At 63.1% G+C, this 69,168-nt stretch overlaps 1 protein-coding gene across 1 annotated transcript; it reads right to left on the reverse strand.

Annotated features, from left to right (window-relative positions):
- Positions 1-3,504: 3,504 nt before the first annotated feature.
- Positions 3,505-34,085, reverse strand: SHISAL1 (shisa like 1). Its single transcript, XM_054582580.1, has 4 exons — positions 34,022-34,085; positions 31,487-31,700; positions 21,913-22,230; positions 3,505-3,600 (listed from the first exon to the last, which is right to left on the reverse strand). Coding segments are annotated over exons 1-4 (597 nt in total). The 3' UTR covers positions 3,505-3,599.
- Between the last annotated feature and the right edge of the window lie 35,083 nt (positions 34,086-69,168).

A 69,168-nucleotide genomic window follows, 5' to 3' on the forward strand; every position in this document is an offset into this window, starting at 1 on the left:
GGTGCTGGGCACAGCCTCCCCCCACAGCCTCGTCGTCATTGAAATGACCTGCGTGGATCTTTGGACTTGATGGTGGGCTGGGGAGCGCCTCTCAGCAGAAGTCTGGGACCTCCATTCCTGGCCATGTTTTGCCTGATCCCCCCTCCCTGAAGTCCTTCCTCCCAGTCCTGGAGCCCGAGCGTGCCTGGGGAGTTTCCCCCGGTGACGCGGGGAGACGCCGACGCCCTGGCTCGCTGCCGGCCTGCTGTGCTTCTGAAGCAGCGCACACACGAGGGATGGGTGCGGCCTGCAGAATTGTGTGTATGCACGTGTGCGTGCGTGAGTGCGGGCACAGGCGCCCGTGTGCACGTGTTTTCAATTAAGGCCTGTTTCACGTGGGTCCTGGCCAGCGTCAGGCTGCCCCCGAGATGCAGGGTGATCTCCGAGGGCAAGGTGAGGGCGAGAGGCCCGTGGGCGCAGCCAGCCATCGGTTCTGGACAGAGAGTCCAAGACGCACCTGTTACACCGGATGGGAAGGAAAGCGTAAAACTGCTCACTCTTAATACATAGTTCCCGGTGGGGAAAGTCCTGCACACACACGGGGCGAGCTGTACGCCAGCATCGAACACGGCGCCTCAGAGCTACGCTGCCCTCTCCTACGCTTGTGTTTTGTCGTTGTTGTTACTTTGACAAATCCTGTGGTGATAGCCAGAAGCTCACAGTAGAAAGTAAACAGAGGCAGCTTGAGAACTCAGGCTTGAGAGTCACTAAAAATCACTAACACTAGAAATCTCTACTCTAACTTGTCACTACCCTGCGTCTTATTCTCAGGGACGCCACTCATTGGCATGTCTGCCTGCCCCGGTAGGATGGGGACAGGTTTTGTGGGGATGACCCGGGGCCTGTGGGGGTTGGGGCCCCGCGTGCACTGTCCTCAGCCCTCTCTGCAGCGCGAGGCAGCAAGGGCTGTTACCTCCCCTGCCCCCGCACACCCCGCACCTCTGCTCTGCTCGCAGGTGAGACGCTGAGCTCAGACAGGAAGCCATTTGCTCAGACAGGAAGCGGGAAGGGGCGGGGCCCAGCGGAGCCGCCCGCAGGCACCACCAGCCTCCCGGAATCCGATTTGCATCCTGCAAGCTGCCAATCTCAGAGTGACTCCTAGCCCTGGCTGGTCTGTGACAGTGACCTCTGGTTCCAGGCCTCGGGTCAGGGAGGCCAGGCCACCAGCTCCTTTTCTGCAGAGAAAGGGCCCCAGAACCACAGGAAACTAAACACGCAGGGGCCTCAAAGCCTGGTCTGACTCCTTCCTCTTACGGCCTGGGAGCCTGTGGGCAGAGGGGGCACGGGGCTTGCCCAAGGTCACGCTGCTCTTAATGCGGACCTGACTTCAGGATCTGGGTCTCGTGCCCTCTGCCCCCTACAGACTTCGTGACTTCAGAGGCTACGCACACGGGAGGACGGCAGGTGCGAGCTGGGCCGGACGGCAGCTGCTTCTCCACGCGGACAAGGCCTGGCGCGTGTCCTGGGGTGACTTGCGTCCATGGGAAAGGAAGCCATGCCCATCCCTGGGCAACACCCCAAACAAAGTTTCTCCCTCGTTGCCGCGCCCAAGCTGTCCCCCTGGGCCCTGGGCCACGGTCTGGAGGAGACAGGATGAAGCCAGGCGCCGAGTCTTCCACAGCCCCCTGGGGGATGCTGGCCACTAGACCCACCCGAGTCTCAGTTTCCTAGGCCACAGAGTGCGGAGGGTCTCTTCTTTACGGGGCTGCAGAGAGGATGAAGAGCCAGGCTGCACGGAAGGCCTTTCCCATCCCGGGAAGTTCTTTCTGCCTTATCAGGGGAGGGGCCCTGGCTCCCAGCGAACCAGGCCCCCAGGCCCCGTCACCCTCATCCCCTCCCGCAGTCCCGCCGGGTCCCCGCCGCCCTGGGTTTCTCCTGATTCCCTGAGCCCACGGAGCCGTTGCTGCCCCAGGGCCTTTGCACTCGCCATTCCCGCCACCGGGAATGCTCTCCCGCATCCCGCGCCTGGCTCTGGCTCATCCTCGGGTCTGGGCCTGCCACCTGCTGAAAGAGGCCTGCCCCGGTGGCCCACACCCAGCACGTCCCGACTGGATTCTCTTCCTCCTCGTTCACCACTTACTTCCCTCTGTCCCCTCGCCCCGGCCGGAACACCAGCCCCCGGGCAGGAGCGGGGCCTGCCTGCTCGCTGCCCTCCGAGGATGGAGCCGGGCGTGGGGAGCACACCGGGTGTGTCTCAGGGAGGATCTGCAGTCGGGCGGGGCACATGTTTACTGGGCAGGGCCCACTGAACGAATACAGAGCTGGGAGCACGTCCAGCGTCACTGACGTGAGTGGAGTGAGGGTGCCTACGCTGGCGAGACAGGTCCCCTTCCTTCTGTGCCCGGGGCGGGGGGGTGGGTAGGGGCCATGGCGGGCTCTGCAGGTGAACGTTATAGGCATCCGGATGCAAGGGTTTCCAGAACCTTGCCCTCTAGGTGTCTATACACAGACGGTGGCTCCCCTGGGGCAGGGATGGGGACTGCCTGACTCACCTCTGTCCCCACCACCGTCCAGCATGGGGCGGGCACGCAGCAGGTGCTCGGGCAGAATGTGCTGTGTGTGTGAGTTGGGGTGTGGGGCGGTGACGGTGGAGAGCTTGGGGTGACGGTCAGTCCACTGGGCAGCGACCGGGGGTGCCTTGGGTCTGTGCTGGGGACGCCCTGGGCTGGGGTCCTGGACATTGGGTTCCCGCACCCCAGACTGAGGGCCGGCCCCTCCTCCCTGTGGGACCCTGGACACCTTCCTCGCCCGGAGCTGCTTCTGCAGGGGGTTCCTCACACCCTCCCCGGTGGTGAGAACGGGTGGGCACGAGGGTGTGAGGGTGTGTGGACACGTCTCTTATCACAGCGGTTGCTTTGGGAACCACTTCCATAACCACGAACACTCCCTGGAGTTTTCACATCCCCCGCGCGCCCCATGACTCAGCAGGGCTGGGCCCCGGGATCACCGACCCCACCTGGTTCGCAGCTCCAGCTCCAGCAGGAAGCCGGCCCCCGGAACGCTGGTGAGGACCCCAGCAGGCAGCGACACGCACCCATCACAGAACTTGGAGGGACCCAATAAAAACCAACCCAGCAAACAAACAAGAAGAACACCCAGGTCACACATGTGCGCACACACACACTCACAGTCACTATTCGGACACGCACAGGCCCGCGGGCCACGGCTGGAGGGAGCGGAGGCGAGGGAGCCCCGGGGTCGACACGCAGACCTCGTCCTCCCGGCTTGGAGCGGCCGGAGCAGCTTCGTGACGGTCATCTTGAGTCCACAAGGGCGTCACCTCTCAGAAGCCACCAGCCCAAAATGGGACTATTGCTTGCGGACGGTGGCTCGGAAGCCCCTCCCTGGCCCCCCCCCCCCCGGGCTCCCGCCCCTGAGTCTGCTCCTAATCTTAGAAGTCCACTGAAGGGGGTTTGGGGCACAGGCGGCATCTCCTCCTCCGCCGCTGCTGCAGCCGCCGCGGCTCTCCCTGGCATCTCTGCTGAAGTGGTTCTTCTTGGAGGCTGCGCCGGGGGCTTCGGGTCTCACCTCCCCCATCCTGAGGCACGGCAAAAGGGTTTTCTGGGGAAGCAGAAGGAAACAAAACATCACACGGTGTCTCCTCCCTGGGGGACACGTCTCTCAGGCCTCAGTGCCAGGAGAAGCTCGTTTTTCTCTAAGCCCGTGACTTGCCTTTGTCTTCCGGATACTGAGAGTGGTTTGGCTTTAAGACCGGAAGCAAGACAAGCAAGCCTGTGGACCACAGTTCCATCCTGTACTCCCACCCCCGCCCCATGCAAATAGGCAAGAAAAAAAGCCTAGAGCGTCAGGAGGGGAAGAGAAGATCCCAGATGACAATCATTTGCCGATAATACACTTAGCGAATCCAAGAGACTCAATAGGCTAATTATTAGAACAGAGCGCGCAGATGTAACGATACAGCTTTCAATCTGTGAGACATCAGATCAACTTGCCAAACCAATAGTGTTCATCTGCCTCAGCAACAACGGCTCGGGGCAGCGCCGGTTAACACCTGCTGTCTGACATGATTTTTAATGCGGTTCCCCTTTCCCACTCAAAAGTGTCCTGATATTGATGATAAACCGTACGGTCACCCTTGCTGTGACGAAGCAAAGTGATGAAGGACAGATCCTGGTCTCGCGCGTCGTTACCATGCAGCCACTGTGAAGCTGGGGGTCACACCGCTGGCCGTGACCCCGTCACCCAGGGCCGCGGGGAGGAGCCGGGGCGCTCCCGGCGCAGGGACGGCGCGTTGGCAGCTTTGATGGGCAGAGATGCGTTGCCTCAGTCCTTTTTCCTCTCAGAGTCACCTCCAGACAAGGACCATGAGGAGCAGAAGCCCAAGCTCCTTCCGGGGCAGCACCGCCAATTCCCTGTCCTAGATCCATGGGTAGGGCTGTTACCCACTCACAGATACGCCCCTTCCCAGCCTCCCTTGCAGATGGGGGTGATCACATGACCCATGGCATTGCCTTGTAAGTGGAAGTCTACTCGTATTGGGAAAGGGACACAAATCTAGCACAAGAGTGAAGGCCCCCCGCTAAGGCAGGGAGCCACCTGGCTCGGGGAGCGGGGGCCTCGACCGCCCCCTCCACCTCAGGGCAGCTGGGTCTCAGAGCTGGTGCCTTATTACGGCTCTTGACTGAGAAGCCATCTTCAACCAAGTTCCAGCGCATGCTCTCAGCGGTACAGGGGGCGACCGGGGGGGGGGCCGGGGGCAAAGCCAGCGCGGCCCACCTTTCCGGAGTGAGCGGTGGCCGAGTCGACCCCCAGCTCCGCACCATGGGGACCATGCACGGAGTCAGGGCGGGAGGAGGCTCCGCGGAGGCCCCTCCTCCGCCCCACAGGACAGAGCCCGGTGTCGTCCCCGTCGCCTGCTCTGTCTTTCTCCGCAGCGCAGCGCTCGGCACACCTCCTATTTCACTTGCTGCCTGGTTTGTCGTTTACCACCCCCTTACCGGCCACAAGAAGCGCAAGGTGTGCCCAAGTTTTTGAGGGGAAAAATAAGAACGTGCATTATACATGGGTGGTACTAATTTTGTATCTACATAAATGTGTTCAATTCTTTTATTTATGTTTATCCATTAAAAGTGTAACTCTACAAAGCAATAATGACATCTGTATGCAAAATAATACCCTGGAAAAGACCATTAGTTTTGTTTCTAAACAGAAATAAATAATTGCATTAAAAATTAAAATGAAAATTTTAATTCGTTTTAATTCGTTTAATTCGTTTCGTGGTGTGTTTGTTTCTGCCGCCCCGAGTCCGGAACAGTAACTGACACGCAGGAGGGGCTTACCAGGATTCGCTAAATGAACGAACGCGTGAACCAGGAACGCAAAGCCCAGGATGAACAGTTTTTAAGTATAAAGTAAAAAAATTTTTTAACATAGTTTTGATTTCCCGTGAGCTCCTCTTACATAAATTGCTGGAGGATGCACTCAGAGCCGACGGAGTCACCCGGGGAAGGCCTCCGGCAGTGACGGCTGATTGACCGGAGGGCCGTGTCTGAAACAAATCGAGGACGGTTTTATGTGGCTTCTATTGGGCCACAAAGAAAGTAAATTCCAAAAAGCAGAATAAAGATGAAATTCTCTGATCACAACATACCAGCATGTGAGAATATGAGCACCAAAACCACAAACAAAACAAACTGCACCCAAATCACCGTGGGGACCATTATAGGGAAGAATGAAAAAGAAAACAGAGAACAGATACAAATAAAAATAAGCAACGTGGAGGTGAGAAGGAGAGATAGAGCACGTCTTATTCACTTATAGGTGGAGGTCTAAAGAATCACTTACAGGTGCAAGTGACATTAGGGTTACAAAGGGAAATAGAAAAAATAATATAGTATCATCAATGAAAATCATTTGGAGAAAGAGAGGGAAAGTAAAAATACCATATTTTGCCATGTATAATGCACACCCAAGTTTTTGGCCCAAACTTTCAGGAAAAAAAAAATTTTTTGTTTTAATTTTTAATGCAATTATTTATTTCTATTTAGAAACAAAACCAATGATCTTTTCCAGGGTATTATTTTGCATACAGATATCATTATTGCTTTCTGGAGTTACACTTTTAATGGATAAGCATAAATAAAAGAATTAAACACATTTATGAAGATACAAAATTAGTACTACCCATGTATAATGCACGTTCTTATTTTTCCCCTCAAAAATTTGGGCAAAAACCTGTGCATTATACACAGCAAAATATGGTATTTTAATTTGGACATTGTTCATAACAGGGAGAAAATACAGATTGTCTAAAGAAATAAGTGATTAAGAGCATGAAATCCTTATAATTGTACTATAATTATAAAGATAACTATGGCATCCAAAACACAGCTTTCCAAATTGTCAGAAGACATAGACACAAAAAATAAAACAAAGAAAACAGAGCCATATGGTGAAAATTGACAACCCCCACAAAAGCTATAAAAGGAGAACGCATATCATAAACTATAACGACACAACTAAGACCAACTGTATCTGCCATCTCAGTCACTGTTAATAAGTCATCCGCACGCACTGCTTAAAAACAAACAGACTCTGAGGCCGGAGTACACACAAAACCCCCCGAAGGTGCAGTGATTCAGAAAGGTTTCAGACGAAAGAACTGACAGGTGACGAAAAAGTTCTGGTGATGGTCGCACAAAAATACAAACGTACTCGATGCCACCAAACAGCACACTTAAAGTGGTTAAAATGGTAAATGTGATATTACGTGTTTTATCAAATTTTAAAAAACAGGATGGACTGAGATACAACAGACAAATGCAAACGAAGAGAAGCCAGGGGTCTTGATGGGAATATTAGATGCAGCTGAAGTTAGGGCACCAAATACGGGCGGGGGGGGGGGCGGGGGGCGGGGGGGAGGTCACAGGCGAGTGTCGCCACATCTAAAGTAACGAGTATCAATGCACCAAGGGACGTCGCTTCGCCGTGCGTCAAGAAAGAGCTGGCGGAGATGCGGGAAGAAGGGGACAGACTCCTCCAGCGTCTGTGCACCTTAGCCCACCTCTCTCAGTCCGTTACAGACGACAGTGGCCACAACGTGACTAAGGATACGTGGAGCCAAATGATCACATTAGTAACAGTGTGTGTGGTGAGAGAGAAACAGAACCTACGTTCTGTTCCTACGCTCCTGAAAACACACACACACAGTGGCTCTTGGGCCACAAAGAAAGTAAATTCCAAAAAGCAGAATAAAGGTGAATTTCTCTGATCACAACATACCAGCATGTGAGAATATGAGCACCAAAACCACAGAACAAAACAAACTGCACCCAAATCACCGTGGGCTCCAGAATGGGGGCGCTTTTCGCCGTGCAGGCCCATCGCAGCCTCCAGGGGCGGCAACGGGGTGGCCCGGAACGGGCGCGTGGCAAGGCGCGGGGGACAGGCGGTTAACCGGAGAGGAGCCCAGAGCCTCCCGCTCAACGCTGGCCAACCGACTCAGAAACCCCGACAAAATGGGTGGATTGCCAGGAAAAGAGAAATAACCCAAGGGATCTAAGGAGAGAGAATCTACACAGACCGACTGCCAAGAAGACAGAAACTGGCAAATTGAAAATTCAAAGCCGGAAATATGAGCAACACTCATGAAAGTCATCATGAAAACAGGCTCCCGGAAGCTCCCACCCTGCACCTCGGGCCAGATCCAGGAGGCCGTATGCACCGTGTGTTTGTGGGTTCCGGGGAGAAGCCTCTGCTGTGCGGCCGGTAGGAGGGACATCGGGGTCACTTCTGCGCGAGGCAGTGTGACGCACAGCCAAGTTACAGATGCATGCGCCCCCTGGCCGGGCAAATCTGCCCAACGATCACCCTACAGAGGGCTCCCGAGGGCACACCCGTATGAGCATCCTTTCTGCAGCAAAGTGGGTAAAGGTGGAGGGGTAGGGTCAGCGAGATGTCCATCCGCAGGGCGCTGGCTCGGAAGCAGTGGCTCCCCATCCGATGGAGAATGCCACGGGCATCGGGGCCAGGTGGCTGTCCAGGAGCCCCACTGCCGGCTGCCTCGGGAAGCCCCCCTGGATACCCCCTCTGGAGATGCCCCGGCATGCCTACCAGGCACCTCGTTCTTCACGTGTCCAAAACCAAACTCCCCAGCTTGCTTCTACCCCCACCCCCGGAGCCTCCCCACCTCGGCCGATGGCGCCCCCAGCCGCCCTGCAGCACAGGCGGAATGACCTGGGGCTGCCTCTGACCCTTCTCTCTCACACCTGAGCCCAGCCCGTGGGCCAGTCTCCCCTCTTCCGAACAGACATGGCCCTCGACGTTTCTCACCACTGCCGCCTCCGTCCTGGGGCTCCTCACCGAGCCCCCATCCTCTCTCCCGGGGGCTTCTATCCTCTCAGCCGGCCCCCTGCCCCACCCCCTGCAATGTATTCTCAACGCAGGAGCCGAGTGCTCTGTGCTTTCACTAAAACAGACATGTTGAGATTAAACCTCTTCTGCTGGAAGCCCTCTAACGGCCCGCCGCCACCAAGGCCCTGGCGACTCTCACAGTGGCCCTCTGTCCCTTCCTGACGTGGTCTCCTCTCACACCGCTGCCGGGGGCGAGGGGCAGTGGACAGCGTCCCCCCTTCCTCATCTTTGCAGTTCCAGGCCGACTGGGAAGAGTGCCCCGTTTCCGGGGGGAGCCTGCATCACCCCGCCCTGGGCCAAGGACGTCAAGCTCTGTCCCCGCTTCTGGGCCCGCTCCGGGCAGCCCCTGTATTGCCCCAGCGTGGCTTCTTTCGGTGGGGGGCGGGGAAACGCTGCCGCAGTCTCGCCCTGGAGAGACACGTGGGTTTGGGGGTGACAGGCACAAATCCAGGCTGGGGGACTGTGGAGGGGGAGGGTGTGTGAGGGCGGGACTCTACTCCCCAGCGGGGCAGCGGGAGCTTGTTTCATTAGTTCTCGTGCACTAGATACACATTTTTACTATATTCTTTGGTATGGCATGAGATATTTCTAAATCGATAATGTTAAAGGAATTCCACTTCTGGCTTCTGAGAGGGGATCCTTGGACGCCTTGGCTGGGCACACGGGCATCCAAGCATCCCCTCTCCTTGCGCCCGGCGCCTCTCACTGTTCCTACGTGTGTGGCCGCCCCTGCGAAGGGCCTCGGTCCGGATGCCTGAGGGGAATTACCGCTCGCCCACGGGCTTTCTCTGCTCGACACACTCCTACTCCTCCGCCAGCACCCTGCGCACGGGGCCCCTCCTGCAGCCAGTCTGGCTCCCGCAGGCCTCTGGGATGGCCGGCGCCACGGGGCACTGCTGAGGGGCTGAGGGCCACCAACCCACCCGTGTCAGGGTCAGCAAAGCCTGGGCCCAGATCCTGGCGCTGCCCCTCAAAAGCTGCGACCCAGGGCAAGTCGCTGAACCTCCCTGGGTGTCCGATGCCACCTGATGCCACGCCAGGCACGTGGGAACAGCCTCCCCGCCAGCCAGTGAGGACTTTCATTGCTGGGACCGTCCCCTGGCTGGGGTGGCTCTGATGTGGCCCATCTGGACACAGCCAGCCCATCACTCAACTGCGCACTGCAGGCCTTGGGATGCTTTGCCTCTGCAGAACTTTCCAGAACAAAACTTCAGCAGATGGCAACTTCCGTTCTGCTGTTGTGTCAGCCACGCCTTGGCCACGAGGGCAGGCGGGCAGGAAGCTGTGGCTCCTGTCACCCTGCTCCCATCTCAGAGTCCCTGTCCCCCCAGGCACTTTCCTGTCTCTCGGCCCCTCACTGCCACCCAGGCCCAGGCCATCAATGCGCCTGTCACCAGATATGGTGGCTTCCCCTGCCAGGCTTGGGCTGGGCGGACTGACATGACCCGGCCTGAGCCCTGTCCTTGAAGGCTCGGAGTTGGCGGGGACCCAAACCAGAGTGGCAGGTCTGCCTGTGTCAGCAGTGAGTGTCTGGGGGTCCTGGAGGGCGTGGCCTTGAATGGGGCGGGGTGGGGGGTGGTCAGGGAGAACTCTCTGGGGCCAATGTCAAGCGGGGCCTGAGCAGAGTTAGTCAGGAAGACGGGAAGGGGCCCTGGGGGAGGGCACAGTCCGAGCCGAGGCCCTTCAGAGGGTCCCAGCGGGCGGCACAAGGCGCTCCAGGCTGCGGTGAGTCTGGAGAGGCGGCCGCCCCCGAGCACTTCAACTGCCGGGCGAGGGCATCGTATGGCCCGAGGCCCCGGGAGCCGGCTGCAGGGCCCTCCTGGTTCTAACAAAGGCAGAGTCGGGCGGAGAAGGGGACGGGGTGCCCCTTCCTCACGTGGCTCGCGGAGCTCTGTGCCTTGCTCCCCAGTTACACACGAGGGAGCTGAGGCTCCGGGAGGGAAAGCCACCTGCCCCGAATCACACTGTATCCGGTTAGTGGCAGGGCGGGGATTCCAGCCCAGGCCGCTAACCACAGCGGCCGCGCGGCCATTCCCGATGCAGGGCAGTGGCCCGGGGTGGGGGCGGGGGGCGGGGGGCAGGGCGGCTGGCTGGGCAGAGGCCAGAGCTTGGACGTGGCAGGCCCCTCCCACCCCAGGCTGGCTGCACCTGCATCCTAATTGCGAAGTTAACACAGCACCTGGCAATTTGCATAACAATGAACGCTTCCAGACTGCTGAGAGCCTGTGACAAGGGACAAAGGCAGAGGAGTCTCAAGGCTCCCTGCCAGGTGAACGCAGACAGGAGCCCCAGCAAGGCTAAGGGCTGGCAGTTGTCCTGCATGGAGGGGCTCTGCCCGGCGTGGGGCTGGGGGCGCACTTTCTGCCACATCCCCCCAGCAACCGGAGAGGTGGGGGCGCTGGCCCCGCACCCTACAAGGGAGCAGGCAGTGCAGAGGGAGTGACCCGCGGATGGTGGCAACCCCGCGGAGGTGGGATTGCAGCCCCGCACACGGAGCTCTCAGCCACCAAAGGCGTGGTCCCGGAAGGCTGCATGGAGGAGGAGGTGTGCTGGGGTAATGACGACAGAAGGGACGCACACGGGTTGGGTCAATGCCACATGAAAGTACAGCGAGCTGCTCCTGCGGGGCCCCTGGCCCGGCTCCGATGAAGCCGACAGACCACAACCCATGCCAGGGCGGGGCGGGGCCGCAGGGACACTCGGGGGCCTGGGGGGGCCCCGGATATCTGGCCGCGGGGGAAGCGGGCGGGCAGTACACACTGACGCTGACCGCCCTCCTGCCCTGTGACCCCACATGCAGGCCGGGGTTCCCCGTCCTGATCCCCGGAAGCTGCGAGCCGAGCCGGGCCGCACATCCCGGAGTAGGTTCTGCGGGTGTGAACAGACGGGGGGGCCTGCGGGCGGGAGAGTGTCGCTGACCCCGTGGGCCGCGTGAGGTCCCAAGGGCCCTGAAAGAGGCGGGCAGGAGGGCCCGAGTCAGAGAGGGGTGTGTGTCCCCGAGGTTCTCAGGGCTGAGGGAGAGCAGCAAACGCGCCCCCGTGGAGGCCCCGCCCCAGAGCATGAAGCCAGCAGGTGGGAAGGCGGACAGTCTTCAAGCGACGGGACAGTGCGTGGGCCGGCGGGCAGAGTGGCAGCGAGCAGTTAGACGGGGGCCCGGAAGGGCTGGTGGCCCCGGGGGGCTGGCCAGGTGCCCCTGCAGAGGCCGCGCGGAGGCTGCCCCGGCCCTGCCCTCCGTGGGGCGCTGTCCCTGGCTCTGGGGGCTCCATTCCTCCCGCCCGGCATGTAGTCCGCCGTCCCCTCCCTGTAGCCTCCTGATTTCTGGCCGTCTCTCGGGGGCTCAGGGTCTTTCAACGTCTACATCCTAAAGGTTAATTTTTAATGCCGCTTCGGTAAATATTTGATGCCCGTGCCTTTCCGGGAGAGCTGAATGCGACCTGAAATGGCTCAAAGTGCTTAAGACGCTGTCCTTTCCTCCCAGCCTCTCTCCAGGACCCCTCCTCCCTCTGCACAAACATGCTCTCTCCCCACCTCCTGCCATGAATTTTTCAAAGCACTTCCCACATCCGTCCTTGCCCCTGATCAGCGTCTCTGTCGGCCAGAAAGAAGTGCAGAGAGGTTTTGAGTTGAAAGACCCTGTAGAAGCGTCTCATCCCTTCCCTGGTTCTACACGAGGGGCAGGGGAAGCCGGGCGGGACACGGCGGCCCACGGCGGCGCAGCAAGGCTTCTCAGCGTAGATGCTTGTGGGGGCGGTCGAGCGAGCGGGCGAGACCCCCGGCCCAGGGCCTGGGGGTCTCTGGCACAGGGGTGTCCGGGAGGGTTCAGACCATCCCCGCCTTCCACCCATGTAGTGGGCACAGACGTGACAACAGGCCACACTGGAGCGGGAGGAGAAGTCCTCCAGGGGCGGGAGGGCGGCCTGGGGCAGCGGAGTGACCACAGCAAGGTTTTGATGCCAGAGTAGGAGCTCGTGGGGAGCGGGAGTGGGGAGCCAGGGCGGTGCTCCCCACCGATGTCCAGCTCAGAGAGGCGAAGCCGCTGGCCCAAAGACACATAGTGGGTGGCAAAGAGCCCAGGAACCCAGCCCAGGGGACCCGGAGCCCTTGTTGTCACCACGCCCGGGCTGCAGCGTACAGCCACAGGAGTGGCAGAGCCGTTCCCAGAGTTCCCGGCCAAAGCCACCCGGAAACAGGTCCCCTGCGCCCTCTGGGCGCCCTCGGAGCTGCAGGAAGAACGTTCTGGAGGGCGTCTGTACAGCGCAGGCCCCCCGGTCCCCCCAGCGGCCGTCACTTTCCGTCATCCTGACAAGAGCCGAAATGTCGCCCACGTTGGGAGACATTTGCTGCACCAACAGGCGTCTATTCTTAGAAGCAAATATTTTAGCAGTCAGGGCCAGAGCCCTCAGGGCGGGGAGCAACGAGGAGAGGCTCCACAGCCCGCCCTGCCCCACGCTGCCCCACGCGGACAGAGGTCCGTCCTTCCTCCTTGCCCTGCCGGCCGGGTCGGGGAGCTGGCCTTTAAGGGTCCCTGGACTCCGTGGTCTGGGGGCCATCACAGCCACCGCCCGGCCACGGCTTCCCCTTCCCGCTGACCTCCCTCCCCCCGTGTTGTCCTTGCTGCAGCCCAGAGGGCGACCGTCTGTCAGGCTGACCTACAGGAGCGCTCCGTGAGCCCCCAGAACTGCCCGGGCTTTGGCGGGAACCTCTCTTTGCTAACCGCCCAGGCAAGCTGGCACCTTTGTCTACACTAACCCCCGTCCAGGCTGGTGTGGCTCAGCGGACTGAGCGCCGGCCCGCGAACCTGAAGGTCGCTGGTTCGATTCCCAATCGGGGCACATGCCTGGTCTGAGGGCTGACAGGCAAGCCATCAGTGTTTCTCTCTTACGCTAACCCAGACTGCAGTCACCGGCTTGGGGGATCTTAACTCAGTTCCAACCTCGTGCGCTGGGCAGGCGGGCGGGCAGGGTGGGTCTCCTCCAGGGCAAGACGGCAGGAGCCCTCTCTGAGGACGAGGCACGCCTGGCAGCGTGTCCCCGGGAAGAGGGGTGCTGTGTGGCTGAGCACCTGCTCTCTGCCAGGCTCCTAACAGGCACATCTCCCTCCCCTTGACGCTCCTAGTCTCACGGGCAGGCATACAGGCGTGGGAGGAACGAATGGCCGCCCTAGGTCACAGGGTCGGCGGATCCGGCCGGCCAGACCCAAGGCCCTCGCTCACCCCCACACCGAGCCCAGATACAGCAGACCCTCAGCTGGGAGAGCGGCTGTGGACAGCCAAGCTCAGTACAGCATATTCTAGCCGTGCATCTTCAAAGTGACTTCTCCGACATTTTTCCTAAGATAGGAAACATTTTCCCTGTGTCTGAATACATTAATTTTTTTCCTTATTGTTTATTTTCGGCACTTAGCACAGGGCACAGGCAGCCCTCACTCAGTGCTTGTTGGAGGAACGAGTGGATTTGTGGTGCCCGGGCTGCTCCCGAGACAGAAGAGCAAGACGGAGCTGGGGCGTTTGCAACGGGCTGACAGCCTGAGATGTTCCCTCCGGGGACCCAGGGCAGATGTGTGACGGGGTGGCCTGACCACCCCGTCTTTCTGCTTCCTGTCTTCCCTGCTTTCTTCACTCGGAGGGACCAGGAGCTGCAAAGGGCGGGTGGGTGAGTCTCCCTTCCAGGACCACCTGGCCTCTCGTCCCAGCGACCCTGGCCCGGTGGCGTCCCCAGAAGCACTAGGCTCCTGCTTGCACAAGTGCACAAATGCACAAGAGCACGTGCCCTTCTCCACAGTGAGGAGCACAGGGCACTGGGGCAGACGGTCATCCGAGGGGCTGAATGGGTGAGCTTTGGAGCCTCTATGGACTGTTGGGTGCCAGCGAACCCTGAACGACCAGTTCTCCAGTGGGAAAAAGAGCCCTGATCTTAGCATTTGCTGCCCATTTCTGTGGTGTAAATACTGCCCATAGACGGTTGCTGAACTCAGGGCTGGGAAGAGACGTGGGGCGGCCACCCGGATACAGTTTTTCACTATGCGGATACAAGAGTTCGTGGACAGCAGCCAAACCATGAGGAAGTGGAAAGCTTGCAGGCTCTGTTACTTGTGTGTTTAATAGAACTTACTTAATTGTAAGTTTGTATCCTTTCATTTTTGCTAGTGGCTGTGTTTAACAACAGGCTCCCAAAATTCCTGAAAATCTAACCACTGGCTCTCACGGCCCGGACGCGGCAGCCCCAGCACACCTTGGCTGCGATTACGGGTTTGTTCCCATGTGCACCAGGGAAGCCTCGCTCTTCCACCGAAGATACGGTTGCTGAAAGCAAGTCGGAGATTTCTAAAAAACCAACTTGATTTAAAGTCAATTAAAAATGTATTAAGTAAATAGTTTCGGGAGAGCGTGATGTGGATGAGAGGCACCCCTAGGAGTGGGGGTTGGGAAAGACAGGCGGCTTCATGGGACTGACCGCCGTTACCCCGTGCTGGGGCACAGCAAAACCACCGGGCGGCCCACCCGAGAGGAGACGCAATTAATTAACAAGTGACAGGGAAGGCGCCTGACAATCAGAAAAACAGCAAACGTGTCCCAACGAGGGTGCCAGGTGCTGGAGACAGGGCTGTGAAGTGACGTGACGTCTTCCAAAGCCGCACCTGGGGACAGCGGCTTCGGGAATGAAGCTGCCCCGACAGAAAGAGCCGGAAAAGCTGTCATGCCCCTTGACTCAATACCTGCCCGGCCGGGAGTCTATTCCGAGGCCGTCATTCAGAACAGGAAAAACCATCAACACTTACACTGGTTGCTGCCTCCGCCCGTAGTGTCTCCCCTGCAATGGTATTTGTTAAAAAACAAAAACAAGAAAAACAAAAAAACACAACAAAACTGTCAGCCATATAAATGCCTCCCTGGCGGGGACGGCTCACCTCCTGCCAGCACAGCGAGGCGATCTGGACCACCGGATAGCTGCTAAAATGGTATTTAGGAAAATTAAGTCAAATGGCAGGGTAACGGCTAATTGAATGCTAAGTGAAAAAACTGCGCCAACCTACCTTCGGGCGTTATTGGGAAGGAGTAAAAAAAGCTGTGCGTGGGAAAGTAGACACCGGGAGAGGCTTGCATTGGAGAGGGTGGGGAGGTGCCCCGTGGCCTTTCCTCTCTCTGCTGCACAGGCGCTCCTGGCCACGGCGACTACATTCAGCACTTAGTGAGGCCCCTGTCCCCTGCTGGCCCGTCCTGAACCTCACTGGGGAAACCGAGGCTCAGAGCAGCTGCACGGCTTCCCGAGGTGCCTGGCTACCAAGTGTGGGGGAGCTGAACTCAGCTTGGACTCTGCGACCACGCAGTCCCTGCTCTGCAGGCTCGCTGGGGTGCAGCCGGGAGGTTTTTGAAGTAAAATCCTATTTCAAACAGCCTGTGAGCCGCCCGCGCGCTGTTCATGCTGCTGGGCCCTCCTCTGCGGGGCTGGGGTTTCCAGAGGAGGAAGACAGGTGGCCAGCTGCCATGTGGATGGACAGGCCACCTGGCCACCCCGGCTGCTCCTCGGCGTTCCAGAAAGATTCCAAGGGCTGGGAAGGACCTTCACAGATGGCGCAAGAGGAAGGATGACGACCCCAAACCACACCAAGCCAACCACGCAGCCTGAGCCCACGGCCCTGGGCCAGTGCCGGGTGGGAACCTACAGCGAGTTTCGGGTTGATGCTGGGCCCCAGTGAGCCCCAGACCTCCCGGGCTTTGGGGGCTCCTCGGGGCCCCGCCCCAGCGGCGGGTAAGACCGGACCTGCTCAGGGAGTCCCGTCTTCAGGCAAACGCGGGGGGAAGGCTTCGTGAACAGCCTTGGGGTGTAGCACTCCCTGCAGGAGAAGCACAGGCAGAGGCTGCTCCCCGCCCCAGGGAGGGGGCTCTGGTCGGCCACACCTGGGTGTGGCCCCCGGCTCCGGCTGCAGCTCCGGGCTTGCTGCTAACTCCCCCCAGCCTCCGTTTCCTCCTCCACACATGGCCCAGCTGCCATGCTACCGGGGACATGAAATGGCTCTGTATGTTGCAATTGCTTAGCTCAGCAGTTCCCCAATAAGTGAGAGATACTGTCATTAATGATAAGAAAGCAATTCATTCACTGAGCTGACTTGGCGCCTACTATGCGCCAGGCACTGGGCAGATGAAGACGCGTTTGCGCCACACTCATTTATCGAGCACCTGCTACCAGGCGCTGGGGTGTGGCTGAGCACACAATGGACCAACCCCCACATTTCTAGGGTTCCTCACAGCAGAGAAGACAGCAGACGACAAAGCAAACGCAGCAGCAGGCGGTGAGCACCGTGAGGAAACTGAGAGAAAATGAGGGGGGAGGAAAGGGGCAGCGGGTTGGGCAGCTGTCACTATTTTACAAACCTTGGTGGGGGAAGGCGCCCCCAGCCAGGCGGCCCCTGGGCAGGCGCCTAGCACGGCCGCAGGAGGGAGCCCAAGCCGCTCTCTGCCTCGACTGCCCGTTCCCACTCCTGGAAGCTCCTGCTCATGCACCGAAACCCTTTCTGCGCGTTGATTGCTCGCTGGCCGGATGGTACTCGGCCCACAGGGCTGTGGACCCCACGGGACAGCTGGCTGCTCCTTCAGCATCACAGAAAGCCTGCCGCCCCCAATGCGATGCCGGGGAGAGACGAGGGACATTTGTAGAGCAGTTCCTATGTGTAGGGGTCTTCCCACGTCTCCACCCCTGTAACCAGACAGCACCTTGTGGGGCTGAGCCCATCACCCCTCGTTCCCGTTGAGGGGGGTTGGCTAAATCACCTGCGGGGGGCTCCCCGGCTACCAAAAAACAGGGCAGTGGGGTCAGGGCCCGGGTCCTCCAGCCTCGGAGAGCCTTGGCGCCGACCCGCTCTCTGCCTGCCCGTAAAACATAGAGCTTCGCAGCAGGTGGAGTTGTTCTGATGTCAGCGGCGCTCGGCTGCGGGAGGGAGCCAGGGCTGTGTCCCCGGGCGGCCCTCAACTGGGCAGGGATGGGGCGGTGCTTCAAGGCCGGCACCGGGGGATGCTCTGGTCCCGGACCAGCCAGGCTCGAAGAGGCGGGAGGAGGACCAGAGCAGGTGGGGACGAGGAAGCCCCAGGTGGCCCGGGCCAGGGAAGTGGGTCACCGAGTGATGGACCGTCATCTCTCAGTGGACAATTAACACAGCCATTAAAGTGGTGGTTACCAGAATGTCCCAGCAAGGCAGGACGCTCGCCAGGACATGGGGTTGAATTAAAAACCCACGACGCAGTTTTACGTGCCGGCGGCCGCGGGGGCTGTGGGGGACGTTGGGCGGCGCTTGGTGCCGAGGCTGGTGCCCTCCGCTCTCCCCATGTTCTCGCGCGTACGGGCGCTTTTGCAATGAAACATTAGGTGTCAACAGAAGGAACGACGGCTGTTCCTTGGTGGGGGGCTAAGGGGCGCAAGTGGCTCAAACAGCGGAAGAACAGTTAGGACGAGCGATCTGGACCCCAGCTCTGGCTCTGGGCGCCGGGCCTCCCCCCGCCTCTCATCGCCCCTGGCGGCCCCGGAGCCCTGGGCGGGTGGGGTGACGTGTTGCAGGACCTGCCCAGGTGGACGACTCAGGAGCGACTTGAACTCTGGACCACCCATGGCTCCGCCTCTGCTCTGATATCACAGTTTGCCTGTTCCACGTGGGAAAATCCAGCAGCACAGACTGGGGACACTTGGCATGTGGCCTGGTCCTTTCTTCTGGACCCTTCACACTAGAGGCCGGCATGTCCTGGGCACCCAGCTCGTTTCCTTCGAGGGCTGGGAGCAGGGAAAGAGCAGGAAAAGAGAGAAGGCTCTTCACCCTGCAGACTTGCTGGGGGGCATTTCTGGCCCCTTGTGGGGTAGTATCAGTAAAGGGGGTTTTGCCCAAAGAAGAAGCTGGTGATCGGGAAAAAGAGCCCCGAGCCACACTCTGTCCCTGGGCGCTGCCCGCGTGGGGACCCTGGGGCCAGACCCCTCAGCCCGGCCTTCGCACAGGCTGCCCCTTATTCTTCTGCCTAACGCCCACTCATCCTGGAAGCGCACCCCAGCCCTCGCTCCCTCCAGGAGGGGCGCCCCGGTGCCCCAGGCGTCCCTCATTGCAGATTGGTCATTGCCACCATCTGCGCCTAAGCGCGACCGAGGGTGCGTCCCCGCGTGCGGCTCAGGGCCTGGCCCAGGAGCAGGGGAGATCGGTTCCTGGCTCCCCTCCGGACCAGAATGTGACCCCGCGCCCTGTCCTCCTCTGGGGCCTGAACGCCATCCCCCACGCACACCCTGCCTGGCTGGAGCTTGCAGCCGGGGGCGGGCGCTGACCAAGGCATTGGCAGCCTCGAGACCTTGGCTCCACCTCCTGACCACCATCTGCCTTCACCTGCCCCACTCCCCGGCTGAGGGACCCAGCCTAGAGGCCGGGGCTGGGTCGGCTGCTGACCAGCTGGGGGACCCCGGCCCGGTTACCTAACCTCTCTGTGCCTCAGTTTCCTCGTCTGTAAAACGGGACCGCTGAGGATGAGGCGTCAAACCCAGCAGGCAAAGCCTCATTCTTATGCTCTCGCGGGGCTCGGGCAGGACCACAGAGCCCCCAACCAACCTCTTGGCAGGGCGCGTGCCCGCCCTTGTGTTCAAGGGTTGGCTGTTGTTTATTCATTTTTTATATTTATTGATATTAGAATGAGAGGAAGGGGGAGGGGGAGAGAAACATCGACAGGCTGCTGTCCACATGTGCCTGACCAGGAACCAAACCCACAACCTAGATCGAACCTGCGACCTTTTCGTGGACAGGACGACGCTCCAGCCCACGGGGCCGCCTGGCCAGGGTGGGTTGGCTGTTATTTCTAATTTGCTCCCAGCACCAAACCCTAGCGTCCCTCCTGGGGCCAAGCCTCCTGCTCCCCTTCACTGAGAAGCCTCGCTCCTCCCCAGGGGAAAGGGGGCGGGCCAGCTGGTAGAGGGACAAGGGGGTGCTCCCCGCTCCCTGGGGAGATCAGTGTTCCCTTCGGCTCTGCTGTGTGCGCAGCACAGGCCCTCCTTCCCCTCTTATCACCACTGTCAAGGGAGGTGCTGAGGCTCAGAGAGAGACGGCCGCTCCTCCGGGACACACAGCAGGGAAGGCCTCAGGTTCGGGGCCTTCTCTGTCACAGGCGCCCCTTGGTACTCGCTGGCCATGGAGCAGCGATGCGGAGCAAACACCCTCCTACGTTTTCTCCAAAGCCTTGGGGACAAGATGAAACAGCTGGTGGAGGAGGGGCGGGCCTTCTGTAATCCCGGCAGGGGGGCGGGGCCGGAAGGTCCAGGACTGGAGCGCACAGGCCCCAGCGCTTCCTGGTCCTGCCGGAGCGCCGGGGTTTCGAACTCCAGCCTGACTCGGGACGCTCGGGACACTCCGTCTGTGAATTCCCGCCCGGAGGCCTCCTTGGTACCAGACAGGATGCCGACCAGGGAAGATGTTTGGTCTCCTCCCTTTCTGTCGGCTGATGTCCTGGACCTTCTCGCCGTCGGCTGGTGTCCTCCCTGCAGAGCCCAGGCGCCAGGGTCCCTGGCCGCAGGGCCGGGGACATGTGATGCCTGCACCGCACCCGGACAGAGGTCATGGGCGGCGGGCGTGAACACGGGCACCTGCGGGGGAGGCGCGCGCGCGAGTTCTGCGAAGAGCTGGACGGTGTCTTCAACGAGGCGGAGGGACCCCAACAATGTCAGGGCAGAGGGCCTGAGGGCCCCATGGAACCTGCAAAGGTCACATGATTTCAGGGGTCACTGTGGCCTTTCCTCTGCTCCTGCCCCTGTGTGAGGGGAAACGGGGGACCGGACAGGCCCCCAGGAGCTGGAGACGCTGGGCTCGCCCCCATACCACAGCTGGCGCGGGAGAGGAGAAGGAGAGAGGCCACACGGCTGAAGAGGTCTGGAGGCAGAAGCAGAAAGCGAGAGAGAGGGGACCCTGGGGCGCAGCGGCCGGCTGCGGGGGCTCCTCAGAGGGACACCGCGGGAAGACGAGCCGGTCGCAGCGCTTCCAGAGCCTCCCAGCCTTGCGCACACGCGCCCTGGCACTTCCTGACGTGACTGTCAGGCTAGGACACGCTCTCGGTGACAAACAGCCCGGGGTGTCTGCCGCGAAGGACGCACATGCGAGAAAACCCCACCACTGGGGCCAGGCCAACAGACGCTCCGCTCCCTGCAGCTGCGTCTCCCTCCGCCCCCGCCGGCATCACCAGGAGCCCCTCACCGCGAGGGCCTGCTCCTCAGACATTTGTCAGGCTTTGCTGGTCAAGGCCGGGTCTTTGTCTCCTGCGTGATTGATGGGGCAATTATTCAATCAATAAGCACAAGCTGATTTAAGTGTACCTTATTAATTATTTAAGTCATTCATTATTGAAAAGGTCACTACCCGTTTGCTGTTTAAATGGTCATTCGCTAGTGTGGTTGCGTCTCCGGTGAGGATGCAGCAATGGCGAACTGAGTACCTACTATGTGCCGGGCGTTTAATCCTCAGGACAAGCCCAGGGCGAAAGGGGGTGCATTCTTCACAAGGACGGGAAGGTTGAGGGGGTGAAGTAACTTGCCTGAAGTGACGAGCGGCTGAATGGCACGGCTGGGACTTGAACCTGGGTCGGGTTGCTGTCAAAGCTCGTGGACTCGGCAGTCACTGCTGTGATGCGGGTTTGGGCACCTACATCTTGCCTCCAGGACTCAGTGTGGTGCTGTCCTGGGATAAGGTTCCTGTGGCTGCCGCTCAGCTCCCGCACGGCCCCTCCCCGCCGGAGCGTCGGAACCCCGCCCCCCAGCCATTATTTGGGGCACCTGCACTCAGCCCAGCTCCTGCAGGGTCTGACCCCTGCCAGCCACACAGACGGTCCTGCTCCGCCGCGCACAGGCCTCCCTGCTCCTTCCCACTCTGCTGCCACGGCCCCAGCCCGGGTTACTTCCCGCCGCCCACCAGACGGGGACCGGGCAGACGGGGCAGTCACAGCCGAGGAGCCACACTGGAACACACTGCTTGAGCAGCCAACCCTGCAAGGCCAGTCCCCTGAGACCCTGCGCCCCTCGCTGGCTCCTTCCCTTCCCCCGAGGCTCCCTGAGCAGCCTGCCGGCACTGCGTTGCCTCAGACGCCTTCCCGTGATGCAGCATGTATGTGCGATGGATAGACTCACTTTCTAACTTCATGCTGAAAAACCTCTCCTCCACAAACTGATTTGCTTCCTTTAACCAGACTTGTGAAACCGTGGAAAGCCATGCAATTTCCCTTTTTGCCTTTGCAGCCAGGAGACTCACACCTCCATTTAACGCTCAGTGGTAATGACTCACACCCGGCTCTCAGAGCAATAAACAGGCCAGCTTGGCTTCCAAGCTCCGTTCCCACCTCTCATCCTGACTTCCCTCTCCAGGCACATGTTGCTATGATGGGCAACTTCAAATCTTTCTCGGCAAATAACCAGGCAACTGGCAAGTCAAACACAGTGGCAATAATGACCTGGTGCTTTCCAAGCTCCGGCGGCAGCCAGGGATCCACGCGCGACCACTCACCAGGCAGACGAACTCTGGAAGGTCACCAGCGGTGGGCTGTGGGTGTCGCCCTGCAGCGTGTGCAGGGCCTGGGGGGCTTGCGGCAGGGCGCCCGGGGGCGGCTGGGGCTGCGGGGCCGGCTGCGCGGGCCGGGGTCCCCGGGCAGGGTTCCCCCACCGCCGGGGGTCCTGTTTCATCCACCGTCCGTGGATGCCCCACCGCGCCAGGTAAACCTTGCAAATGTCGTAGTTCATGGCCGAGTAATACAAAAGATCCAGGACCAGCAGCATCAGCACGAAAAAGCCATAGATCCACACTCCCAACAAGGCGGTGTAGTTGCTGGGGAGACACAGAGAGAGAGAGACGCTGAGAGGGACGGCGGGGGGTGATGGTGTCCGGCTCAGGCCGGGGCTGGTCCGCGGGGTGATTAGAGAGCTTGGCGCTCTTCCGGATCCCGGGGGGGAGGGGCCCTGAGGACTCCCAGCTCCCGGTCCTCACACTGGCCCTCCCCGCCCTCTCCCCGCCCTCTCCCCGCCCTGCCCCGCCTGCCTCCTCCCAGACCCTGGAATCCACTGCCCTGGACGCTGTCCTGGCCTGAGAGTCTCCCTCACACCCCAAGTCCTTGGGTGAGGATCTTTGGGCGGTGGAGGGGGGGCCAGACCCTGAAAACCTGGGATGCCACCCACTTCACCCCTTGGGGAGGAATTCTGTCGGGCATGCGGGGCCCCCGGGCTGTGGCAGACCCCCCCTTCACCCTCCTGCCCCCACACGGGCGCCCCTCACAGACCTGCCAGCCCTGCTTGCGCACCCCCGGGGCCTTTGTCACGCCGTTCCTGCCCCCTGGGCTGCCAGCTCCGCCCCGTCTCCCTGGGCCCAGGGCACACAGAGGAAGCTGCTGTCGCAGGACAAACCGGCCCAAGCTCCCGAGCCTGAGCCCCTGTCCCTCAGCGCCTCCACGGGGCCCGCCTCACGCCCCCACGGGCACGGGGCTCCGCCGGGGCACCCCCCGGGCCGGCGTCCTCCCAGCCTGCTGCGAGTCCCCGCCTTCTCAGAAGCGCGGGAAGCAGGGCGTCGCCCCGGCCGCCCCCCAAGCCCCATGCAGCCGTCACGGTCCCGGCTGCTCCGCCTGCCGCCTGCCGCCTGCCTTTCAGACTGTCCCTCGAGCCCCTCCCCACGCGGACCCCTTCGCCAGGCCACTCCGGACGGTCTGCCCAGCCGGGGGCTCACGGCCGCAACATCGTCGGGGCCCCGCTCGGCCCCGCTGTCCCTTCACCGAGGGGCGTCTGGGGCTGGGACGCGCGCCCTCTGCCCGGACGGCCCCTCCGTCCCCCACCTGCTTCGCACCCCCCGCCCCTGCCCAGACTCCAGCCACTGCCCCTTTGAGGCCTGCTGAGCTGGGGAGCTGGGCCTGGAGCCAGGAGGCCTGGTCCTGGTTCCCCTGGCCTGGCTCTGCTGTGTGGCCTGGGAGATTCCATGCGTGTCTCCTGGACGGGGTTGGCGGGGGTGAGGCCAAGCCCTCCTGGTCTCAGTCCCTGCACCTGCCTTCCCGGCTCGCTTTACCCCGGCCCAGCCTCGGCCTTGGCAGCGAGCTGCGGCTGCTCCCTGCGGGCCGCCTCCCGGGGCTGGCCCCGGCTGGGGACGCCCACTTGGCTCGCCTGTGCCCTCCGCCCTCCGCCCCTGTGGCCCCTCCAGGCCCCGAGCCCTCACATGGAGCCGGCACTACGGGAGCTCAGGGCTTCGTCTCTGCCGGAGGAACGAGTAACCAGACAGTTTCGGTCGCAGCCGCCCTCCAGCGGCCCCACCCCCAGCCACCACATCCGTGAGGCCTCAGGGGTCTTGGGCGCTTGCTCAGGCCTAGGTGGGCATGACTGCCAGCCTTATGGCAAGGGGAAGCCACGTTCACCTGGAGACACCTGGAACTCCTCCCCTGGAACAGCGGCCGGCAGCCGGTGTGGCGCGCTGCGTGCGGCGGCGGGAGCCCGGGGGTGGACGTCCCTGAGGGAGGAGAAGGGCCTGGCTCCCGTCCCGGCACCCTCGCCTCCTGGCGCCCTCTCTGCAGCCTCCCAGGAGCCCACACGGGTGCCGTGAGCGTCAGGGGCTCCCGGGGCAGCAGCCGTGGGGGCTGAGGGAGGGACAGCTGTTTGCAGACGCTGCTCTGAAGGGAGGGCGTCCACGCCGGGGCCAGCGGGGGGTGGCGGGTGGACCACGGCTGGGCCTGGAATCTCCAGGACTCGGAAACGACAGCAGAGACTTCGCACATCTTAGCCCCTTCAGCACAACCCAGGAGGGAGGATTATTGCTGTGGTCCCCGTCCCCAATTTACAGATGGAGCAGCCGGCTCAGGGGAGCTAAAAGGCTTGTCTCAGGTCTCGCGGCCTTTCAGGGGCAGAGCCAGGATCTGCCCCCAGCCACACGTGTCTAACCGCAGCTCTGCCCTGCCCCGCCCCATACGGACACGTGCCCCCCAGGCCCTCAGGGCAGAACAGCAGCCTCCAGTACTGTGTCTGCGCTGCCCTCGGCCTGGAACTCAGCCCCCGCCTGCAGTGCCCTCAGCAGGCCCTGCCCCTTGTCTTAGAGCAGCTGCCACTTTCTGCCACCTTCTCCAGGAAGCCATCCTGGGCTCCCGAAACCACTGCCTTTCCCAGAACACACCGTGCTGTCTTTGCGGCTCCGTGGGACTGTCTGCACCTTGAGATCAGACCTGCCCGGGGCTGGGACTGGCCCGTCTTATCTTTGTGTGCCCGGAGGTCAGCCCGGGGCCACTGCTGACGCTACTGCAGCCACCTCACACTGAGCGCTGATGGCGAGCTCGTGACCACAGGGGCCTGGACACTAACTTCGTCACTAGATCACATCTTCCCTGTGCGTGGTCACTGATAGTGAATAGCCCTGTAGCGATCACAACATGCCAGTGCCCCGTGGTCCGGAAGCTTTGCGACGGCACCAAGCGAGAAGCCAGGCTGCCCAGTACACAGGGGAGGAAGCGAAACCCAGAGGGACCAAGCCCCTTGCCAAAGGCCGCGCCGCTGAGAAGGAGCCGCGCCGGGCTTCGGGCCCAGGCGCAGCTGACTTCAGACTGTGCTAAATCCTGGGGAAATCCCAAGGCCCAGGACAGGACGAACATCCAGAGAGGCTGCCCGCACCAGTGTGGTGTGCCCACGCATCCCGGCTCACCCGCCACCAGGGCCTGAGGGCGGGCTCCAGACCCGCCACCCCGCACCTCCCCGTGGCCCCGTTCTCGCTGGCACAGATCTTGGGGAGCGGGGGCCACCCCTGCAGGAGGTGCTACCTTCCCTGACACCCACTTCCCTGCGAGGGGGACCCGCCTGGTGGGGGCAGCCCGCTGGGAAGCCGGGCCGCGGGCACCCTCCCCGCCAGCGCTCCTGCCTCCCCCGGCCAGCCCTCTCCACGGCTGGCTGTCTGGGAGCTGGAAATTAATTCCAGCCAGATGCAGAGGTCTTTTATGAGTGTGTCTGTGTGTTTTAAAGGGCAGAAGTTACAATAGAAGTTACAATGTTTTATGGGGTAAGATGTGAAGTCAGCCAAACCTCCAGTTCTTCATCCTATTTTGGGACATTTCATGATTGGCATTCTTTTGGTGTTCTCTGAGCAATAAATTCAACCTTCCCTGATAGAGGAACATCCCTGGACACCCCCCGGGGACAGGAGCAGGTAGGGCAGCGGAGGAGCAGCTGCGGCCAGTGGGAAGCCGCTTGGCCCCAGGCGGGCTGTCCTGGGGAGGGAGGAGGAGGCGGGCTCCCGGAGCCGCAGCGTCGGGGTCACAAAGGGACAGCCTTGCCACCCACCCCCCGCCCCGGAGCCCGGAGGACCCCCGCTCCGGCCCGCTGGGAGGCAGCCTGCGGGCCAGGGCGGCTGGCTAACCCAACGGCCAAACCCTGGACCCGTGTCAGGGTGGCCTGAACGCCAGTACCAGCTCTGCTGAACGCACTCGCCATGGTCCTGGGAAACCGCCTGCCTATTAAACGGGGAGGACAGTGCTCACCAGATGTGGCTTCAAGAGGTGACCTGGGGTCTGGAGCAGGAAGGGCCCGGGGAGAACGGCTCCCATGACTGAGGCATCGATGACGCTCAGTCTGGGCTGTAGGCCCAGAGAGGCAGAGAGACTTGTCCAAGGCCGCACAGCAGGGCTGAGGCTGCCCAGTGCCTGGAGAAACGTGCGCTCAGGGCCGGCGGAGCGGTGTCCACGATACTCGCTGTCCCTCCCTGCAGGCCTTGCTCCTGGGTCTCCCTCCTCCCCACTAGTAACAGGTTTGGCCCAGTGATGTGCTTTGGCCAAAACAAAACAAAACAAAAAACCACCCACAAAACAAAACAAAAAAACCACCAAAACAAAAAAAAACAAACCAAACCAAAAAAAACCCTCAGGTTGTCACAGCTGTTTCTGAGCAGGAGTCACCCTGTGGTTTTGCCGTCGCTCTTTCCCTCTGCTGCGGGGAATGCTCGTCAGCCTGGGGCACAGAATGCTCCGAGTCACAGCTGCAGGTGACCCCAAAGAGACACAGGGTGTGGGCCAAAAGCAAGCCTTTGTGCCTCGAGCACCAGGACAGCCCGGGGGCCGCTCCTCATCGCTACGGACCAGCCCCGGCCACAGACCCCGCTCTGCCGCGGGCGCGCAGCATGACCGCAGGCACGCGGTCACGCTCTCCAAGCCTCTGCCCTGCCGCATGGGGAACCGGGGGCCACCGGTACGGATAGCACCCCCACGCGGACGATCGGCATCAGGGGGAGACCCCGCCTCCCCCCAAGTGCTCGTAAACGTGCACTCGTCCTTGTCCCTGTGCCTGGGGGAGCACGTTCAGACCCGGAAGCACGGACTGCAGACCCCCCCAGTCTTTACAAGGCTGCCAGAGTGTGCGTTCTAGGCCCAACAGGCCTCGAGGGGGCGGAGCCACTGGCCAGGTCCCCGAGGCGCACGCGTCCCGGAGCACGCGGGAGGGTGGCGCCCGGCCTGCAGGACCCGCCCAGGGCACCCGGGTCTCCGCCGCCTGGCCCTCAGTGTGGCTGGCGTGCTTCTGGGCACTGGGAAAGGGCAGCTTCAAGGGAAGAGGTTTCACGCATAGAGGGGCAGAGTGAGGCCCCCGTCCACCCCTCCTCCCTGGGCCCAGAGCGCTCTCTGCAGCCCCGCCAGCCCTCACCCACGTGCCCGCTCCCGAAGACCGTCTGCCCCGGGGAGCAACACCCACGTGTCGCACAAGACTCCACGCCAAGCCACCCGTGCCAGCGAGGCAGTCCCCGTCCCCGGGACGGATGCGCCGGCCGCCTCCGCCTCCCGCCTGACGCCTGCACAGGAAGGCATGCGGCACCCCAGTCCTGAACCCCAGGGGTGCCTGGCCTGGCAGTGGGCTGCGTGGGGCTGCGTCCCTCGCTCGGCCTGCTCTTGTGTCGGGCATCCGGAGCCACAACAAACCGTCCTTTTCCTCCAGAAAAACACAAGTAAGTAAGTCATCAGCAGCAGTGCTCTCCTGTCCTGCCACCGGTCGCGCCTCCTGGCTGATTCTCCGGCGGGGCGGGCGGGGCGGGCAGGGCGGGCGGGCGCCAGGCAGTCCTTGCCATCAGTGGACCCCATGCGTCTTCATAAAGCCCCGACCGGGGGCACGGCTGCCCTGGCCCCACCCAGACCAGTGGCCGGCGGGCGCCACGCTGTCTGGGATGTTGGGCCATCTGGCCCCTTGGCTGAGGCCTGGCGCATCGGACAGATCCTGGCTTTCGAGGTGCGCTGGCGGTGGCAGAGCCAGGGGCCGGCACGAGGCGGGGGCCCTCGGGTCATGCGACTCGGGGGAGACCTGGTGGGCACACCAGCCTGAGCCCGGCCCTTCCTTCTCCCTCTCGGAGCAGCTGTGAGGCTCAACGACCCACCCAGGGGATGACTGACCCCGTGTCCCAAAGGGCGGACAGTCCCGGAGGCGGACTCCGCCCAGCTCCCCTCGCACCCCAGGGCCGCCCGGGCCCCCCGACCTCGCAGACCCCGCCCCGCCCCGCCCACGGACCCGTCCTGGACCGCGCTCCGGGGCGCCGCTCTGCCTCCCCTCCCCCCGCGCAGCTCCTGTGGCCCCTCCGCCACCGCGGCCCCGGACGCGAGGCCCCGGCCCCGCTCCGGGCTCAGGCCCCCTCCCCGGGCCCCTGAGAACACGCAGCAGGGCGGGGGCTTTCCGGCCTGATCTGAACTCTGAACTCTGGATTGGTCATCCCCTGGGTGTCCCCTCTGCCCCCCGCCGCTCAGCAGGGCCCCAGTTTTGCCCAAGTCACCATGATGACCTCCGGGGTGTCTAGGTCTTTGTCCTGTGCACTGGTCAGGAGCACAAGCCCGGCCTAAAGCCTTCAGGGCCCCTCATCACCCTCAGGAGAAAGTTCAAGTGCCCACCCCGGCTCCCTGGCTCCCTCCCGGACGCCGTTGCCCCTCCTGCCCCACAGTCCTCCTCACACCGGACACTCCGGCAGCAGAAACAGCCTGCAAGTGCTCATCCCTCTGGGCCATGTGGCTCCCACCTTCTTAAACACTTTCGGATGCGCAGAACCAAGCACACGCCTCCCTCCTGGGGCACAAGTTGCTCTGTGACAAGGCAAGCGGGGTGAGGAGTGGGGTTCACCGCATGACTGGGCAGCTGCCGGGCCCCCCGGGGCCTCCTCTTGTTTTTCTTGTCCAGTCACGTTGGCGAGTACCTCTAAAACAGTCTTTAAAATCTCTGGGCACTCTTATCGTCTTCCTCACTTTAATGGGGATGTTTCAGATATTTCCCTAATAGCTCTGAGGCTGATTCTTGGGGGGAACATATCTTTTTCACGGTGAAGAAAAGGCCACTCGGAAGGGGCGTTTGTTGAGTGACTGTCGACGGGGTTAGCAGCACCACGGGGCGGCGGCGGGGCGCAGGTCTGAGTCCCAGGCTCTCTGTCTGGTGCTGGGGCCTGCGCGCTCTGCCGCTGCGCCGCGCTCACTCGGGAAGCCGCCTCTTCCCTTTGGTCAGGCGGGAGATTTGACTCTCATCCAGTCCCCACTCTTCCCCCCACGGCCAGCTCCCCAGCCTTCCTCCCTCAAATGCAGGGGTGAGTATCTTCCCATCTGCTCAGGCCCTCGAAGAATTCTGTACGTGAAGTCCGTCTGCAAGGCCCGTCCGCGACAAGGGCCGGGCTCAGGCCCCGAATCTGACCCGAGCCTTTCATAAGGCCAACGACCAATTCCCTGAGGGCGGAGGGCAGAGGACGGTGCCAGGACTGAGGTGAGGACCCCGAAGTGGTGTATTTAGGTGCCGGCCAAATGCCAGACAGAAGACAGGCGCTCAGCCAGCCCGACTTCTGCAGGGCTCCGGCAACTGGCGTCTGGGACCCTCGCTGGGAAGCCCGCAGATTTCTATAATTCACGCACTCACACAGGATCTTAATGGAGTACGTCGCCATCTCACACAGTGGACCTGGCCGCGCTGGCGAAGAGCTGGGTCCCAAAAGAGAGGCCTCCCCTCGGGGGGACCGGAAACACTGAATATCAGAAGTTTAGCTCCGTTCCTACTCTTCGAGGCCAGACGGCATTACGGACGTGCGGCACGGGCCGGGCTCTGAGCTCAACTCTCTCCTCCGAGGTCACCCGCACTCCACCCACTGGACACAGAGGAGGAGGAGGTGGGCGAGGCCGGAAACTTGCCTGGTCGGGGCCGCCGGCCAGTGGCAGAGCCCAGAGCCAGCCCAGGTCTACAGGAGGCAGGTCGGAGCAGGAGAGGCCCGGGGCGGGGGGCCCACTACAGCTGCGCTGGCACCTGGGACCCCCCCCTCCCTGGGGGGCACCTGTGCACCCCTGACCCCACCCAGCACCCTGACTGTGACCAGCAACCGTGTCTCCGATGAGGAAGCATGGGTGCGGGATCACCCGTGGGGTGAGAGCCGCCTCTCCGAGGGATGCCTCCTTCCCATTCTCAAACGAGACCCCCCGCCCCCTCCTGTCCCACACGAACTCGGAAAGCAGGACATAGCGCGGTTCGCAAATGGCAAATTAAACCTAAGAGAAGTGACTGAAAAAGTATTACAAAGACGAGAAATTTTAGTAAGGTGGCTGAGTATAAAATTCATGTATAGAAATCGTTGGGTCTAATCATGAAACAACAGTTGCTTAGAAGATCTAGTGGAAGAAAAGGCACTATTTATAGTAGCATAAAAAGAAATACATAGAAATAAATGTATTATGTATAATATCTATATGAAGAAACTCCAAATTACTATGAAAGAAAATTTGAACAAATGGGAAGATAGACCATGTTCTTATATTCAGCATCATGAAAAGTCAATTCTCCTTGAATTAATCTATGAGTTCAACACAATCTCAGTAAAAAATACTAACTGGATTTTTTTTGGGGGGGAGGGTAGGCAGGGGTACTACACAAGCTAATTCTAGAGTTCCTATAACAAAAGAGCCATGAGAAAGAGACCAAAAAGACTTTAAAACACATTAAAGGCACGGCCGTGGTATTGAATATAGTGTGGTGCTAGCATATGGATAGAAAGACCAATGAATCCATTTCACACTTAATACGTTAATACTCAAATTTAGTATATTGTAGGATATGATAAGTTTGCATTTCTCACCAGTGGGAAAAAGACAGACAATTCAGTGGATGGTGCTGGACGGCATCCTATCCATTTGCAAAAAAATAAAATTTGATTCCTACCTCAAAGCTTATATTAAAATAAATTTCTGACAAAGATTTGAAGGCAAAAAATTAGCATATAAAAGAAGTGAAAACTAAAGGGGGGAGGTGGACTTTTTAAAGACCTCAGAGTAGAGAAAGCCTTTCCTCGGATGCTGCAAAACCCAGAAGATATTTTTTAAAAAAGACAAAATTAGACACCACTGACTCTGTCACAATTAAAAGCGAAGCATGAGAAAAAAGCATCACAAATTCCAAGACACGTTGAGAAAACCTTTGTAACGCATATTTCCTTCATATATTAAAAATTCCTGTAAATAAATAAGAAAACGGGCAACAATTCAACAGGAAAACGACAAAGGACACACAGAGCCAGCTCACAGTAAAAGAAGCCCAAATAGCTCTCAGACACGTGGCCAGACGCTCGGCGTCACTCAAAATGAGAGAAAGGCGTGCGGGTCCAGCTGAGCCCTGCCCGCTGTTTCTCTGCTGGGAAGCCCCTCCGCTGTCTTTATCGCCCATCAGGGTCCCTCCCTCAGGCCCTGGCTCCTGTGCTCTAATCGCCTTAAGGAAGGGGCTGCGTAGGATTAATCTCTGCGTCAAGGGTGTCAGCCAGTATCTGTTGAACAAACAATGAACACGTGGAGGAACTCGGCTCCCCGTGGATTCCAGGCCCAAGCACTTGTTGCCTGAAAGCCTTCCGCAAACTTGACCTCATTTCATTTTGCAGCAGCCCTGAAACGGGTTATGCGCCCATTTCTCAGGCAGAAAGGCGGGAGCTCAGAGGGGAGAACCGGCCAACACACCGGGCCTCCTGAGCTCCTCCAGGTTCTTTCCAGGCCCCCACTCCTGGCCGTGGTTTCCAGCACCTGTCCCGGGGACGGGGTGTGCAGCCGGCCCCTGCTGTGGCCGTGACGGCGGCATGGCCGCGGCGCGGCACTTACTTGTGCATGTAGCCCTCGGAGCTGGCCGTGAGGTTCGCCTGCATCACCGCCTGGAACTCAGTCTCGTTGCAGCAGTACTTGAAGACCGTGTTGTTATGGTGACAGCAGAGGACGAAGGTCTTGTTGTCCGAGAGCCGGGGACAGTGGAAGCCGAAGTGGTAGTGGCCTTTGTGGTCCGTGTACGGCTCGCAGACCCGGAAATGTGCAGACAAGACTGGAAAACAGAGTCGCGGGCTTGGCGGGGGTCCCTCGTCGGAGAACCGGCAGGGGGCCTGGTGTGGTGGGTCTGTCCCAGGGTCCCCCACTGGTCCCATCTCCCCCGTGCAAGCCCCACGCCGGTCAGGGAGGCCCCTCTGGGCTCGCGGCCCCTCCCTCCGGCGTCAGCCCGGCTCACACGGTGGGGACTCACAGCGCCCGGGGGCCCCTCCCGCAGACTCTCTCCCGCCGCTCTGCACACAGCAGGTGCTCACCCAGGAAACATTAACTAGGGCCTCGCTCGCTCTCTCTCATTCAAGCCACCTGGCTACCGCAGCAGGCAGGCCTGAGACCCCACTTTTCAGATGCAGAAACGGAGGCTCAACAGGCCTGGGGCGGCCTGCCTGGGCCGGCGGGCGGCGGGCGGCAGCGGCGCGGGAAGCCACTCAGGCCTACCCGGGTGCGGGCGCCCTCTGCTCGCCACCATCGTGGCTCCACCCTTCTCTGCTGCCGTGTGGCCTGGGGGACCTGCCGACAAGCCCAGGCTGGCCCCCGGGGCAAGTGGCATGGGTGCAAGAGCCAGTCCTCATACAAGCTGCTAAATAAAAACTTTAATAAAAAACAAAAAGACCGGGGAGGTGGGGAGAAAGAGCACCCCCAGCACCCTGGACCCGCAGGTCCCCGGGAGCCTGTCCCAGGGGCCTCACTGCCCAGTGACACTGCCCTGGCCTTGGAGAGAGGCGACCGGGGCTGCTGCCAGCCCAGGACGGCGTTTGCCAGTCGTGCCAATGGTGATAAACAGGAGAGAAATTTGAATAAATAGAACAACAGAAAAATCCTGGAGCCGCTGTCTCAGGCTTAATTAGTATCTTCATAAAAGGGATCACTGTATCTAATTTGTATCGTTGAAAACGGCCCTCGCTGACTGAATACATTTCTCCAGCCACAAAGGCGTCGCTTTGGCACAAGCTCCTCCGGCTGGTTGGAAGCTCTGTCTCTATGAGGGGTGGTCAGAACGTAGCCCACCCAGCTCCCTGTGGGTGCCTGGGCTGCCCAGGGGTGTCCCAGAGGGGCCACGCTGGCCGGCGGGTGTCTGGGGAACCCCTGGGCCCTGTCCCAAGCCTGGCGCCCTCTTTTGAGGAGATGAGTGTGGCCACTGCAGGAACAGGGTCCCAGCGTCTCAGGAGTCGGGGGAGCTCCAGGCCCCCGGCTCAGCCTCTGCCTTGGGGAGCAGAGGGCCTCTCGGGGGACGCAGAGGTTGCTGAGGAGCCCCCGGAGGACGCACCTTTCCGTGGAGTCTCGTGTGCTCCCATTGTACAGGGGAGGAGACTGAGGCCCAGAGCTGCAGTTTCCACGTGTGCGCTGCCGCCTCTGCGCGCTCTGAGGGCTGGCGGTCAGAAACGCAGGCGCTCAGGCCCCCAGTGGGCTCTGACTGAGGTGCGCTGGGCGGGGGCGGGGTGCGGCAGGCCCTGCTGATGGGCTGGGGTTTGGGGTGCCGCCTGGGGGAATGACGTGCTGAGGGATGAGCACGAGGCCCTGGGGGGGCCGAGAGGGAGGGAGAGAGACAGAGATGGAGAGACAGAGGAAGGAGAGAAACAGAGAGGGGACGCGGGACAGAGGGACAGAAAGAGGCAGAGGTGAGGAGACAGAGGGGGAGAGAAACAGAGACGGGGCGGCAGCCAGAGCTGAGCCCAGCAGGGCCTGGCGGGCGCGGGCCGCCCTTGCTGCCAGGATGGGAGCGGACCCCCGTCAGCCAGCCCCACCCTGGAGAAGCCGAGGGACATGGTTTCTGCCATCTTCATAAACAGGCGAGTGAGACCCGACCTGCAGCCCCAGCTGGGGTCACGGGCTGGCCTAGGAGGCTGGAGTCGCGAGGTGGGGCCCCAGCGTCGCACCTCGGGGGTTCGAATCCCGGCCCCTCACCAGCTATGCTGCCGCCACCCAGCCAGCCAGCCCCCTCCCCAAGCCTCAGGGTCCTCCTCCGCACCGTGGCGTGCCTGCGCCATCACCTGCCTTTGACTCACAGGAACAGGGGGGAGGATTCGTGCAAGGCCCTCTCCCAGCCCGGCTGGCAGCCACCGTTAAGCCCCCATATCTGAGGAAATGTCTCAGCTGCACCCCCGGGCAGGCGCCTGGGGTGCAGCACACAGTAGGTTGTCTTGCGTAGCACCGAACACCGGCTGCTCACGTGGGCCATGCCGGGGGGTGGGGGGTGGCAGGCAGGGGACTGGGAGCCACCCCGGTCAGCGCCCAGGGCCCCAGCTGGGCTGGTGCGGGCCCGGGAGGGGACGCCTTGCCCCCCGCGCCGCCCCTCCCGCGGAGCACCCACGGAGGCCCTACCTGCGGAGATCAGCAGCGAGAGGACAGTGAGCACGTTCAGGGACTGCTGGCCACAACTGGTCATCGTTCGGCTTGCATCGGTCCGTCCAGCGTCGCCTGTGTAACGAGACCCGGGGAGGCCGGCGTGGGCTGCCGGTCGGCGGTGGCGCGGACAGACCCCAGGCCGCGCCGCCCACAGTGGGGGACGCGGCGCAGACAGGGAAGCGAGTTTGCCAGAAGCAGGGACTGGGCCGTGGAGAATGGAAACACGCCATCCAATTTCCTTTCTGGAACGAATGACCTTCCCCCACTAGTCAACTGTCACCTCCTTTTCTTTTCAAGGCAAAATGAGACTTAATCAGAGGACGCGTGGCGCAGGTGGCGGAAATAACCGCGGGGCAGCCGAGGCTGGTGGGCAGGGCGCACGCACGGGGATGAGACCCCGCGGAGGGGCTCCTGCGCCCTGGGGCTCGCGGGCCCGGGTCTCCCTGCTGCGTCCAACCCGTGGCTTCCAGGAGCCCCTCCGCGACCCTGGGCCCCCAGCAGCGAACTAAACAGACACAAGTAGAACTAGATAGAAACTGCCCCTGCCCCGGCGGGCACACTAGGGACAGCCCACACACGGAAGACTGTTTAACACACGCCGAGGCCCCTGGGGACACAGCCTGGACAGGCAACAGTAAGCAGGGACTTGGTTGGACGCTTGTCCACCTGCGTCCACAGCAGCACAGCTCACAGCGCCGACAGGTGGGAACCACCCGGCGTTTGCAGACATTTAAACGGAGAAATCAAAGTACGGTCCGTCCATACAAGGGAACGTTATTCGGCCTTAAAAAGGAAGGAAGCCTGGCATCCGCTACGAACAGCGTGGGGAACCTTGAAGACATTCTGTCGCGTGAAAGAAGCCGGTCACAAAAGGACAGGGGTTGTGCGATCCCCCTCACGTGAGGTCCCCGGTGGGCTCAAGTTCATGGAGACAGACAGTAGGACCGCGGCTGCCAGGGCTTGGGGGAGGGGGGACTAATGGGAGATCGTGTGTCATGGGAACAGTTTCCACTTGGGAAGACAGAAAGTTCTGGAGGTGACGGTAGGAGTGGGTGCCCCACAGTGCGAACGGATTTCGTGCCACTGAACTGCACACTTGATGGGGGCTAAAATGGTAAATCGTAGGCTATGTGCATTTTACCACAATAGAAAAAGCTGGGAGGGAAATAAAGCAAGGCGTGTGCGTGGCGGTGGGGGGGGGGGGGGTCCGGAGTGCTGACGTGGGCCGCTGGGGCGGCCTCCCCGTGGAGGTGGCTGCCGAGCAGGCTTGAGCGCGGCCCGAGCAGCGGCGCGGCTCCTCGGCAGGAAGCCGGTCCCCAGGGTGCAGGCGGAGCAAAGGCCTGAGGAGGGAGCACCGGGAAGCCAGTGTCGGGGGAGGCAGAGAGGCAGGATGGGATGAATTTGCTGAGCGCCTACTATGTGCCAGGCTCCAGGTCAAACGAGGCCCTAATGGCACCCCGTTACAGTGTAAGAATTTGGGGGGAACAAAAATTCATGTTGCAGTCGTGACCCCAGCAACTCAGAACAGGCTTTTCCTGGCACTGAGGGCTGTTGAAGGTGGAATTAGCTGAGACGAGGTCGCACTGGAGAAGGGTGGGTGCTGACCCAGTGACCAGTGTCTTTACAAAGAGGAAATACGGACACGGACGTGCACATAGGGAGAAGCCACGCGAAGCAGGAGGCAGAGACGGGGTGAGGAGCCTGCAAGCCAGTGAACCCCAAGGATCGCCAGCAAACCCCCATAAACTAGGGGAGGGGCCTAGACAGCCTCCCCTAGAGCCCCCACGAGGAGGCCGCCCTGCGGACACCTTGGTCTGGGATTCTGGCCTCCTGGCTACAAGCACGTTTCTGTCCTCCGAGCCCCTAGCCTGGGGCACTCTGTTCCCGCAGCCCCGGGAAGGGCGGAGCGTTCCCACCCACTTCCGTGGGAGCAGGAGGGGACGGAGGTGGTGGACACCCGGAGAGCGGCACCCACCTCGGGGGAGACCGTGTGGGCCCTCCTGGCCAGGCTGTCCCCAGGGGCACAGCAGGCTGCCAGGGGCTCCCTGTGCCCCGCTTGGTGACGCCCGCGGCCCCCTGAGAGGGCATGGTCCCAGACATGTGCACACACAGTGGAATTTGCTGCCAGAGAACACGGATCTGGAAGAGGAGATGCGGCAAGGCCACACGCAGCCCACGGGAGTGGCCTCCCTGACCGCCCAGACCTGGGGGGCCAGGGCCGGCCCGGCCCAGGGCTGGGTTCCAGAGGCCTCCAATAAGCTGGCCTGTCGGACTCCCAAAGCTGGCAGCCCGGTCGGCGTAGAACGCAGGGACGCCAGCCAGGCCCGAGCGTCTGGCAAGTGGAGTCCGCTGGGCAACCTCGGCGCTGGAGGCTTCGCCGCGAGGAAGCAGGGCCACTCACGGGGAGGTCAGGGTCTGGCCCCGGCCCTGCCCCGCTCTCGGGTCCTCAGTCTCCCCACTGGCAGCCCAGGCAGTGTGGGGGCGCGAGGGCAGCCAGGGCCCTTCCTCTGAGGTTTGAGCCAGAGTTTTGAAAACAGGTGGCAAGACCCAAGGATAAAGCCGAAGTGCCGTACCGCAAAGCTGCTCGCTCCTGGAGCCCCTGCGCCCCGCTGCGGAAGGGCCCTCCCACCTGGCCGCAGGTCTCCCCGCTCCCACCCGGAGCCTGCTCTGCCCCACCCGCCGTAAGCTGCTTAATTGCTCTGAGCCTGGGTGTCCTCCTGGCCTCCCTCAGGGCCCTCCAGAGAGAGTGAAGGAGATTAAAGCATTTCAAAGTGCTTAGGAGAGGATTTCTGCGGGGGAGCCGAGGGATCAGGCCTGGAAACCGGGCCGTGGGGGGCGGAGAGTCAGCAGGCCCTCTGAGGGGGCGCCCCACCACGCGGCCCGTGCCACAGACAGGGAGCCGAGGCCCGCTGACCGGCAGAGGCGAGTGCCCAGGCCCCCCGGCCCTTCTGGCCCCTGCGGGGGCGCTGCCCCACTTTTGGAGCTGAGGCTCCGGTCATGGTGGGTTGGTCCCTGAATCCCGGGGGAAGGGGGGACCCACCCCTACCGCATGCCCAGTGCTCTCTCCTGCTGCTCCCACTCCCTACAAAGCCCTGCATATATGGGGGAGGAGGACGTCACTCACACTAGGGTGTCCTCCCCTCGTTCCTAGGAGTCTGTATCCTGCACCACCTTAGAAGCTGCTCCTACGCCACCTCCTCCAGGAAGCCTGCCTTGATTCCATCAGCTGGAAGAAGTTTGTCTCTCTGCTGAGAACTATCACATTCCGTCTCTCACATTAACGTATTAATTCATGTATTCATTCATGGACTCTCTCAACGGCTACGCACCGACCGCGGACTGTTGAAAGGGATCTGAGCGGCGTTCTGGGGGCTGGGAGGAAGCGGGCACTGGGCGAGGAGGCCCAGCAGTCATACGTTGAGTGATTGGCCCCATGCCCTATGCCGTCAGCCAAGGGGGGTCCCAGGCCAGGGCCTGGCCGGTTGGGGCTTGGAGCCAGAGCTCGGGCTCCGAAGACCCGCAGGCTGACAGGGTGAGAATCCCAGCCAGGGGCACCAGCCCCGGGCCCCCGGGACTGGCTGGGGGAACCGGACAGGGGCCTGGGGGCTGCCGGGAGGGTTGCCCTGGTTTGTGGGTGCCTGGGGCCTGCACACGGCAGGCATGCCCCCCGTGATGCACGGCGGCTGCGTCTGTTCCCGTCCAGCGGCACCCTCCTTGTGGTCGGCTCGGCCCCCTTGGCCACTCCTAAGGCTGCTTGACCAAGGTCAGGGTGGGGGTCGCTGGGTGAGGTGCGGGGGGGGTCCTGTCCTACCTGCCCCGGCCCCCGGGGCAGCTCCAGGGCCAGAGCCGAAGGCTGGATCTGGAGGGGAAGAAAAATCTACTCCCTGGGAAGTTACATAAAATTCCCTTTCTAGCATCCGTGGCAGCAAAGCCGGGAAGCCGGCGCCCCTTCCCTGCCTGGTCAGAAACTCCGTGGCTCAGGTGCTGGTGGCTGGACCCCGGTCGGTTCCCACGAGAGGGCTGGCCTCCGCGGTCATGTGATCCATCGTGCTGACATTTGTGAGGCTGAAGCCATCACCTCGCCCCTCCTGGGGTCGGCCGAGGGGCACCCGGGCTCCAGGGCTTTGAGCTTGAGTGAGGCGGGCACGACACATTGTCAGGTACCCGCACCTGGGACGCCTGCAGGAAGCTGCTCCCGGAGCAGCAGGTGTGCGGGCGGGAAGGCTGCGCAGCCCACCCCGCCCCCGCCCCGCCCGGCCCTGCTTCCGGGTGGGGGCGGCCTCCGGGGCTCCTGCCCGGGGTGTGGCATTCGCCAGCTGAGCTCTTCACGCATGCTGGACCCCGGGATGACCTCAGATAATCCGCATCAGCCGGCGAGGTGGGTCCTCAAGCCTCCAGCTCATGAGGAGGGAAACTGAGGCCCAGAGCGGTGAAGTCACTTGCCCAAGGCCACTCAGCCACTCAGCGGCTCAGACGGGGGCCAACCCAGCCTCCTGGCCCAGCCCCGGAAGAGTCCGCCGGCCCCCCGAGGCCCACCAGAGCACACGTGCACCACACACAGATTCGATTTACCATCCAGGTCCCATTTCTTTGAAAATTGGTAAACTGCCCAGGATGGCCGCTCGCGGCCAACAATAAACTCGAGTAGCTGTAAGAACCTTCTGGATGAGGGGGACGCCAACTGATCCACAATCACGAGTCAGGCACGCATGTCTGTGGTCTGCCCCCGGGGTCAGCCGGGGACTGCTGTTCCCAGATTTGAGGGTTATTTTTAAACACTGGATTTGGCGAGGCCAGAGAGGAGAGGAAGGAGGGCACATGAAGAGAAACAGAACTGGGGAAGATGAACTGAAACCCAAAGGGAACAGCTGATCTGTTTTGGTCAGGCGGGCTGGGGCAGGGGGCGAGGGGGCGGGGCGGCAGTGGGGGCAGGGCCTGGGGGCTGTGCGGGTGGGGGCGGCCACGGGCACCCCAGTCTTGACCTCTGGCCCCTGGCCCAACGCCTGGGGATTCTCGGTGCCGGCCCACCCCTTCCCGCCCGCCACGCCCTCCGCCGGGCGCGGCCCAACGCTTCACCTCTGGCCTGGACCACGTCACTGGCTCCTAGGCCCAAGTCCCGGCTCCACCCTCTGTAACCATACCCCATGTGACCTGGGACAAGTCTCCGTGTTCTTGGCTAAAATGGGGACAAAAATAGTACCTAAATCACCGTGACGATGGAATGCAGGGATGGCTGGAAGCGCTCGGGACAGGCGGGCACCCGGGGTGCCGCAGAAGGGCCCGCGGCGCAAGCTGCCTGCCTCTGCCCACACCTTGCCCACCAGGCCGGGTCCTCGGCGACCCTCAGGGCCGCCTCTCTGACCACCCTCCTGCCTCTAGGGGTCCAGTGGGCTTGAGTTCAAGTCCACGTTCACTCCTGAGCGCCCCCCGTGGCCGGCGCTCGCTCTCCCTGCCCCTCCGGCTCGGCCCCCCGGGTCTGCTGTGTGGACCCCATGCTCCGGACGCCTTCTCCTCCCTCTCCTGCTTGCGCATTCTTCTCCCTCTGCTTATCCCCAGGAGTACGAGCGCAATGAACTCGTCACTGAGCGAGAGCAGGGCCCTCCGCGGCCTCACAAACGGGCCCGCGGACCGCGGCTGCCCAACAGACGGGTGTGGAACTACCAGCGGGGAGACGGCCGCTGACGGTCGTGGGGCGCCCACCCCTGACAGACCCCCCCTCACCTCTTGCGACACCTCAGGCTGCACTATCACCTCCCCAGGGGGTAAGGGGCAGGGCCAGGGTTCAAGCCCCATGCCCCGCGCCGTGCCTGGTCTACGCTGACGGGTGAGCATACACAAGTGCACATGCGTGTGCGCACACACCGTATCGGGCGAGGTGTCACCGCCAGCGAGCCCCCCAGTCCCCAGGGCCCTCCCTGGTGGTGCAGGCCTCACCTGCGTCCGTGCCCGTCTGTTTCCAGGACAGCATCCATTTCGTGTTTATAAAATCACCTTTGAAACCTGAAGTCCAGGAATAACCACTTGGCAGGCACAACACCTGCATGAAGCAAGACCAGAGCGCGACCCTGCGCCCACGTGCCCGCAGGAGGAAGCGGCGGTGGCCGAACGGTGGGATGCGTTGTCACTGTGCCCCGAGGTGCCTGGGCACACGCACAGAGGACAGACACAGACCGGACAGCGACACGTTCACTGGGGGCGGCCAGGGCTCCAGCTGCCTGCCCAGCAGTGACGGCCACCGTGAACCCCGCCCCGGCCGCCCGGCCCCGCGCGAGCCCCTTCCCTGCGCCCTCCCACTGAACCTCGCGGGCCTGAGGTCCCTGCTGTCCCCACCTCCAGGGCCTGCTGCTCCCGACTCCTCTGTGTCCTCCTCCCCGAATCATCCAGCTCCGCAGGGTCTCCCTGAACTGCCCCACCCGCTGCGACCCACCCAAAGCAGAGGATTTCAGAAGGCAAATCTCTTCCCATCAGCCCCTGGTTAAAACCCTCCGAGGGCATCCCATGGGGCATCAGGGTGCACGCCAGACTCCCGCCAAGGCCCTGGCCCCTCTGGCCACCCCGGCCACCCGCCAGCCCCGTCCCCTGTCCCCCACCCCTGGCTGTGCCTTCCCTTGGCCTGGCAGGTTCAGACACGTCTCCAGAGCCTGTGTCCTCCAGGAGGCCTCCCCTGACCCCGGCACAGGGGCTGTCTGGGCAGCGTCTGTCCCTCCACTAGGCTGTCCACTGGACGAGGGCTGGGACTGAGGGCTGGCGACATGATTTGCAGTGTCCAATGTGAGTGAAAACACAGAGCCCTTCATTCAAAAATGACAATGTGTTTCTGAACAGCGACAGCAGGACATCAAGCCAAGCCGGGGCCCGGCCTGGCGCCCAAGCTCTGTCCTTTTCTAGCTGGGCGACCTGGGCACATATCCCCCTGCCGTGGCCTCAGTTTCCCCACCTGTAAAATGGGAACCAGGCCCCCAGCTTCCGGGGGAACAGAAGGAGGGTAAGGAGGACCAGAAGTGCTGGTGGGGTGCCCGGCGCATCGAGCCAGTGCGCTGCAAACGACTCTTCTCTGGAGCCGCCCGCTGCCGACGACTTAGGGACTTGCAAGGTCCCCCTGTGCCCCGTAGCAAGTGACAGTGTGTTTGAACACCGCGCCTGCCTGTGTGGGCGTTCCTTTCATGCTGTGCTTGGGCCTCCGGCCCCACCTGCGGCTCGCTGCCTCCCTGCCTGGAACCAGCTCCTCAAGGGGATGACTGAGCCTCTGTGTCCCACCGCCACGCTTGGCTCGCGGCAGGTGCTGAAGACACGTTTGCTGCCCAGAAAGTGGGAACTCCACCCACCCTCACCAGCCAGCGTGCCAGGTTCAGTGTTGGAAAGAGCAAATGTTCAGACCCAGGCAGAGGTCTTGGCAAAACTCCCAAATTTTACCGCCACTGCCAGGAGGGGCCTTGGGCACGGGCGCCGTGGCGGGAGCCCTCGTTTTAGCCAAGAAACGCCACCTCCAGGGCTCCAGTGGGAGGGCTCGGAGTCCTGGATCTGCACCCAGCCTCCCCGTGCCCCCTGCCAGGCGGGCGTGGCGACCCTTGCTCTAGGAGCCACCGCAGGGTCAGGGCAGGAGGGAGATGCAAGCTCCGCAGACGGCAGCGACGGGCGTGTCACGACTGGGAGGAGAAGCTGAGGCCCAGGGAGGGGAGCGGTCCCCCCGAGGGCACCGCTGAAGAGGCTGAGCGGGAGGTCCCGCTGAGGCCCCGGGCAGACGGACGGAAGCCCCGTTTCCCCGCCCCAGGCCCGGGGCCGGCTCCCACGCCTGCCGGCCTCCTCCTCGGCGCTTAGCCGGCTCTGCCTCGCTCTGCTCGCCCCTCCCCAGTTACGGGGCTGCAGCGCGGAGTGGAAACTGCCCTGGAAATCCCACTGGCACTTCTTCCCACTGGAGAAACCCAACACCGTCCCATGAAGAATGAATCAATTAAAGCGTTCCCGGAATGAGGGGAGACAGGCGCGCAGAAGGCAGGCCCGCGGAGGGCGCCCCACTCCTTCCGGCTCCCCGGCCTCTATTCCAGCCCTTCCATGCGAGGGGTCCGGGCCCGGGACCCGCCTGCACAGGGGAGAGCACCGAGCCTCGGCTTCCTGCCCGCGCACAGGGATAACACCCACTTTGCAGGGGTGCTGAAAGGGGCCGAGGAGGTGGGGGAGGCATCCACTCCTTCATGGGCTGTTCCATTCTGCGCTGACGGTGGGCCGAGGGCCTCACACTCTGCGTGGCTGAAGAGTCCATCCAGCCCTCCTGAAGCCAACCAGATACCCACATGCCGAGACTCAGGCATCCTGGCCTGGGGGGGCGCGGGCGGGGCCCCAGAGGAAGCTGGGAGCTGACGGGTGCGCAGGCCTTACCCCAGCCAGGCGTGCGTGGGCCTGGAGGGAAGGCGCGCCCGCCCTGCGCCCAGCGCGTGCACAGGCTGTCGGGAGGCAGAGCTGGGGAAGGGCCAGCGCCCCAGGAAGTGAGGCCACAGCGGCAGGCAGGGCGCGGTGGGGCACTCCTGGCCCCGGGCCACCCCGCGATTCCTGAGCTCAGGGGCTGGCCCTCTCAGTGAGAACGGGGCGGGAAGCAGAGCAAAGGAGAGGGACAGTGACAAGCGTGACGTGGGAGGGATGAGCCCTTGCGGCACCTACAATGCGTCAGGCATCCCTGTGCATTCTTGGGCCCCGTGCTTGTGGTGGGGGAGGGGAGGGGTCAGCGCTGGGCCCGCTCCCACGGCAGCCGGGTGTGACCCCAAGGTGGCCCTGGGAGCCGTCCGCCCTGCCCTCTGCCCGGCCAGCCAGGTGTGCCCACGGGATGAGACAGCCTTCCCGGAAGCTGGCAGAGCGGGGAAGCGGGAAAGTGCGTGGCGTCCAAGGCAGCGGTCACCGGGCAGGGTGGCTGAGCGGGGCAAGAGCTGAAAGAGACCATAGGAGCATTTCCGTCGTGGCCGGCGCTACGGGTGGCATTCAAAGCCAGGCTGCAAAGGAGGCCAGCTCCCGCGCCCTCCTTCCCGTCGCGGAGAACCTGCCCGTCCCGAGCTTGGCCAGAGACAGACAGGCCTCCTTCCTTGTCCCTTGAAGATGCGCGGGCTCTGCTTACAGCATGTAGAGCCCTTAGGTGCCAGCTAGGTGCCCCTTACCTAGGCCGATGAGGAACCTGAGGCACCGGGAGTGTAGGCGACTTGTCCCCGGTCACCCAGCCAGGCTGTGGTGGGACTAGGACTGGGCCCACACCAGGGGTCTGGCCGTGGACTCCCAGGGAAAGGGGGAGCGCTCCCGGCAGAGGGACCGAGGGACACAAAGTAAGGGGAGGGTGCATTCAGGGCCGTCGACATGGGACGGCGTGTCGTGCAGCGCGGGGGCGTCCCCTCCTGCCCGTGGCCGGCACGGACCCTGAAGCAAGGGCTCCGAGCGAGCCCTTCTTGGCTGTGTGGCCCTGGGCAAGTGCCTCCGCCTGGGGCCGTGGCCCCTCCCTGTGCTTACGCTGCTCCCTGCTCAAAAGCAGCCTTTGCGGGCCACGCCCCGCGCACCCAGGACAGGTCGCAGAGCAGCTGCGTTTCACTCGGTCAGCCCCACAGCGAGCTCACAGAGGCCGGGGGAGTCGCCTCACAGCGGCCCCGTGCACGCGGCGGGCGCTCAGTGACCACATGGCACCGGCACCAGCCCCCGCCTGGGCTCGGAGCGGCCCGGCCGGCCCGTCGGCACCGGGTGCGAGAATGTTCTCAGATGCACTGTTTATGAGAGGAAAAGCCCTGGAGACAACCCAAACGGATAGATGGGAAAACACATGGGGAACGCTACAGCCGCCGGAATGACCCACAGCCACATGGAGCGTCACAGGGCGCTGCCGCGACAACACAGGGGGTGGGAGGAGGAGTCTAAGTCCCCCATTACACTTGTTCTGACGCACTCGACAAGGCCGGAAAGAGCTGGAGGAACTTGGACTTCTGAAGCATGCACGCCACTGAGACAGGGCACGGGGTGGGGTCCGACAGGGGTGGGGCGGGAGGGCCCACGGGCCTACGTTCCGGCCCCCATGCTGGGTGCTGGGCTCAAGGAGACTCATCCCTGGTGCTGGGATGGTCCAATTCCAGCAAGGACCCGGCTCCTCCACGTGGACTCCTGGCCTCCGCCTGGAGATTCCGGGACAGCCTGTCCCTTTGCCCTGCGCCTCAGTTTCCTCATCTGTTAACCAGGGATGTCTGGTCCTGAAATGTCCTCCTAGAGCAGCGATTTGACTTGAGCAGGTGGAGCCGGTGTCATCCAGGTGCAGAGCCCCACGGCCGCCGCTCACCTGCCCGGCAGGCAACCCGGCCACAGTGAGAGGGTGCCCGGCCCCTCCCTGCTCTGCCCAGGTCACGGGAAGGTGAGAGAGAGGACGAGCGTGCCAGGCCCAGCTGCCTTAGACTGTTCACAGAGGTGTCAAGTGATTCGGGAGTGACAGGACAGGTCTCCGCCCCGGGGGGGCAGATGACACCCAACAGGGGTTGCTAACACAACGCACCACAACCGCCAGCTGCTCTGCAGGCCTCGGGGAGCGGAGAGCGCAAGCCCTGCTGGGCCCTAGACACCCGGGCCTCCCCAACCTGTACGGGGACATGCGCGCTGCTCCTTGCTGAGCTCTCGCAACTTCTAACAGCAGGACCCGGGATGAAGCCCCGACCTGGAAAAGACCCAGCCAGGTAGCCCAGCTGGGGTGGGCTGCCCCCAAGGCGTCCCACCCAAAGCGTGGCGTATCCAGAATGCATGGCACCCTGAGGTGGTGCGGGGCCTGGGCCAGGGCACCGCTGTGGTGGGGAGACTCAGCTCATCGGCTCAGGGCCTCAGGACGCGAAGGCGCCTCTCAGAGCCCCGGCTCCCTCTTCTGTCTAACATGGACGGTGCGCAGGGCAGGACGGGGAAAAGGAGACGGTCGTGACGGTCGTGGGAGGCGCGGGACGGCTGCCCGGAGAGCAGCCCCGCGCCCCCCGGGAGCTGGTTGGGAACGCAGGGTCTCGGGCCCCTCGCACCTGTTGGATTAGAACCAGGCGGGGGGCAGGCGGAGGGGCGGGCGGGGGGAGCAGCAAGAGATTGGCGCCTTTACTGGCTTTCTGGAGGGTTCTGAGCCGCGCTCAATTCGAGAGCCACTGCGCTTGAGCAGAGGTCAGGAGGCTCCCTGGGGAGGGCAGTGCACACCATCGGGCTGGCCGGCCGCCAGGCCCTGTGTGGTGACTCACCTCTGCAGTTACGGGGGAGAGCCGCGGAGACAACACGGAGCCACGGCTGAGGCTGTGTCCCAATAAAACTTTATTAACACAACCAGGCGGCCCCAGTCCCCAGACCCCAGTGTTGGAGCCCTGACTCTGCAGGTGTAGCCCGCAGGTGAGCCTCCCAGGCCCCTTGCGGGGTCCGGCTGGAAATGCAGGCTCCTGGGTCACCACCTGCAGAATCGGAGGCCCGGAGCCAGGGTGTCCCGGGCACCTGCAGGTTTGAGGAGCCCTGGGCTAGGCCTGCACAGGAGGCAGGCAGCAGGGTCCCCGGGCAGCTAACAGGCCCGGCCATTCCTCCTGGTCTGGTAAGGGGGGCTGGCAGTGCAGGGGCTGGGGGAGGGGCAGCCCAGCGCGTTAGAACAAGACTCATGACAAATCGTGGCTCCCAGAAGCCACCCCGCAGCTGCCGCAGCGGCTAGAGACACTCGTCAGCTGTGATTAAGCGGAAGCCGCCTTTAGGCCAATCAACTTCGAGCTTACACAAACGGCTGCAGCGGGGACCACAGAGGTGGCCCCCCACCCCAGCCTGGCACGTCTAACCCCCCACGGCGGGCCCGGAGGGCCCACGTCCCCGCGTCACCCGGGGACCCAGCTCCACTTCCGAGGGCCCAGGAGCCTCCCCCCGCACTCTCTGTAATTGTCACCAAAGCTGCTGAGTGGGGTGGGGGCCAGCGACTGCCCAGAGCCAGGCCAGGACCAACGTCTCAAATGTGTCGGCCCCCCTCCCCCGGTAGCCACCGGGACCCGCCGTGCGCCAGGCGCTCCACCCCCGAGAGGGCAGCCTGGTGGCAACAGCCGGACGGCAAGGGAAGGGGGACACTTCCAAAGGTGGCAGGTCATCCCCCGGGCTCCGCAAACCCTTGCTCACCCCACCAGCGCGCAGGGCCCAGGCCCGAACAAACAACGGCTTCCTCCTGCTCATCTCCACTTCTGAGACCCTCTAGCACCCGACACGTGCTGCACCCCAAACTGAACATCTCAGAGCTCCCCACCCCGCTTTGGCTTTGCTGCCTCCCCCACGGGCCCTGCCCACAAGTGAGGTGAAGGGCGAGGCCAGGAGAGAGGGAGACCCCCGTCACGTACGCCCCCGCAGAAACACTCTCTGAGTCGGCCTTCCGGTCCAGGAGATCCGAGGGAGGCCCAGCCCGAGGCCCGAGGCTGCGCTGGGACCTGGGCTCTGGCATTGGGCCACGTCGCCAGTGCCCTTCTCTTCCTCTCTGCTCCCCGTCCCAGCCTGGGGGCTCCTCCCCAGCGCAGCCAGCCCCAGCCAGCACCCCCTCTGCCTCACCCCACTTCTGCGGTCTCCCCACAGTGGGGACCCGTTCTGATTCCGAGTCTGAGCCCTGGAAAGAAAAGATGCGCTCGCAGAGGTGTCTGACAGGGTTCACTGAGCGGCCGGGGCCCTTGCCCGCCCCCCAGGAGACCTCGAGGGGGCCGTGAGCCAGGGGCAGAACACCGGCCACCGCCCAGCCCGGGAGGGCCCCTCCCCCACCGCCGCCACCCTGTCCCCCGGGGGGAGCCTGGCGCTGGGGGCGCTGAGCCGGACTCCCCAGCCCACTGCATCAGGCTTCCTGCCCTTTGAAAGTGTATCTCGCTTACGGCAGGAGAGACGGCTAGACGGCACGGCACAGGCTCCCACCGAGGTGGACAGGATTACGGAGGTCCAGCTAGTGTGCCGCTTTCGGGGACGTCGGCCCAATGTTTTCTGGGAGTGGAGGCGACAGGGAAGAGCGTTTACGAAGAGCCCTGCCGTGAGGGACGCCCAGCAGAGCTGGGCTCTGCGAGGAGGCGGGGCCAGGCCCACGCCTGGCCCGGGGCCACGGCCAGGGCTGGACAGAAGGCCGAGAGCGCAGGCGGGACTGGGGGCGGGGGGCACGGTGGCCCTGGGACCCTGGCCATGTGGCATCGCCTCTCTGAGCCTCTCGCTATAACGTGGGGGGCTGACCCAGCCCCACATGGGTGCCATGGGGGTTAAACGAGAGGAGCTGTGCGAAGCCCAGGGCCGCGCGGGTGGTCGGTAGGCGGCCGGCCCACGGGGCTTCCCTCTCCGTGTCCTCCGTGGCAGCTCGGAGTTTGCTCAGAGCTCCGCAGTGTTTCCTTAGGTGAGCCGCAGTGACCCGAGAAGTGGCCGTCAGAGCAGGACGCAGGCTCAGAGAGCCCGTCACGTCGGGCTCTGCGGCTCACACACTGGCACCCGGTCTCCCGACCCTTGCGGCAGAGCCCCCTCCGCAGTGCCACGCCCGCCACGCCCGGCATACTCCACCCCTGCAGCGCGGCTGACGGTGGACCCGGGGCGTGTGGGCTGCGGGGCTGTCAGCTACGGGGGGGCCTGCCCGCGACCGGAGCCCCCGGCTCCAGCCCGTGGAGGCAGGACCCAAGCCATCCGTGGTGACAGGCCTTCCACCGCCCTGAGGCCGCCCGTGTGTCTGCCCCGAGTGGGGTGTCTGACCAGTACCCTACCTCTCATTCTTCAAAGACGACGGGCCACCGCTCCTGCTTTGCAGGGTGAGGAAACCGGAACTCAGACAGGTGGGCCACCTGCCCAAGGTCACGTGGCTGCTGAGCTCCTGTGACCGTGGCCCATGCTGGCCTGCGTTCCAAGTCCAGGTTCTTTCTAGGCCTCGGGCTCTTGGCCTTGGGCCTTAGGGGAGGACGTGGTGGTGGGGAGGGCGCTGCTGCTCCCCAAAACCAACCCGTGGGACGCTCCCCCCTCCCAGTGCCCAGGGAGAAAGGGGAGCCGCTTCCTTGGTCTCTTTGCAATCGGCTGGCCCCCTTTCTCCCCTCTCCCCCGCACACGGGGGCTGGCGGATGAGCCTCCAGCTGAACCCCTCCGGCCATAGGAACGCAAAACAGCCCCCGCCTCCCTGGGGGCCCCTTTCCTCCGGGGACAGGTCAGCCGGTGGAAAGCTGGGGTGGGTGGTCTGCACCCCCGCCCCTCCCCCGGTCCTGGTTTGGCCTCACACCGAACATGCATATTTTAAAACAGTCAGCATTTGGCTCAAGTCTTGAAAGACCAAACGCGGGAGTCATGGCAGGAGGAGTGGGCTGGGCTGCGCCGCGGAAGAGAGGGGTGGCTGGTGCGGGAGGCCCCTAAGTGCCTCAGGCGTGCTCCGGCCCCAGGACAGGTGCGGCGGGGGACCTCCCGCCCAGGGGTGGCAGATCTGGGCCCAATCCCACCTCCGCCACTAAGGGACGTGCGACCGTGAACAGCTGCTTCATTCAAAGCCTCAGTGTCCTTCCTGCCCCGGCCTCCCGGCCTGTCTGCCTTCCATTTGCCATTCAGATAGGAAGCTTTTACTGAGCACCTACTATTGGGCTGGCCAAAAAGTCCATTTAGTTTTTTTCCGTAAACTGAAAGACTCATTTTTCATGTTCACCAATAGCTTTATTGATTTGGCTATTTTGAGCGTGCCGGCTGTCTCCCACTATTGGCTTCCAGGGGTAGAGGCCGGGCTGCTGCTAAACATCTTCAATGTATAAGGCAGCTCCACAGCAGAGAATCATTGGGCCAAAATGCTAGCGGTACCAGGAAACTTCACAAACCACTTTTGACACGTTCGATCAGTCACAGCGCCTTCTCCACACACTGCACAAATCTTTATTTTTGTGATTCAGTTGCACTTTCCCTTTCTTGAAATAATAAAGAATACGCCGAAAATGTTGCATATTTTCTCCCATCTTCAATATTAAAATGGCTGTACAAAAATGCACCAATTTTGATAAACGGTATTAGACACACGCTGATATGACAGCTGTCACAGTGCAGTCTAACAAAATTGTTTCAAATGAAGTTAAACTCAACTAAGCACTGCTAGAGCCGTCGATGGAAAAACTGTAACGGAGTTTTTGGCCGACCCAATCCACGCCAGCCCCAGCTCCAGAGCCCGAGGGCGCAGGGCTGCCCTGGACGAGCACACGCGTCCTTGGCACGGAGGTGCCCTGGTCTGCAGGGAGGGACGGTCCACCAGGCCTCCCACTCCCCGTCTGCCAGGAGAGACCCCCTTCAGGGTGGCTACCTCGGCCACGTCCACGGCCGTGGCCCCTGCGGGCGGGTGGCCCTCCCCGGCCCAACCCCGGCTGATGGCCCCCGGAGGCGCAGGCTGCCGGCCCCACGCTGGGCGTGGAGGAGGAGCGGGCGGGGCGGGGGCTGGGTGCACTAGGGCGGCAGTGGAGGGGGCAGCGGGAAGGTGAGAGGCCTCGGCCATGGCCTTGGACGGTCCGAAAATAAATGCCAGCTCATCCCTCTTCCCAGCTGCGAGGGAGAGAAAATAGCTTTCACACTGTATTTTCTGGGGTTTTTTTCTTCTTCTTCTTTCACTTCAGTGCTTCTAAATCGATCCAGAACAGATTGTCCAATTGTTTGAATTTCAGGAGAAAAGTCTCCTCATCTTTCCCCAGTCCTTCCCAGAACTCGGCCAGGCCCTGGCCCTTCCCCGGTGACCCGGCTCTTTGGCCAGGACCCAGCTGGCACCTGGGCTGCCCCAGGGACTTGCCAGAGACAGACAGGGGCTCCTCGGGGAGGGGGGTTGGGGTCGGGTCTGCATCCCCAGGCAGCGCGCACGCCCAAAACCCACTGGGACTTCTCCAGAAGAGAGGGCTTTGCTCTCTGTCCCTTGAGGGGCTGAACTGGCGGGGCACTGCGGGCAGTGTGGGTGGCGGGCCACCCGGGAACCCGCAGCCTGAGTGGAATTAGACAAGGAAAGCATCAGGGAAGCGCTTTGCTTGCTGGGCTGAACCACGCACCCTCGGCGGCCGCGAAGGACTGTCGCCGTCCCTGCAGACCACAGCAGTGGGCCAACAGGTGCCATCGCAGGCACCTGCAGGGCCGACCGCTGGGGCTGCCGGGGCGGCGGGGCCGGGGTGGCCGTGCCGCCTGTGCTGCGATGGGTTGGTGGGTGATGGCCGCCCCAGACCCACGCACCTGCTGTCCTCGGCCTACAGAGTAAAGCGCAATCTCCTTCACTTCCCCGAGTCCTCAGGGGCAGTCCCACGCCGACCCCCACGGCCCCGCCTGCTCGGCTTCCACAAAAGCCACAGGACAGCCGCGCGGAAGGGCTGGGGCTGCCCGTGCTCCTTCCTCCGGCCCCTGTGTGCTGTTCCCTCTGCCTCAGCGCCCCCATCCCCGGCGCCTGGACCCGGTCAGCTCAGCCTCCACCTTCGCCCCGGGCAGAACGCCCCCGCCCCCTCCTCACTTACAACAGCCCTCGCAGGGTCCCTCCCCAGGACCCCCAGCTAGGGCGGCAAAGGCGGCTGTGCCCAGCCTTTCCGCAGGCCTTGGGGGCCAGCTCGGGAGGGAGTGATCATGTGACATGCGTCCCCAAAACGGCTTCCCCACCGCTGTCTGACACTTGGTCCTTTCTGAGGAGCAGCAGCAAACCCAGACTTTGGATGCACAAGACCCTGCTGCCCTTGACCTCTGGGCCCAGGCAACTCTCGGGTCACCCAGGGCAGCCCGTCACCCGCGCCCCCTGGCCCCGCCCCTTTCCCAGGAGTGTGCTACCCCCCAGGAGAAGTTTGAGTGACAGTGACAAGGACAAACAAGGGGAAGCGTGTGGAGGGCTCCGTCCTGGAACACCCCGCCTCAGGGGCCCTCGCCCAGGCGCTGCGGACCTGGTTTCACAAATGACAGAGCGCAGGCAGAGACTGGGGGTGCCGGGTGAGGCTGCACAGCAGTGGGGGGCAGGCACAGGTGGGGGCCCCCCCCCACAGGGAGACCTGAGCCCTGACTCTGCTGTCTGGCAGCTGGGTGCCACGGGGACATCACGTCCCCCGTCCAAGCCTCAGAGGGAATGGAACTGCCCCAGCTCACGGGCGCCCCGCGGATGAGCAGGTGCGCACGCTGGCGCCCGGGACAGGGCGTCGGCGAGGACGGGGCGGGGGGTCTTCCCCATAGACCAGGGCCCCTGGGAGCTTGGATGCATGGCTCCCATCCCCGGCGCTGCTCTGCGGCGCTCGGCAGGCCCGATCCCGCCCACTGATGGGTGGTCCCGCCTTCCCACCCTCCCCGACCCCTCGCCTCGGCCCCCCCCAACCCTGGCCAGAATGAGACAGTCCACAGGCTGGCCTGCACCACGCCATCCCCTGCTCCAAAGACCTGTGCACCTGTCACTCGCCCTATGGATCTCAAACACCTCCTCAGACTGTCACAGTAGAGCCGCACCTCCTTATCCTCAGGGGACACATTCCAAGACCCCCGTGCACGCCGGAGACCGCAGATGGTACAGAGCCCTGTACGTAATTAGGGTCCGTAAGGTAACACCACCGACTCCACCAAGATAGAAGAATTAAAACAATAAAACGAGGGCACCTTGAACACAAGCACGACGATGCCCCTGCAGTCCATCCGATAACGGAGGAGGAGGCCGCAGACCCTGGCAGGGAGCGTCCACAGCGTGCACGCGCCGGCCGGAGGGACGACCACCGCCCGGGGGGGGGTGGAACGGGACGGCCCGTGATCTCATCGTGCTGCTCTAGGAGGCGCACAATTCGAAACTCATACATTGTTTATTTCTGGAATTTTCCATTTACTATTTCGGACTGTGGTTGACTGCGGGAACAGAAACCACAGAAAGTGAAATCCAGGGAAGGGGCGTCCACTGCAGCTTCACAAGTTACAAACGACACTCGAATGTGCTTGCTTGGCACATCACGACAGCCCCCCGAGGGAAGTAGCATTGTCCCCTCGTTATGGAGGGACCCATGGTTCAGAGGCACACGGAAGAGGAAGCCACAGTTCTGTCCAGCTCCAGAACCGAACGATCCAGGACACCAAGTGGCCTGGGCCCCCAGACTCGAGCCACCATCTCCAGTCCCCTTAAATGGGGACCGCAAACCTTCCTTCAGAGAAGAGAGATCACGTCTGGCTACAAGACTCATTCCACCTCATTGCCCATGGCCCCTGAAGGGAATCCTCTGGCATGGCCCCTCATTCCCTTCCTGTGCTGCTCTGGTCTTAGACATTCAATTCTCTTCACAGCCATCACTCATTCACTCACCCACCTATCTACCCACCCATCCACCCATCCACCGTCCACCCATCCATCCATCGATCACCCACCCACCCTCCCATCCATCCATCCATCCATCCATAATCCACTCATCAATTCATGCATCCATCTATCATCCACCCACCCACCCATGCATCAAACCATCTATCCACCCACCGACCCATCCATCCATCCATCACCCACCCATCCACCCATCCATCCACCTACCCACCCATCCACCCATCCATCGTCCACCCATCCATCCACCCATCATCCACTCATCAATCCATGCATCCATCCATCATCCACCCACCCACCCATGCATCAAACCATCTATCCACCCACCGACCCATCCATCCATCCATCACCCACCCACCCACCCATCCACCTGTGCGTCTCTTTATACACAGACATGCCCAAAGACCCCCAGGCTAGGTGCTGGCTGCAGAGCCAAGTCAGGCAGGAGGCGGCCCCTACCCTTCGAGGGCAGGGAGAAGCCCCGCGCCCCTGTCGCCTGGGTGCGTGTGCGCCATGGAGCGGTGGGGTGCTGACTGCAACAGTGTCATTTACTGAGCACATGCTGCGTGCCGCTCCCTGCACCAAGCACCTTCCTTGAACAACTCATTTAACTCTCGCAAGACCCCTGGACAGCGGGTGCTGTCCCCACTTTTATGTAAAGAAACGGCGGCTCTGCGCGATAACGCAGCTAGCCCAAGGTGACACCGCTGTTAGGGGTGGAGGCTGGGATTCAAACCCTGACAGTCCCTCCAGAACTTAGGGACAAGGAGGGTGGTTGTCACTGTGATCGATCCAGGAGCCTGAAGGGCCGCACGCCTGACCTCTAACCCTCACAGTCACCCTTGACCGTCATTCCAGCGTCAGCCTTATCAACCCTGTTTGGAGGACAGGGGAGCTGACAGGGAAAGCAGCAGCCCAACAGCAGCCGGCGGGTGGGAGGCGGAGCCGGGCGGGAAGCCAGGCGGGGGGGTGGGGTTGGGGGGGGCTGAGCTGGAGCCGACTCCATGGCTGCCCCTCGCTGGTATGATGATGGCCTCACCCCAGTCTAATGGCTCACTTGCCTCGCCTCCTCATTCAATCAACAAGCAGTGTCACGGAATCCCCTGCTCCGGAGGCTCAGGATGCTCAGGAGGGTGGGGTTTGGCTCCTGCCTGGCTGCTTCCCTGCGGGGCAGGAGCGAGGTGAATGGGATAAGCACGCGTTCCTGTTAACAGCAATGAGGTGAGACTACACCTCGCTGATGGGGTTTGAATGCACACTGTGCGCTAAGCACCTTCCGCAAATGCGTCTTACCTGGTCTGTGCAACACCCCGTTTGGCAGATGAGGAAACTGGGGCTCAGAGGTTATGTGACTTGCGCAGGGTCTGAGAGTCAGGATGGAGCCGAGAGGAGACTGCGCCAGCGGGGAGCCCGGGGCACAGCCTTGGAGTTCAGGCTGCCCTCGGGGAATGGGCGCCAGGAGCCCGCCTCCAGCCGTTGCCTGGGCGATGGGCCTCTGCTCAGAGGCTCCGCTCATTCCCCAAAGGCCTTGTGGGCCCAGGACTCAGATTCCAGACAGTTACACCCAGATGACACCACATTCCCAACCCGCTCCCTGCAAAATCTAAACAACAAAGGCCCCCCGAAGCAAGCCCAGGGCAGGCAGTGCCGGACGCTCACTTTGCTGAGGGCTGGACACCCCTGGCCAGGTGTCTGGGGCTCCGGGATGATGCCAGGGTTCCGGCAAACAGGCAAGAGAGGCTCCATCCCCCTACTTTCTCGATGCAGAGACCCACCCAGGCTCAGAGCCCACGCCCAAGGAGGAGGAGGAGGAGGGCAAGCAAAGCTCAGGTCGAGGGAGAAAGGGAACGTTGTAGACTTGGCATTAGTGTCTGTGGTTCCTGGGATTTTTTTGACTTCCCGAATAGTGGTTCTCCACACGTGCGCCCCCCGCCCCCAAGGCTGTGATCCGGAGCCCCGCCTGGCTGTGACCCCGCCACCTTGCCGGAAGATCATGGACATGAAAGGGCTTTGTAAGAAAGAAAACTGCCAACAGTGAAACCTGAAGATGCTCCTGGGAGGCCGCGCCTGTCTGAAACCCCCTTCAAGACGTTGCGCAGCCTGCTCCTGCTCTGGAGGCGCCCCGGCCCTTGCGCCTGCCCCACCCCTCTCCCCCCTTCAAGACCCCAGCCAAAGGTTGCCTCCTCCAGGAAGACCCCCCGCCCCCCCCCCAGGCAGGGTGGGGCCTCACAGACGTCTGGTTTCCTTCTGGTCTCCTGCCTGTAACAAACACACGGCAAACCCCACCGGAAGGGAAGGGGGTTCCATTTTAATCATCTCTGGTCTCCCGGACCCAGCACTGTGTCGGCCCGGGGTAGGTGCTCGGGAAATGTGGATGAAAGCTGAATGCCTTTTCCGCGGCTCTGAGAATCCAGCTGCACGCAGCGGATTCTCCCGACGAGCGGAAGGAGCCCAAAGTGAAAGCAAATCACCGTGGCTTCTGTAACCCGCTCAGGGAGCCGGGGAGGAAGTGCTCACCCTGGAGTCTGGAAGAAATTTACCTTTATTTTTAATTTGTGCCAATGTCTAAGAAAGCGGCACTTTATTTTGAGCCCATTATGCGGCCAGGAGCTCGGGATCTGGCGCAGGGGACAAACTTTCCCAGCCCAATTTCCCAATGCAAATCTCAGAGCCCAGCAGAGCCACAGTGCTGGCTCCACGGGCGCGTCTCCGGGGTTTGCCAGCGAGGAATAATCAGATTATGCAGCTGGGCTTTAAAAGATCACGGCTTGTCTCATTTTCCTGGGAAGTGTGAACCAAAAAAAATTTTTTTTTCCCTCCCTGGGCTCTGTTAGAGCTTCCAGAACTTAATTCAGTGTTAAATGGGTGTAATTTGAGGAACTCGTGCATTATTCCTTAATTTCTGCAAGGCGAGTTCGCGTGCCTCTGCGGAGGAGGCTGTGCGTGCGTGCGGACAGAAGCGGCGACGGGAGGGCGCCCCGGGCGGGCGGGAAGGGGGCGGGCTGATGGGGACGCGCACGGGGGCGGGGCGGGGGGAACTCTCCATTCAAGTCTGACGTGGGAAATGCGGCCGGGAGGTCTTTGCATGTCATCTGGCTTCTGCCTTTCCACTTGGATGGCCATGGAAGGGGGACATTCTGAAGGCTTACTTCTGAGGGGGAGCCTTGGCGCTTTCAGTGAAAACTGCATGGTCGGAGGAGCGTTTGCACCCCTCCCCCCACCCCAGGCCACAGCCTCAGAGGCCTCTGGACCAGGTCAATCAGGTCTGCCCCCACGCCCCCACCCCGTCTGCCAACGTCCTTGGCCTTTATGGGCGCCCCATCCACTGTCAGCTTGAGCACGTCACCAGCGTGGTCTGGGCCTCGTGTCCCCACCTGCATGTAGGTGGGCAGGCAAGCTCCCAGCTCCCTGACAGGCCAGGCAGCAGCCACTCTGGGCTTCCCGGCATCACAGCGCGGCTCCCGGGCCTCCCACACGCTGGGGTCCCTGCCTCCCCGCCCCTCCCCCAACTGTAAGCTACGCAGAATGGAGACTCCCACACCGGAGGCCCTACCAATGCCTTCCCCACCGCCCCTCTCAGGTCCCGGCCCCGAGGGCAAGTTCTTTGCCCACGAGTGGCCAAGTCAGGAAGCCCAGAGAAGGGCCCCCTCCCACCAAGTGTCCAACGTGCCCAAGCCAAGGGGAAGAGGAAGGACGCGCGGGAGGGGGGGATACTAACAGGGCTGGGGCCACATCAGTCTTCAAACATATCCAAGTCCTGCTCACGTCTGGGCAAGCAGCTCCCTGGGGCAGGTGCGCGGGGCCTTGGGGTCTCCTTTATCTCCCCGAGGGGGTCACACAGGGGGGTCAAGGAATGCCAGCGCTGGAGGAAGGAAGAGAAGAGGGAGGGAGGGGGAGGAGACGGCACTTGCTCCCGGCCAGGCCTGAGCAGGGTGAGAGCCACAGCAGCAGCGAGCGGCACACGATGTCCCCAGCACAGCACGGCCCAGGCCGGGCAGCGCCTCTCTCGCCCTGCCCCCCTGCTCGGGCCACCGGCTCCAGCGTGTTCAGGGCCCCGCCTGGTGGGAGAGCGCTTAGGCAGCAGGCTCCTCTGCTCGTCGGGGCTGGCTACGGTTTCAGTAACTTCTAGAAGGAGCAGCTAGGCTGGGCAAAGCCTCTCCAGGGTTGAGGTTTTGGGTTCATTTGAAAGTCACTACGGCTCTTCTGCGGGACCCGGAGGCGGAGAAGCTGAGCACAGAGGCCGCGCTAACAGAGGTGAGGCGCTGTCTTCTGAGTGCCAGACGGGCCACGCTGCGGGTCCGTCCAGCGCTGACGAACAGGACAATGGCTAGCGCGTGAGACTCGGAGATGCTGGCCTGTCGTGGCTCACTGCCCAGCATCTAAAGAGCCACCGTGGCCGCCACCAGGCGCTGGCGGGGCTCCAGGCGCTGCGGTGCGGTGGTTAGGGGTGGGGTCCTCCCTGGGTCATTCTAACCTCTCTGAGCCGGTGTCCTCCTCTGCACACCAGGACCGCAGCCCGCGGCTCGCAGCGGGGGCGGGGGGAGCCATGAGAGGGGGCGCAGTGCGTGCTCGGCACCGCGCCTGGCACACACGGGGGGAGCGGAGGGGTGTCACCGGCAGGTGCTATCCTATGGCCCTGCAGGTGCAAACCTGCTCAAGTGTCAGGGGCGTGACTCATAGATGCAGAAAACAAAGCACGCAGACCTGCGTGCGCTTGCTACCTCCCCCTCCCAGAAGCCGGGGACCTGGCCCCGCTGCCCTCCCCTCCCACAGCAGCGGGAGCGGCTGGCCAGGGCGGGACTGCTTATCCTAGAGGTGGGAACCAGAATCCAAACGAACCCCCCCCCTGCCCACCCCATCCCCCGGGCTCCCACCCACAGGCGGGGTAAGCCTCCAACTCCAGCACTGACCACCTGCCGCGCTCTCTGCCCCACCCTGGTGTCCGAGCCTTCCCTGCGGGGGGGGGGGGGCGGATGGCGGAGGTGTGGGGCTCCCTTGCCCTGGCCGAGCTCCGTGTCCCCCTGCAGCTCGGCCAGCAGGCCCACCCTGCCACACCGCACCTCGCAGAGGCCCCGCGCCCCCGTCCCCCCGCCCCCCAGCAGATTTGCACCCCCTCCCTCCGCGGTTGCCCGCCTGTCTGGACCGGATCCCCCACAGCCGACCCCTCCTCAGGCCCCCTGGGGCAGCCGCTCCCCAGGGGCGCCCCGCCAGCTTGGCTTCCCCCAGGCAGAGCTCCAACCCACTGACTAGTTGGGGGCAGTTTTCTCAAGAGCTGCCCAGGGCAGGGCTAATAACGCCTTCAGCAGCAGGTGTGGGGGCTTGCTGAGCGGGCAGAGGGGATGAAGGAATGGACGGACGGACGGACGGAAAGCGGATGACGGAGGGAGTGGCTCTCGGCGGTCCCCCATGTCCCTGCGGCGGCCTCACCCCCTTTCTCCCTCGCGCACAGGGGCCTGGGCAGCATGGGCCCTGCTCCCCGCGCCCCCCCAGCTCCTGTCCAGTCCAGGGCCCCACTCCGCTCCAGGCTGGGCGGCCTGCGGGCGTGGAAGTGGGGTGCACACGCGTCCATACACATTCTCACACACACACTCACAACACCAAGCCCGACGGCTTTCCCTCACCTTCCCGGGAAGGCAGTGCGGTTCCTCCCAGATGCCTGAGGCAGGGCCCCTGGTTCAGCCGCTGGTGACAGTAAAGGAACGAGCAGAACCCCACCTGGACTCAGCCTGCGCCAGAGGGGCGGTGCCGCCCGACGGCGTGGAACTTTCTGGCTACCTCTTGCTGCATCCTCCACCCCCAGCCAGGACAGGCACAGCCAACAGCCTCTCTGGAGAGATGGACTGCTCACAGAGAGGGGTTTGGCCTGAGCAGCCACACCTCCAGGGGGCAGTGGGGGAGGTGCCCCCCAATTCTGGGCAACCCTGGATTGTCCTGGCCGACACCAGGGCTCAAGGGTTACCCTGACTCTGGCTTCTGGCCGCACAGCCCACCCAGAGGTGAAGAGGCCCGGGGGCTCCCGCCTGCTACCTGCTCCCTGTCTGGGCAGGCAGCGGAGCAAGGGAGGCCTGGGGGCCCGCCCTCGCCGGGGTCGGACCCGAGCCTGGCTGGCCGGCTGCACAGGATGTCAGTCACAGCCAGAGTGAGAGTCACAGGGCACCAGTGACCGAGGACATCTTAGTCACGCGAGGGTGCAGGCCCTCATTCTAAACTCTAGGAAACAGGCCCAGGGAAGGGCCCGCAGCTGCCCGGGGGCACCTAGCCAGCCAGCAGCTCACGGGCCTCACCAGGCTCCCTCCGGGCGACCTCACGGCACTCTCCTGAGGCAGGGATGGCTCCCATGCTACTTTACGGACCGGGAAACAAAGGCTCAGAGAGGTCACACTCCACGCTCAAGGTCACACAGCCGGGGGAGAGGAGGCACCGGCAGCTCTTGGAGTCCCTGTCTGGGCTGCCTTGGGCAGGAGCCATCACTAAGCAGAGATCAGAGAGGCCGAGAGCGGCGGGCAGAGCCGAGGCTTCCAGATGCCCTCCCTCGGCAGATTACATAACTCCCCTTCCCGGCCCCACCGCCCAGGGGTGCCGCCGGGCAGCCCACGCTGAGAACCCGACCCCTTGAGGACCCGGTGGCCCCACAACGGGCACCGGCTCTTTCCAAAGACAGCAGTTGGAGGCGCCAGGACGCGCTGGCTTTTTTCCCTCCTTTCTGGTTTCCTCTGGCTAAGTAACAAATACTAATACTAATAATGATAATAATAATTAGAATATAACCTGAAGACGCTTGGGGTCTCGTTGCCATGGCAACTTCTGGCGCTAATGAGCTTCCGAGGCCGCCTCTGGTCCACCCGGCCCCAGGCGCGGGATCAATATTGAGTCGGCCCCGGGAGACGGCGGCGGCTCCGCTGGGACCACACGGCTGGCGGGGAGCAAGGGGCACGCACTTGCAGGGGCCTTCCTGGTCGCTCGCGCCGCCCGGCTGGGACCCCCAGAACCGGCCAGGTCTGCAGCATGGCTCCGGAACCCTGTCTGGTGCGCTCGGGGCTCCCGGCGCGCACGGGTCTCCCAGCTCGCTGCGCTCTCTGACTCGGTCCTCGGACTCCGGTCCCGCCTCGGACGCGGACTCCGGCCCCAGCAGCCGCGTTCTGGCACAATGCGCCCCGGACTGCTCTTCCAACCCGGGCCCCGTCCTCTCCAGGGTTCAGCGACCTCGACCCCGGCGAGCCCTGGCGCGGACCCCAATACCAGGGCACTGTAGCCCGGCACGGCTGCTGCGCCCAGCTTCTCCCCATGGGCATCCCCGGCCCCTTTCCAAAGCACCCCGGCCCTCCAATGCACCGAACCGGCCTCCCCAAGTGCGCCCACCCCTCCCGCCCGGAGCGTCCGCACCCCTTCTCAGAAGCCAGGGCGCCGAAGACACCGCCCCCAACTCGCAGGGACCCTCCTCCGCCAGGAGCTCCGCCCCCCGGCCCCTTTCCCAAAGAGCAGGGACCCCGGCCCGGCGCGCCCCCGCCCCCGCGTAGCCCCCGCCCAGCCCACCCGGGGCGCGGCTCACCTCGTGCCCGCCGCCTCGCTCGTCGCTCCGCAGCCGGGAGCCGCGCCTGCGGGGCTGAGCCGCCTGCTGGGGCCCGGGGCCGCCCACGCCCCCGCGGTGCCGCCTCTGCCGCAACAGTTGTCCCGACTCCGGGGGCTGCGGGGACTCGGGGGCTCCGGGCCGGCGCGGGGAAGGCGCCCGCTCCTAGGCTGGCGGGGCGGGGCGCGGCGCCGGGGCTCCGGCTCGGGCTGGGGCTCCGGCTGGTGGTCCGGCCGTCGGCCGCATGCCCCTTCGCCCGCCCGCCCGCGGCTATTGGGCGGCCCGCACCGCCCGCCCGCCCGCCGGCCCCGCGCCCCGCGCCGCGCCCGCCGCCGCCGCCGCCGCGCTCATGCTCGCCGGGCCCTGCGCCCGCCGCCGCCGCCGCCGCCACTTCACTCTTTGCCGCTGGTCGCTCGCTCGCGCCCTCTCTGCTGCCCCCTCTGCGAGCTCGCGGCGCCCAGCCGGCCGGCCCCGCCGCCGCGCCGCGCTCCCCCTCTCTCCTGCGCCCGCCGCGGCCTCTCGCGCTCTCTCTCTCCCTTTCTCTCGCTCTCTCCCCCTCCTCCTCTCATTTTCCCTTTCGCAATCTCTTTTCTTCCCCTCGCGCGCGCTCTCTCCCTCTTTGTGCTTCTCTTAATAATGTTTCTTTAGCACCCTCTCCCTCGTTCCTCCTCTTGTTCATCCTCAGCATCTTCCTGCCTGCCTGCCTTGCCTCCTGCACTCCTTTCTTTCTACTTTCCCTCCTCCCCCTTTTCCTCCCTTTGCTCTCTTCCTTCCTCTCTCCTTTGTTCCTTCTTTCCACCTCCCTCCCTCCTTCCCTTCCTCCTTTCTCTCCTCGACCCCCCACCCCCCCACTCCCCGGCCTCTGGGCCTCTGGGCCTCTGTCTCCCCAGGCGCACCCCACACTCACCTGCCTCGCTCCTGCTGGCTCCCCAGCCCTGGGCCAGGCTGGACTCCGGGGGCTCCCAGCTGCTCCTGCATCCTGCCCCAGGGCGGACCCACCCCGCCCCTGGGCCTCCACCCCCCCGCCTCCCCCCGCGCTGTGGTTACAGTCAAGCCACAAATTCCCTCTAGCTTGACCCCGCACGAGGTCACTGTCAGGGTCAGGCTGGGGTGGAGAGTCCTTCTCATCAGGCAAGTCCCTCTGTCCACTTTCCCAAGGGAAAGCTCCACCCCTTGGACCACAGCGGAGGCCACCGCCTGGGCCTCCCCCTCCCCTCTCCTCCCAGCGCCTCCATTCCTGGGGCCCCTCATTTCACCCCTCACCTGCAGCACAGGACGGGGCGAGACTCACTGGGTGGCCTCGAGCCAGTGAGCCAGCCTCAGCCCGTTTCCCTGCCTTCCGTCCCCGGCCCAGTGACCTCCAGGGGTAAAGAGGTCATGGGGGCACATTGCAGTCTGTTCAAGGACACCACAGAGGGACAGCCATTGGGGAGGGAGAGCAGGTGTGAGTGGCCTGGAGGGCGGGTCAGTTCCCTCCCTGCCAATGGGGTGGGACCGGGCTGCCTCTCCCCAGGAGCTGGGCTGAGCCCTTTGTGCACTTTGTTGATTTATTCCTCACCAGAGCACGGGGTGGGGCCCCGCATTTTACAGATGGGCCCCTGGGGCACAGTGAGGTCCTGGCACCTGCCCCGCGGGCACGGCCAGCCCACAAGGAGCAGAACCAGGACCTCAGCCCAGACCCCCTGACGCTGGAGCTCTGGACTCTCTCCCAGGCCCCGGCACTTCGCTGGAGCACCTCCGTCCTCACCAGGACAACCCTCCAGGGACGGGCCTCCCACCTCAGCGCTGGGGTCCAGATGGGCACCTGGGGTTCCCGGCGGGAGGGGGGCATGGCAGAGCGCCAGGGTGTGCCTGCAGCCCGGGAGGCCGTGGTTCCAGCAGGTGCGCCGGGCTGGACAGTGAACCACCCCAAGGGACCGGACGTGGGCCCTGTGTGGGGACCCTCTTCAACCAGGGCAGAGGGCGCCTGCGAACCCCTTGGCAGGCTGCGGCCCGGGCTTGGCCGGGGCCGAGGGCCGGGCCGGGGGGGGGCGGGTCCAGTGACCAGGCTCGTGGATTTGGAGGCAGGCGGTGCTCCGTCCCTCGCCAGCCCGGTGGCCTTCCGCATGGCCCAGAGCCTCCCCAGGCGCTGGTTTCCTTCTCTACAGTGAAGGCCGCAGCTGCGCCTCCCTCACCGAGGTCACCAGGACTCGCTGGGACAGGAGGCTACATGAAGCGCTTCCCCAGGCAACTGCTGGCCGTTCCCAGGCGGGGGCCTGCTGTCATGAAGGGAGCAGAGGAGCAGAGAGGCTAAGGTCCCTGTGCTCTAGGGGGCAGGGCCTGGGCCGGGAGGTGACAGTCCTGAGCTCCTGGCTGTGGAGGCTGGGTTCCGGCGTCATTTATGAGGCGGTGTCATATGTGTCGTGTGTGTGTGCATGTATGTGGCACGCCTGTGCGTGGTGTGTCTATGGTATGGGGGTGCGCCCCCACGTGTGAGGGACCTGTGTGCCTGTGTGTGTGCGCTCGGAGCGTGTTGCAAGCCTCCTCATTCAGGAGAGCCCCCCGCCCCATGCCCCGCTCCCATCACTGAGCAGGGCCCTGAGCCTGTCCGGGATCGGGGTACTGCTGGGCACCCAGGGATGAGACGAGGGCTCCCCGCCCGAAGAAGTGCACGGTCTGGGTGGGTGACACGTGGGCGGTTAAACTTCCATCGAGGCTGAAACACGGTCACCCGCTCCCGGCTCCCGAAGCCCCGCCCTCGTTCCGCCCAGCCTGCCCGCCCAGCCTCCTCTGCCGCAGGCTGCCCTGGGCCCCAGCCTCATCAAGCTCTGGGGGCCAGGCTGGCCCCACTGCGGGCTCACCAGCCCCCCGTGACACACCTGCTGTGAGCGGGGCTGGCGGCCCCCCTGCCCTGCCGTCGGCCCCTCAACCTGGACACAGCGCCTTTGCCCCCCCGAGCCTCAGTATCCTCATCTGCAAAATGGGAATGATCCCGCGTACCTCAAAGGGTCAACCTGAGGATTAAACGGGAGACTGGAGTAAACGGGAGACTGGATCAAACAGGAACTGTCCTGCTGATCATCCCGAAGGAAGCGCATGTGGGCACTTTGCAGGTGTGCGCTCAGCATCGGTTTCCCTTCTGTCCTCTCTGCTCTTTCAGGGCGGGCAGGAGAAAGCCTGGGCTTCGGGGTTCAGCCTCAGCCTGTGCAGAAGCTGGCTGACTGTGGGCAGGTTCATTCGCCACTCCCAACCCCGGGGCCCCAGTTTCCTGTGGCTGCTGTAACCAATGAGCACGCACGTCCGTGGTGGCTTAGAACAGCCCGTGCATGTTGCCTTACAGAAACCCAAATCGGTTTCACGGGGCTGATGTCACGGTGTGAGCAGGACCACCCCCTCAGAGGTTCGAGGGGCATCCTTCCAGCTCCCGGTGGCTACAGGCCTCCATGGCTTCTGGCCACGTCCCTCCAGCCTTCAGGGCCAGCACCTTCCAGCCTCTGTCCCACCTGTTCCCTCCCAGAAAGACACCTGTGGGTGTAATCCAGGACACTCTCTCATCTCAATCAACATCTGCAAAGCTCCTTTTGTCCCCTTGCCTATAGGGGACATCCCCAGGTTCCCCGGGCAGGACAGGAGGGGGCCTTCCGGGCCTTGCACACCAGGGTGCGGTCTTGCAGGACAGGGCGGGCCCGGGGTGGGGGTGGCGCAAGGGGTGACAGGCAGGGGCACTGGCTTTGGGGGGGCCTTTGGCAAATGTTAGTTGGCTCCGCTCTGGGCTGCGGGGAGGAGAGGGGACGTTGCGGGGGGTGCAGGTTATCAGGTAATGGCACAGGCCGCCGTGCGAACCCTCACCGCGCTCAGCCCCTCATCCACTGCCGCCTTTAATCCTTCCCTATTTACTATTTCTCTGCCTTCGGGAGGGCTGCTCCCCCGCAATCGGCGCCCCCCCCCCCACCGGGCGGCAGGCAGGCGGGCAGGCAGCGATGACTCACGCGCTCGCTGTCGGTGAAGAGCAGCCTTTTCAAAGGGCTGGCTGGGGAGGGAGCTAAATTTAAAGCCAGGCTTCCCGAGAAGATCACCTGCCACGTCCAACTCACTGCCATTTAATCAGAAGGTGGGGGCGTGAGGCATTCCACCACCGCCAGGGCCCCAGAGCCGGGAGGGGGCGGGGGAGGGAGAGAGGGAGCCGGGCACTTGGAGGCCGAGATGGGCGGGGGGGGGGGCATGGGCCAGGGGGTCACAACAGCTGGCCTGCAGCCTCCTTGTCACCTTCTCCCTGTCCCCATCCTCTTCGGGGAGCCAACCCCCTTTCAAAGACACCCAAGTTCCGTCTCCTTCCTCTTGAAGATCTTAGGGTTCTAACCCTGAGCCCCTTACTCCCAAATTCAAGACATAAAGAACCAGGCCGTGAGAAGTTTTAAAACCCCCCACCAAAGACACCCCTCGAGGATGTGGCCAAGCGCGCGTTTGCACAGCTAGTGTGGCCCAAGGGCCTGTGGCCTGGGGTGCTGGTCAGTCGGTCCCTTCCGGGGAGTTGGTGGCATGGTGGGCAAGATGCTCACCTCTGGGAGCCTCTTCCTTATCAGCCCAAAGGCAATGAAGTGCCCACGCTGCAGCCGCTGCGCCGTCCCCTTGTCCAGCCCAAGGAGAGAGGCCCAGAGCTGGGAAGCTTGGGCCCAGGGCCCCCAGAGGGTGACAGGAGCTGGCCAGCAGCCAGGCCTCTGCCTCCCAGCCCTGCCCCCTCCCGGGTGTGAGGCCTGCGAGGTCACAGCCGGCCATGCTGGCCCCTGGAACGACAGGTCACAGCAAAGCTCCAGCCTCCCCGCGGGGATCTGGGAGATGAGGCGAGGACAGCTGGTTGCCGGGCCTCCGTGGGGCCTCCCCCTCCCCTGCCCGCCTCCCTCGGGCCCCAGGGCGTGAGCGCGGTGCCTGTGGGGGCCGCTGCCGCAGGAGGCCTGGCAGGGCCACTGGCCTCCAGGGAGCCGAGAGGAGACAGGGCTTCCTGTGGCGTTGAGCATGCACGTGCAAACCCGGGCCTTGCCCCCGGTGTCGCCCTGGAGCACGGTAAGTGGCCAAAGAGGTTTTGCAGACGTAATTAAGATTATCAATCAGCTGACTTTAAGATGGATTATCCTTTGCACCTAACCTGATCGCAGGAGCCCTTCAAAAGCGGAGAGTTCTCTCCAGAAGGCGGTGGAGGAGGAGTCAGGCGGGTGAGAGCCGGAATCCCCACGCCACAGGCTGCTGCTGAGATGGGGGGTCGCGGGGCCAGGAGGCAAGAGCAGACCCAACTGACACCCGGCGCGAGACAGGGACCTCGGTCCGGCAACCCCCAGAAACTGCACGCTGCCAACACCCTGCAGGGGCCAGGAGAGGCCTGGGAGCCCAGCGTGGCTGGCGCCGAGAACTCCCGAGCCCACCCCAGCTTCTCACCTACAGAGCTGTGACCTACAGAACAATGGCTGCTACTCTAAGCTGCTAAATCTATGTAGCAATAGGGAAACCAACATACTCCTGCCAGTGACTGACTTTTATGAGGTAAAGAGTCTTACAGCCCATCCCTCCCACAGCAGACCCCCACGGTGGCCTTTGCACAGCACCCCCCGACCGGGCCACCCCTCTGCCTGCAGACCTGCCAGCTGCACCTTCTGAAGAAGTCTGCGACCCTGGCTTGGCATTCGAGGTCCTCCGTGGTCTGATCCCTGCCTCCCCCGTCCCCACCCGGGCCCCACGACTGGCCCTGCCCACACGGGCCGCGGGCATTTTGTTCAGAGAGCGGGTCTCTCATCGGACACCAGTAGCGGTCATTGAGGTTTCCTGTCTTTCAGGCAGTGCCTGCATGCGCTCGGGTGGATCTCGTTCTTGGAATGCACCTGCTAGAGCTGCTTGTGTGGATGTCGGGGACATGCTGGCCCACGGTACATGGCCCCGTCCGCCTGGAGAAAGCTAGCAGCAGGGACCCTGCTACGGGCCTGGGCAGCTCGTTCCAGCAACAGGCACGGCTCCCAGGCAGACGGAAGCTCGGAGGCTCCGGAAGGCCAGCCTCGCAGACCCGCCTGCCCTGGCCCCGGAGGCTGCTGGCGGCCAGGAACCAGGAAGCTCTACGGGACCGGGGTGGGGGTGTGGGTGTCTACCTCACAGGAGCAGAGGGAACCAGGAGGGGTTAGGGGGACACCCACCCGCACTTCCCAGAGCTGAAAAATGCCCCTCCCCGGGGACTCCGAGCATCCTTGGCCTCCACGAGCCTCAGTTTCCTCATCTGCCCCGTTGCTGGGAAGAACCTCCTCTCAGGTCGCACCAAGCTCTGGTGTCGGTTTCTCAGTGTCTCGTGCATAGTAAGTCAGGACAAGCCTGTGGGGTCGGCGCTGTCCCCAGCCTGTCATTACAAGTCTCACAGGTGAGACGATGAGACTAGAGGCGACATGCCGTGTCACCGGCTCCAGGGCGGGCGGGAGGCCTGGTGAATGAGAGCCGCCACGCTCCCTAGGCTTGACTTTTGGCTCCCACATGCCAGCTGGTGGCCTTGGGCACGTTGGCTTTCTCCTCTCTGAACCGGGCGGCCTCAACCTTGGGCTCACAGGAGGCGCAGCATGAGGGAAGGCAGATTCTGTTAGGGGGAGACCCCCACCCAGCCGTGCCTCGGGGCCCCAGCTGGGCCTGCCCCGGGGGGCACTCGCCCCAACCCCGAACCTCCCGGCATCGGCTTACATGGGCGGTGGCAGCACCACTCGCCCTGTCGACCCGGGTCAGGATCCCGCTGCAGCTGGTGGCCCTCGCGGGCTCGCTGCCCGCCGCGGCTGCGTCTCAAACCCAGCGCGCAGAGGAGGAGAATTAATATCATGCAAATTGGTAGGTTGAGCCAGGCACCCCGAGCTAGAGGCCTGATCTCCACGCAGCCCAGCAGCGACAGCAACAACAGTGGCAGTCGGGGTCATGGGCACACGCCCCTTCAGTCCTGCACCCTCCGCGCCCATTCGCACCTGGGGAAATGCGGGGCGGGGGCAGGGGCGGGAGCGGCCCTTGGGCCAGAGAGGTTGTGGGCTGGGCCTGAGGTCACTGGGGGCTCTGGCTGCTGAGGTGCTGGTGGGGTGCAGGCGGGGGAGAAATCTGAGGACTCTCAGCGAGGGCTCTATAGATGGCCCTGGGCACCCCTTCTCAGCAGCCTCTGTCTTAGGGGCTGGGGTGGGGCCTTCATTCTCAAGATGGGTCGTTTCAAGTCCCCAGGGCCCAGAGGCCTAGGCCAGAACAGGAACCTGGCCTTGGCAGCTGTGTGGCCCTGGACGAGTCACCTGACCTCAGAGATGAACATCTACCTTTTCTCTTGAATTAATTTGACAGCTACTTGGGGAGAGGAAGTGTGCCTCCCCTCTCCTCTCTGCCTGGGCTGCATGCATACTATCGGCTCAGCAAATGTATGTTTAACTGAAACGGCCCTGGCTGGTGTGGCTCAGTGGGTTGCGTGCCGGCCTGCAAACCAAAGGGTCGCCAATTCGACTCCCAGTCAGAGCTCAAGGCTGGGTTGCATGCCAGGTCCCCAGTAAGGGGCGCAAGAGAGGCAACCACACGTTGATGTTTCCCTCTCCCCTTCCCCTCTCTAAAAAACAAATAAATTCTTTTTAAAAAAGAATTAAGGCAGGGCTTCCACTTATTGGGAGCTCCATGCCTCATGGTGTCATCTGGATGTGCTCCCTGAAACCCACAACCATCCCAGGAGTGTCTTCCATGCATTTCTGTTTGATAAAACAGGCCCAGAGAGGTTAAGTGGCTTGCCCAGGGTCACACAGAGGGGAAGTGGTAGAGCTTGGATTCGAACATGGGTCTGCCCCTGCCCTGGGCCCAGGCGCTTGACCTCCCTGGTCCGGGAGCACCTCCTGGCTCTGCCTGCTCGGGGCTCCGTCCCCCTACCTGCTCTGGTTGGGCCCCTCAGACTCCGACCATGTGAGGCGGGCTCCGCCCAGCGCTGGCTCTGTGCGAGTTCGCCCGGTGTGGGGAGGCAGGTTGTCTGGGGTTTGACAGCTCAGGCCCCGTGGCTGGGGTCGGAATTCCAGGCTGCTTTGATTTTGCTGAGCGGCCTCTCTGAATGTTGTAAATTGTTTGGCTTGGCCCCGTGAAGCAACCTTTATTATTGCAAAATCTCGTGTTTCCACGGAGCCCAGGGAAAGGGGAGCCTGGGGTGGTGGGTTCCAGCATCTGTCTGAATTCCGTTCTGATGAGGCTCTGGCTGTGGGGAAGCTGGCCCCGGCCCCAGCCCCAGCCGCAGGGCGGAGCCCCTGGCCCCGGCCAGGTAGCCCCGCCTGTCTGGCTGCCTGCCAGCCACAGCCGCTCCCGGGCCAACATCTGAGATGAATCAGAACCTCCGAAGGGCGGGGCAGGGGCCTGGTGGGGTGCGGCTGGGATGAGGAAGATGAGGGGGTGTGTCTGTGGCCCTGCGCGGGACACCCCACACGCCCCGTCCAGGGCTGCCCTGGCTCACTTGGAGGGCAGGGGAGAAGGCAACCCCAGTTTCTGGAGCCCAGATACACACCCCCCACGTCAGGCCGGGGGCTTTGTAGCCATTACTTCATGAGTGCCACTGGCCCCCAACAAGCCGGGCACTATTATCTTTGCTGCCTTTCAGCTGATGAGAGGGAGGGTCAGAGAGGTTAGTACCTTGCCCAGGGTCACACAGCAGGTGGGTGGAAGCTGCTGCCTGCCCTGGGTCTGAGTTCCAGGTTCAACATCGCATTCCTAAGCAGAGAAAACGGGGCCTCACTTTGGGGTCCAGGAGATGCCTTTGTCTCAGCCCTCCCGAGCCGGACCCAGGCCACATGGGGGTCAAGCCCTCTGTGGCCAGTTTTGTTCACATCCTGCTCTAAGTTCCCCCCAGGACGCAAGGCCTGGTCCTGGAGACCAGACCAGAGAGCGGACGGGCTACCCTCTGCCCCAGGGTCCTACAGGAGGACGCTGGAAGGCCACCTGCAAAGCTGGAACCCCAGGGCCAGCACCTCTACCCAGGAAAGCTGAGGTCCCATGCCCCGCCCACCAGCGGACACCTGCGCCAGCTTGGGGACACGCACATCAAGGGGGAAGGGAGGAAGCGGCGGCACCATCGACACGACAGGGAGCCAGGTGGGCGTGGACGGCAGTGGCTGCAGCTGGCCCGCGGCTGGGACCCCTCAGAGCGGCCGTCCACAGGGCTGGCGTCCCCAGGCGCCCCGGCCGAGGCCCGCCGCCCCAGGACCCGGAGCGTGGTGTCAGGGCAGGACAGGGTCCGTGCCACGGGCACAGGGACCGATCTGTGTGGGGACACTGCCCTTGACAACACGTCTGAACCCGTGGCCGGCT

The sequence above is a fragment of the Pteronotus mesoamericanus genome, unplaced genomic scaffold, assembly GCF_021234165.1.
Source record: "Pteronotus mesoamericanus isolate MK-2021 breed Mesoamerican mustached bat unplaced genomic scaffold, CSHL_Meso_final contig_702, whole genome shotgun sequence".
Classification (NCBI taxonomy): domain Eukaryota; kingdom Metazoa; phylum Chordata; class Mammalia; order Chiroptera; family Mormoopidae; genus Pteronotus; species Pteronotus mesoamericanus.

Coding starts and splice junctions, on each gene's coding strand:
- SHISAL1 (XM_054582580.1), bottom strand. CDS start 34,085: ATGACCAGTTGTGGCCAGCAGTCCCTGAACGTGCTCACTGTCCTCTCG. Junction 31,701..34,021: donor CTCGCTGCTGATCTCCGCAG/GTAGGGCCTCCG, acceptor TCTGTTTTCCAG/TCTTGTCTGCACATTTCCGG. Junction 22,231..31,486: donor TCCGAGGGCTACATGCACAA/GTAAGTGCCGCG, acceptor GTGTCTCCCCAG/CAACTACACCGCCTTGTTGG.